The 71,709-nt window shown below is 39.5% G+C and overlaps 3 protein-coding genes, 2 non-coding genes and 1 pseudogene across 10 annotated transcripts; 1 reads left to right on the top strand and 5 right to left on the bottom strand.

Annotated features, from left to right (window-relative positions):
- Nucleotides 1-5,659: 5,659 nt before the first annotated feature.
- LOC137946618 (uncharacterized) lies at nt 5,660-6,414 on the bottom strand. Its single transcript, XM_068792948.1, has 2 exons — nt 6,291-6,414; nt 5,660-5,904 (listed from the first exon to the last, which is right to left on the bottom strand). Exons 1-2 carry the CDS (start codon nt 6,412-6,414, stop codon nt 5,660-5,662), a joined length of 369 nt encoding a protein of 122 aa, XP_068649049.1.
- Nucleotides 6,415-10,649: 4,235 nt separating this feature from the next.
- LOC137947136 (small nucleolar RNA R71) lies at nt 10,650-10,754 on the bottom strand. Its single transcript, XR_011111183.1, has one exon. It is a non-coding gene; the product is annotated as a small nucleolar RNA R71 (small nucleolar RNA).
- A 15,954-nt stretch (nt 10,755-26,708) lies between these two features.
- LOC137946331 (trifunctional UDP-glucose 4,6-dehydratase/UDP-4-keto-6-deoxy-D-glucose 3,5-epimerase/UDP-4-keto-L-rhamnose-reductase RHM1-like) lies at nt 26,709-32,959 on the top strand. 6 transcript variants are annotated; one of them, XM_068792586.1, is made up of 5 exons: nt 26,818-26,903; nt 27,033-27,172; nt 27,303-27,442; nt 30,514-32,095; nt 32,205-32,959. In XM_068792586.1, the coding sequence occupies exons 4-5, from the start codon at nt 30,521-30,523 to the stop codon at nt 32,649-32,651; spliced, it is 2,022 nt and encodes a 673-aa protein (XP_068648687.1). In that variant the 5' UTR covers nt 26,818-26,903; nt 27,033-27,172; nt 27,303-27,442; nt 30,514-30,520; the 3' UTR covers nt 32,652-32,959. The 6 variants fall into 6 exon arrangements, with proteins under 6 accessions (XP_068648689.1, XP_068648687.1, XP_068648685.1 ...); XM_068792588.1 differs by lacking the exons at nt 27,033-27,172; nt 27,303-27,442 and having other exon boundaries at nt 26,709-26,903; XM_068792584.1 differs by lacking the exons at nt 26,818-26,903; nt 27,033-27,172; nt 27,303-27,442 and adding an exon at nt 28,419-28,521.
- A 15-nt stretch (nt 32,960-32,974) lies between these two features.
- On the bottom strand, nt 32,975-46,833 carry LOC137946334 (protein KTI12 homolog). Its single transcript, XM_068792589.1, has 9 exons — nt 46,407-46,833; nt 46,063-46,166; nt 37,197-37,253; nt 35,738-35,823; nt 35,042-35,127; nt 34,234-34,349; nt 33,990-34,040; nt 33,810-33,898; nt 32,975-33,482 (listed from the first exon to the last, which is right to left on the bottom strand). Exons 1-9 carry the CDS (start codon nt 46,558-46,560, stop codon nt 33,317-33,319), a joined length of 909 nt encoding a protein of 302 aa, XP_068648690.1. The 5' UTR covers nt 46,561-46,833; the 3' UTR covers nt 32,975-33,316.
- On the bottom strand, nt 37,758-39,531 carry LOC137946332 (trifunctional UDP-glucose 4,6-dehydratase/UDP-4-keto-6-deoxy-D-glucose 3,5-epimerase/UDP-4-keto-L-rhamnose-reductase RHM1-like; annotated as a pseudogene).
- A 4,258-nt stretch (nt 46,834-51,091) lies between the features above and the next one.
- Nucleotides 51,092-51,198, bottom strand: LOC137947132 (small nucleolar RNA R71). Its single transcript, XR_011111179.1, has one exon. It is a non-coding gene; the product is annotated as a small nucleolar RNA R71 (small nucleolar RNA).
- Nucleotides 51,199-71,709: the final 20,511 nt, after the last annotated feature.

Raw genomic sequence — 71,709 nt, forward strand, 5'->3', positions numbered from 1 at the left:
GATTTCCCGGGGTGTTTCTTGGAGGAGGTACAACTTACTGAAATGCTTGAACAGGAGTATTGCATCGTCCTTGCCAAGTGGAGTAAGTGCTCTGCTCCCCTAGCCATGGTGGTCCTCTGTGTTGGACTTTCTGTCGAAGTTCTAATGCTCGGGCTAGATTCATTGCCCTGGCTAAGTCAACAGGTGCATATAGCTCCACCTCTAGCGGTAAAGACTCATTAAGGCCCGCTGTAAATAAATTTACCTGTTGGTCCACTCGAACCATCCTGCCCGCTCTTGCTAATTTTTTCCTGGAACTATTTTTTATATATCTCCACTGAGCCAGTTTGGCGTAGCAGAACCAAATCCCCCAAAGGGTTGCTATGAGCCAGAGGACCAAAATGTAGAATGCATAATTCCTTAAATTCTTCCCATTCTACTTATAAATTATTCGACTCAACTTGCTGATACCAAAGTTGTGCTTCCCCTAGTAAGTGGAAAACAACCAACTCTACCCTATCATTAGCTGCTGTTCTTTGATGGTTAAAATTTTTTTCACACCTATACAACCAAATCAAAGGATCTTCTGACCCATAAAAGTAGGAAAATCAAGTTTAGTATACCTGGGTACGGTGCCTCCTCCCTGGTTGAAGTGTCCCGGCTGGCCAGGGAAGCTATTGCGCCCAACAAACTCATCTCCCCCTCTGTTATGCGAGTGGTCCTCTCCTCTTTGTTCTGGAATTGTATTCATTCCAATCATTAGACTAGTTGTTATGTTGTCCATCCTTCCATTCAATATCTCCATATCGAGATTAATTTTAGAGAACATCTCCATGTATTGAGCAAATTTTCTGTCATTCTCTACCTGACCTCTGAGCATCAAATCCCTTAATCACTGTTGCTGATCTTTGCCGTGTTACCCTGCTCTGATACCAAGTTGTTATGGTCCCTAGCCATGGATCTAGTAACTCGGCGAGGTAATTGTGAATCCAACACTGTATTAGGGTTTTTGATCACGTAATAAAGAAAAGAACTCCCCTTCTTCTTCCTTTCCTTGTTATGCCTGAAAAGGAGTTTCCTTTTCTTGATCTCCTATGTAAATAAAAGAGTTAACTAGATGTTCTTGATCAGGAAGGGTGAAACCCTTTTTGAGGTTCAGGGCAATGAGGGTAGGAACCCTCTAGGATACTTTCTTCTACCCACGTAAGGAAGATTAGGACTTTCCCAATACTCCTTCACTCGGTTTAAACTAAAGCTCCTCTTTGAAAGTGTTGCTCGGGTATAGGATCAAACCCTATCTTCTCTTGCTCGGAATTAGGGAATTTTCTTCCCTCTTAATGCTGTATACGTGGTGAAGAGGCTAAACCCCCCCCCCCCCCCCCCCCCCCCCCCCCCCCCCCCCCCCCTTGAACTCAGAAAAGAGTAATTAAACCCTCTTCCCCCCTTTGATCTCGAATACTCTTACTACAAACTGAATTTAAGATGAAAGAATGCAAGATCAAATCAAGAACATACCTTGGAGCTCATCAAGGAGACCTCCCAACCCTAGAGCTTGTCAAGGAGAACTCCCAATCCTGTTTAACCTAATCCCAGACTTGCCTTTCTTCTATTTCCTTACCTTTTAAATAGGGTATTTCACGTCATAAGTGTTTTAGGCTAATAATGCCAATTTTACCCCTACGTCCTTGCTCATTACATAATTAGTGAAAAATTAAACTGAAAGCAATACAAATAATGAAAGTTAAACTAGTGAACTCTGTGAGTCATTATCTTCTCCTCTAGGTGACTCGGTGTGCTATTGAGTCCATAACAGATAATCGCTCTACTCTCTTCTTCACTCGGCAATTACTGTGTGTGCAGTGGTAGTAACTCCTGGTGGACAGCCCAAAACTAAGAATAGTTAGTAGTAATAACCTCAAGTTTAATAATCAATGCCAACATGATTTAGTTTTACTGGTAAATGCTAACAACATACAGGAAATAGAGCTTGATAAGCAGTATTCATGCATGAGAGTATTATAAAATGAAATGCTTAGCAATTTTTCGGGCAACATTTCATCCATGAAAGACCTGCAGATTGAGGGACCAGAAATTGGAAAATTCAAGTTGGCAGATAGCAATACCTAGCTATTCATAATTCGTAGAGATCCAATCTCTTCTCTAAAGCATGAAGAACAAGGTAAGTTCAGGAGTTTATGTCCTCTTTTTAATATGATATACCATCTCCCTGTGTATAGGTCTTATTTATGATACTATTCATTGTGCCTCATTTAAGAGGTCTCAGGATTTTATTGTTTCAACAAATCCTCACTCATGTTAGGTGTGGTAAGTCTATACTTAGTTCGCATGTGTGGAGTGATCATTTTCCATATAATGTAATCCTTACATATTCAACAAATAGACATGGTAAAGATCAATCCAACATACATATTAAACAAGTAGACATGGAAAAGATCAATCCAATAGGCTCTTAGGAGTGATCATTTTCCATATAAAGTAATCCTTACCTATTCAACAAATAGACATGGTAAAGATCAATCCAACAAACATATGAAACAAGTAGACATGGAAAAGATCAATCCAATAGGCTCTTAAATAGTCAAGTAACTTTTTTTCCCCATAGGGACAATGCTTAGAGATATAATTAGAACAAGAAAATCACTCCTAGTCCAAATACAAGGATTGAAATGCTTCACATCAATCTGAAAATGGGACAAACTAGATCAAGACAACCTTTAATGATATAGACTATTAAGGGATGTTAGAAGTTGGGTTTAAAGCTTATATCAAAATGACTAGCCAAGTTAGAAATTTTCTTTCCCAACTAATAAATCCGAGATCTTTTTACTCATTTTTTTTTTGTAGAGGACAATTCTTTCTAACACTCTCCTTCACATGTGAGTGTTTTTTTCTTTTCTGTGGCTTTCATGTAGGACAATTCTTTACAACAAAGGAGAGGGAATGTTATGCCTACTGGTGTTTCAAAGTTGATTGTTAGTTCTCATAGTAAGTTGGAATTCAACCATTATATGACAAAATTTGTTTCTCTCAAAAGATGAATTTTCTGCCATTTCCTTCATTACTTCAAAAATGGGAAATGGGAAGGAAGGTAGAAAACTTCAAACCCAGAAAGCAACAACGTTTCTTCAAAGAAATGGCTAAAATAAACTGCCTATACATAGAAGAAGGTTCACTTAAAATGTTTTTAAAGATATATTCCTTGAAATATTTTTCTATGCCTTTTTCCCTCTCCTCCTTTTTTTCATTTTCCTTTTTTCCTTACTCTCCCCTTTTTTCCTTTTTTTTCTTCCCTTATTTTTTCTTTATATTTATTTCCTCATTGTCACTTTAATTATATTTTTAATTCATTTTAAATTATATATATATATATATATATATATATATATATATTTTTTTTTTTCCTTCACTCTTCTCCTCTTCTCCATTTTTTTCTTTTTCCTTTTTTTCCTTTTCTCCCATTTTTTTCATTTTTTCTTCCCTTTTTTTTTCTTTATTCCCTTCCTTTTCCTTTTCTTTTTTTCTTTCCCCTCTTTACGAGAGGTTTATTAGTCCCACATAGGTAACAATAAGAGAATCACATGAGAGGAGGGCTTATAAAACTCTAGATTGAAGGATGGCAAAATGCACTTAGTTGGGCGAGGTGAATCGGTGATAAGTTTTGACTCTATGAGTTGAAACTCAAAGACATCTCGTCCCGTTCCCAGCTCGCGCCTCTTGGGGTTTGTTAAGTTAACAAACTGGCTCACGAGCTTTTGAACCGAGTCATGGTTTGGTTGAGTTCGGCTCATTAATTTAAACGAGCCTCATCTGGACTCGGTTCGAGATCTAGAAAAAATTGAATCGAATCGAGCCGAGCTCGAGGGGCTCGCGAACTAGCTCGGTTCAATGCTACCCCTACTCCAGAGTTCTTCCATGGTTGCTTCAGCGTCCTCGCAAGCTTGCTGCTACAGAGAATGGTGCGATATTGTGGAGGTTTGGCTCCGTTTCTGGGTCCGAACTCGAAAACCAAATCCTAATCTGAATCCAAGTCAACATTATAAAGTTCTGATCAATTACAGAACTGGTTTCACCGTGATCGTGATAGTCATGTAAGTTCAATCTCAATAAAATTATTTTTTTATTCAAGGGGAGATCGAACAAGGCGATTTGGCTGGGGTCTACTCTCTAGTAATGACTTGCTTGTCTGTATCGATTGCTTATTCTCATCCCCAACTCAAATTTTTTTTTTGTCACCCTTATAGTTTCCCTCATTGTTAAAAAAAAAGTTCACATTCTAGAACTTTTTAGAAGTATAAGTGTTACATAATCCACTCCTCATTAAAATTATTTTTCCCTAGTACTTTTTTAATTTACGTTTTCTTTGTTTTCCTTCAAAACAATATCTAGACCCACTACCTTAAAAGTATAGGAGTGTACCCACATCCAATATGGGTAAGTCTTTTTATTATTCACCCAAGAGGCGGTTATTTTAGCTACCTTTAAAAGTATAGGAGTGCACCCACATCCAACATAGGTAGTTTTTTTTTTATGCCTAAAGTTAGACCTTTTTTCCGCCTTGAAATTTGAGCGGAGTGTGTTTTTTACTACGACCATATTGACCGGTATATAAAGCTTTGTTTCAAAACTAGGAGTGATTTTTTTTATTCTATATTTTGTTTTGCCCAAGCTCGGCCTTTATGTTCTTTTTATCCTACCTTGAGGGAAAGAAGTAGAAGAAGAAGTACAAGAAAGATGTATTTTATTCCACTTATTGTGGTAAATTTTATGTTATCAAAATATTCAAGAAAAGCATAGAACATAAGATGAAGAATTGACATATATGAAAAGTTTTAAGCCAATGAATATTTGAGACCGAAAGTAAAGATAAAAAACTTTTCCATTACAAGTTGAAATTACAAACTCCAACTTGAGGGGGAGTATTAAAGAACAAGTATGAAAGAGTCTTACATACTTTCATAACAAGATGTTTTACGGAACTAGAATTAATATGGCGGTGTCTAAGGGGAGTCTTATGGAAAGGAGGTCTCACAGATGAATCTTAATTAAAAGAGTTTTAATTATGTTAGTATTCTATTTGTGTTTAGTTGTTTTAGGGCTTACTTTGTAGTGTTTGATTTTGGGTGTAATTGGACATGGTAATTTAATTTAATTTGATGTAACTTTTTTTTCTCTATTATAAATAGAGGTTCAATGTACTCAATTATAGTCAAGTCAATGATCTATTTTTCTTCTCCAATAATTCAACGATTTTTTACATTTCTGCAATCAAGTGTGGACCCAGTATTAGCCGTAATGCAAGATTCTATAACCTTACTATCTCCCTTCAACCCTTTGAGCGAAATGTGGCAAAAGGAAGAAAAACCCATGGACTGACCCCATCGTCTCCACCCCGTAGGAACTACGAGATCACCCCAAGGACGCCTTCGATACATAGGCTCTTTGTTATGAAGAGCATAGTCAAGGTCTAGGAATCCGAAAAATGGAAATTTCTCCTTCCAAAACTCGTATTTATCACCACTTAATAAGGGGTTTCAAGGGAAATTTTCGAAGATAATCAAAGGTTGAACAGGTGCAACCGTGCAAGTAAATAAATAAACAAAACAATCATGCTTACATCATACAAAATTGAGGCACATACAATTACACATACATGGTATGCTTACCGATGCAAATCATATCCAAAATAAGGATGAATCAACATATCATTCCACATGGAAGTCGATATGGCATCTCGAAATTGTGTGGCTCTTGTGGATTGTAATGCACTCTGCCTCCGAAAGCTTGTTACTTGGCTACCCTCATTCTCAAGACCATCACAATCGTAATTGTCTGTATCATCCATTGCACCTAATTGGACCGCATCACCTCCTCCACCGAGCTCGCCACCCGAATCATCATCTTCATCTGCAAATATATCAGTATAATCCTCTCTACGTATATAATTGTGCAATATGCAACAACCATGTACAATTTTTACCTGGATCTTAAAAGAAAATGGAGGAGCGCCTTTTAACATTTGAAATCGAGCTTTTAAAGCACCAAAAGTTCGCTCAATAATATTCCGTAAAGATGAGTGTCTTCGGTTGAATAATTCTTTTTCATTTCTAGGAATATTATCTCCAAATTCTTGTAGATGATACCGGGTTACTCGATATGGACCCAAAAATCCTGAAAGATTTGCATAACCAGTATCAACTAGATAATATTTTCCTATAATAAAAATTATATTCCACATAACATAATTGAAGATAAAATAGATAAAAATGATTGCATAAAAATATATTACTTACCTTCAGGTACAAAGATTTTATCTCGGCGAGTCAATGTGTCCTTCAGTACACAGGAATCAGCTGCTGATCCCTCCCATCCAGCAAGTACATAAGTGAATTGCAAGTCAAATGAACATGTTGCCATCACATTTTGTGAAAGATAGACTTTTTCTATTCCAGAACCTTGGTTGGTCTTCAAGTGGAATGTTCGCTTTGATATGAGTTCCATCAATAGTTCCAATACAATCCTAATTATATATTTTCAATTAATATTAACTAACTTTGTATATTAATCTAAAATTATTTAGTTATAGGAAGTGATGTTACCTTGAAGTACGGATAAAACATTGAACTGGTTAAAATTTTTGAGTGCGTGTGTTCCGAAGGCCGTTTGACGTAATCAGAGTGAAGTTTGAGGATTGCATCTAACACCTTGTTGAAATACTTACTTATGGTCCAATTTGATATATCAAACATCTCTACTGTGACACTATAAGATTGTTGTTGACCAACAGTTAAGAGGAAATATGCAAGTTGTTCTTCAACTGAGATGGTCTTTGTGGCTGATAAAAACCCTTTACTAGTAAGTATATCTGCCAATTTGTGAAATACCAGTTGATTCATCTTGTAAACTTTCCGAAATTTAACTGGTGATTTGTCTAGTGCCTTTTGCAAATACAATGGACCATTCATCCAACAAGAACATGGTACACGTCTATTGCAATGGTACAGATATTATCTTCCCATGATGATAAACAAAGTTGTGAATGTAATCATAGTTACAACCTTTTCTTCGTCTGTCATAGTATCCATGGAAATCTACAAATCCAATCACCTAAAAGTCATAAACACAAGTAAACATCAATCTTCAATCATACCCTATTTGCAATCACACCTATACACGACCATATTCATCCACATTCCCACATCCTACATTCAATCACATCCCTATACAACCATATCCATTTAATTGTCCACATCCATACTCATCTACCATATTCATTCATGCAATATATTCACACAACAACATATCAAATTTAAATACTAAGCATACTAATAAGTCTTGCAATGTCATAATTCAAACATCATACCTAATACATAACAATATTCCAAAAGAAGATAGTGTATTTAAAACGCAATACAAATAGTTTGTTGCACAATATTTAAGCCACTCGACGTGCTCTTCCACTGTCATCTCCGTAAACATAACCTTCTTACTTGGCGTTTCCATCCATACAGGAGTGCAAAACTTCAAGTCTGTAGACAGGTCCGGGATTTCCCTGAGGGCTTTGACCCAATCTCTTTCAATATCGACCTCTTCATGCTTCATGAAATTCTGACATGATTGAGCTATTCGATCCATTGCATCAATGAATCTACTAGTGTCATCACCGGACATTTTCGTTCTCTTTCTACGACGACTTGAAGATGACCGCTTACTTCCTTCAGATTGATTACCTTTTGACTCATCCGTGCTTAATAATGGCGATGGAGTATCCCTAACTATATCAACATCCATCGGGACATGTTCCGATTCACGGATAATTTCATCGCCCTAATCTACAAAGGTTGCACCTCCTGACCCTATGGTTATTGTGTTTCCCACCACCACAGCTAATTTGTCGTACAGGGGGCAGCCTTCACTTCTGTACTTCTCAGCATCTTTATTCTCCTACAAGAATAAAACATCCTTTAGACGTCTTGGAATAGAGTTATACTAACATGGAAAACATAAAAAATATTTTATAGTACATCATGATTTATTGACCTTTATGTAGTCAAGCCATACAAAATTACATGCAGTAACTCGTTGTGTGGTTGCATCCCAACCGAACCCACTAGTGTTGATACAGCTCGTTACCATTTTGTATGTTTTCTTCCATGATCTTGTTTGATTCTTCACCTGCTCAACAATTTTTTTATTGACTGCGTCTTCATTGAACTTATTAACATAGTCCATATATACCTCATGCTTCCGAACCCCGTTAGGCAATTTGTTCCCTAGATTGACCTGCTCGACCAAGAGATCAAGCATTTTGCTATCATCTTCGAAGGTCCAAATGTCATATGGTCGACCAGTTGGTTGTCTTCTTGCAGCCATATATAATCTAAATCCGAGACGGTCCTCATGGAAAAAAATTTATTAAACAACCTTTAGCCATCACGGAAACACAAACCATAAAAAATAGAACACCATGTGGTGGATATGTATAACACCCGAATCTCCTCACCACATGGCAAAAACATTTCATAGCACTTCAAAAATCCTCAACAACATTCTAAAATATTTCAAAATTAATTAAATTATTTTTCACTACTGTATATGCACTAAACAATGAGAAAACACAAACATCAAGTCCAAATTTACCGAACACCCCTAGTAGTGTTAGTGTGTCAATGTCCACCTCTCTCGAGTTACTACTAATCTAATGTATTCACTGGCCCCCAATTATGAGGAGCGCCAATGTCGATAGTGAGTAAATTAGTTAGCAGTTATGGCTTAGATGCTGATGAGGTCAAATTGTGACCGCAATGGTTATTTGTGAAGAAACTATAAAATGAAGGCGGGGTTCGGGGCGTCAGCCCTGACAGGGGTCCAAGGGGGCTGGCCCCTTTGGTGGCGGGGTCCCACGGTATGCCCTTAGTCATGAATGGGAGACCCAAGAATGAACTAAAAATTAAAAGACCCAAGTGTTAACGGGAATTAATGGAAGCAAGGGAAAACAGAGGCGCACTCAATACTGACCATCGCAGCGATCAGAGGCCTCCATCGGCGTCGGAAGAGATAGGAAGCTTCCTATCTCTCAGTTCCGTAGCTGTCTCCTAGCTGTCTCCTAGGTGTCTTCCTCGATTCAGAGCTGCAAATCACTTATAAATAGAGTTGTTCTTTGATAGATGTCATATTTTGACATGAGAACTAGGTTAATTATAATAGAATAACCTTTATAATTGTATTATAGGTAGTTACTTATCGGTTTTCAAATGAAATGAGCATTTATTGAATTTGGCATTAATCACTGTCGATATTGCATATTTCTCTCTCCTGAATTATATTTCATTATTTTTTAGTCTTATTTCTTCCTGAAATGCTTTTTATAGATTCAATTATGGAATTTCAGGAGAATTTGGGTGGAGAAGAAGATATTTACCAAAATGCCCTTAGTGAAATGGAGGTAATTTCTAGGGCAAATTGTTTTAAAATAAGAAAATCATATTTAAAGAAGAAGAAGGGCGTGAAGAGGTGAGAGCGTAAAGAGAAGAGGAGTAGAGACCAAAAGGGAGGACTTTGACCGGAAACAAGGGAGGACCCGAGAGGAGTTCCCCCACCGTTGTTCGCCGGCCAAGACCTTTCGCCACCGTCGTCCACCGTCGTCCACCACCATCAGGCAACCGAGAACAGACCCGAGGAGAGCTCGAGAGAGTCTCCGTCGCGGCGAGTTCGACGCTGCCATTCTTTGCTCGCCAGGCCGGGAGGGGATCCGAGAGGGCTTCTCCGGCGCCACTTCCGTTTTCAGACCATCCTCCGGCGTCGTTTACATATTCCGACCAGTCCCGGAGCCATTCCGACTCTAACCGAGACTCGAGAGAGCCGGTTAGAGAACGTCAGCTCTGTTTCGCTCTTCGCCGGACATTACCTCCGGCCGTCGGCTTCTAACCGTCGTCGCCGGCGTATATCTTTGTTCTCCATAGTCTTAAGTTAGATTTTATTTTATTTTATTTTTGTTTTTATTTTTATTTTTTTATTTTTTTTTGCTTTCATAATTTTAGTTTGGTATTTTTTATGAAATTATTTTTATTTCTTCTAGTTAGTTCATATTTTTAGTAGCGAGTTTGTTAGCTTAATTTGATAGTTCATTTTGTTTCTTTTTGTGTTTTTATGCACGGGCGCCGCTCCCTAGGTGGACCATTAGCTCCCTTTGTTGAAGAGGTAGAACATATTTGTAGGAAAACACCCGAAGTCAAGTTAGGAGCTACCATGGCCAATCAGGGCGAACCATTACAGTTACCTGCAGCAGGTGACCGTAGAGCCCTGAGGGATTATTCTATCCCATCCCACTTCACATCACCTTCTTGCATTATATTGCCACCCACTACTGCCGCCAGTTATGAGTTGAAACCGGGTGTGATCCAACTCCTCCCTACATTCTATGGGTTGGATAAGGAGGACCCATATTACCACATCAAGGAATTCTTAGATATTTGTGCAACTTTTAAATTCCAGAATTTCTCAGATGACTCTATCCGGTTAAGACTTTTTCCATTTTCACTTAAGGATAAGGCCAAGTCTTGTCTTAATTCCTTGGAGGTGGGCAGCATTACTTCATGGGACACGTTAGTCACAAAATTTTTGTCCAAGTACTTTCCCATTCAGAGAACTACAGCCAGGAGAGAAATCTCCAACTTTATGCAGCAGGAGGGTGAACACTTTTATGAGGCTTGGGAGAAATGGAAGGATTTGATTCGTAGGTGTCCGCATCATGGGTTTGAGAAATGGCATTTAGTGCAATACTTTTATCAAGGTCTTACACCCCAGGTTAGATCCATGGTAGACGCAACGAGTGGTGGGAGTTTGATGGGTAAGAGTGCTAGTGAGGCGTGGGACTACTTTGAAACGTTGAATGATCAATCTCAACAATGGGGTTTGTCATTTAATGTTGATAGGAGATCCCACGAAACCAAAAGAGGGGGTCTCTACGAGGTTAGTGAAACACCTATGCTCATGGCCAAGATTGAGGGGTTGACTAGAAAAATTGATGCCCTTATGGTGTCCAAGAGTTCACCTGCTCCTAACCCATCTACTGTCTGTGCCATATGCTCTGGTTCATCTCATCCCACACAAATGTGTCCATCTAGTTCATCCTACCCAGAGCTCATTGAGGACTTGAATGCAGTCCAGAATTTTCATAGACCAAACCGGAACGATCCTTTTTCAGAAACATATAATCCGGGTTGGGCTAGGCACCCAAATTTCTCATGGTCCAAGGGCCCACAGGTTGGGGGTCCTCCAGGGTTTACTCAACCCCAAGCTCCGCGCCCACACTTCACCCAACAACCATTGATTCCACAAAAACCTTCACTTGAGGATACACTTCAATTATTCATGCAGAATACACAGTCCTCCATTGCCAAACTTGAAGTGCAAGTGAGTCAGTTGGCCAGCCACATGAGTGAACAAGCACAAAATAGACTCCCGAGTCAAACCAAGCCTACCCCCATCACACTTCAACTAGTTGACCGTTCTGTCAAGATACCACGAGGAATAGTTGAAGATGTTTTGATAAAAGTGGACAAATTTTTGTTCCCGGTTGATTTCATTGTTCTTGATACAGAACCAGTATTCAATGTGACCAACCAAATTCCTGTCATCCTAGGACGTCCCTTCTTAGCCACATCTAATGCTATCATTCATTGTAAAAGTGGTGAGTTGGAGTTGTCTTTTGGAAATTTTAAGGTCTCATTGAATGTATTTAATGCCGGGCACCACCCACTTGAGTCTGATGATCTGAGTCCTGCATTTAATATAGAAACTGTTATGCTTGATAACGAATCCACTCTTGAATCTTTTGAGTCTTGCATAACATCTTTAGACATGGACTATTTTGATGAGGAAACATATTTCCGAGAGGTTAATTCTTTACTCAATTCTGTACCTCTGTTGGAGGAAGCTTATGAGGTTATCACAACTGATCATCCACAGGATCTTCCTCTTGACTTAGACAAACCTCTCGAAACTTCCAAGCTAGATCTTAAGCCACTTCCTCCCACGTTGAAGTATGCGTTCTTGGGACCCATGAACTCATTACCAGTCATTATTTCCTCTGATTTGAGTATTGAGCAGGAGGAACAATTGACTGAAGTTTTACAAGCACACAGAGAGGCATTGGGGTGGACTCTTGATGCCTTAAAAGGGATTAGCCCCTCCATATGCATGCATCGTATTCATTTGGAGGAGGGGACTAAAGCCTCACGTGAGATGCAACGTAGGTTAAATCCCCATATGCTGGAGGTTGTGAGAGAATAAGTCATTAGGTTGCTTGTGACAGGAATCATTTACCCTATTTCCGATAGCACCTGGGTGAGTCCAATTCAAGTTGTCCCTAAGAAAGGGGGGATAACAATAATGAAAAATGAGAGTGGTGAATTGATTCCCACAAAAACTACCACCAAGTGGCGTGTCTGCATTGACTATAGAAAACTTAATTCCGTCACTAGGAAGGATCACTTCCCACTACCTTTCATTGATCAGGTACTAGAGCGATTGGCCGGCCACAATTTTTATTGCTTCTTAGATGGATACTCCGGCTACAATCAAATTCCCATTGCTCCAGAAGACCAGGAAAAGACCACATTCACGTGTCCGTTTGGCACCTATGCTTACAGACGCATGCCTTTTGGTTTATGCAATGCACCCGCCACTTTCCAACGGTGCATGATGAGTATTTTTTCTGACATGATTGGTGAATTTTTAGAGGTCTTTATGGATGACTTTTCTGTGTTTGGCTCTAGTTTTGATACATGTCTGTACAATCTTTCACTCGTATTGTCCCGTTGCATTAAGTCCAATTTAGTCTTGAATTGGGAGAAATGCCACTTCATGGTGAAAGAAGGAATTGTGTTAGGACATGCAGTGTCTGAGAGGGGTGTAGAAGTGGACAAAGCCAAGGTTGACCTAATTACCAATCTGTCACCACCTACTTCTGTGAAGGGAGTGCGTTCTTTCCTTGGCCATGCTGGGTTCTATAGGCGTTTCATTAAAGACTTTAGCAAAATTTCTCATCCTTTGACGAATTTACTTGCTCAAGATGTTGCTTTTGCCTTTGATGATGCCTGTATTCATGCTTTTGAGACACTGAAGAAATGTTTGTCCACTGCACCCATTGTCCAACCCCCTATTTGGTCTTTGCCTTTTGAGTTGATGTGTGATGCCTCTGACTATGCATTGGGGGCTGTTTTGGGGCAAAAGACAGATAAAATGCCCTGTGTCATTCAATATGCTAGCCGAACTCTTCATGATGCTCAATTGAATTATACTACCACTGAGAAGGAGTTGCTAGCTGTTGTGTTTGCCTTGAACAAATTCAGATCATATCTGTTAGGGTCAAAGGTTATAGTGTTCATTGATCATTCTGCTTTGAAGTATTTATTATCCATCAAGGACACTAAACCTCGCTTGATTAGATGGATCTTGCAATTGCAAGAATTTGACCTTGAGATTCGAGATAAGAAGGGTTGTGAGAATGTTGTTGCTGATCATCTATCTAGGATATGTGTAGTACCTCAGGAAGGATTCCTTCCTTTAAATGATTCCTTCCCTGATGAACAACTTCTCCAAGTATCCCAGTTGCCTTGGTTTGCTGATATAGTCAACTATCTTGTAACTCATAAGATTCCTGATTATTGGAGTAAACAAGATAGATTGAAATTCTTTCCCAAGTCAAACATTTTTTTTGGGATGACCCTTATTTGTTCAAGGTGTGTTCTGACCAAGTCATTAGGCGTTGTGTACATGAGCAAGACTTTGCCAACATTCTTGAATTTTGTCATTCCCACGCATGTGGTGGACATTTTGGTGCCAGAAAGACCGCGGCTAAAGTCTTGCAATGTGGTTTCTATTGGCCTTCATTATTTAGAGATGCCCATGAGTTTTGTCAGGTGTGTGATAAATGCCAACGAACTGGTTGTTTGTCTAGGAAGAACATGATGCCTCTTAACCCCATTCTTATTGTTGAATTGTTTGATGTGTGGGGTATTGACTTCATGGGTCCTTTTCCTGTCTCGTTCGGCTATCAATACATCCTTGTTGCTGTTGAATATGTCTCTAAATGGATTGAAGCTATATCATGTAAGACAAACGATCACAAAGTGGTGGTAAAGTTTTTAAAAGAAAATATCTTTAATCGATTTGGTACCCCGAGAGCGATCATCAGTGATGGGGGATCTCATTTTTGTAACAGAGCATTTGAGGCCTTATTGAAGAAATATTCCATCACTCATCGGGTGTCCACTCCATACCACCCGCAAACTTGTGGTCAAGTGGAAATCTCTAATAGAGAGATCAAACGGATTTTGGAGAAGACGATTCGCTTTGATAGGAAAGATTGGTCCACTCGATTGGACGATGCCTTATGGGCCTATCGAACCGCTTATAAGACTCCTATTGGGATGTCTCCATTTCGCCTAGTATTCGGCAAAGCATGTCATCTACCTGTTGAGCTTGAGCATAGAGCTTATTGGGCCATTAAGGCTTTAAATTTTGATTTAACTCAAGCGGGTGAGGAGAGAAAGTTGCAATTGAATGAGTTGGAAGAGATACGTCATGATGCTTATGAGAATGCCAAACTATATAAGGAGCGAACAAAGCTTTTACATGATAAATCTATTTTTCGCAAGTCTTTTACTGTTGGGCAGAATGTTTTACTTTATAACTCACGATTGCATTTGTTTCCAGGGAAGCTAAGATCCAGGTGGTCCGGTCCATTTGAAGTTACACAGGTGTTTCCTCATGGCGCTATTGAGATCCGCAATCACGGAGACGGGTCGATCTTCAAAGTTAACGGTCAGAGGCTCAAACCGTATCTTGAGAATGTCCCCACACCAGAGGAGGTGATGGTGATTTTCTTGGAGGAACCTGTCATTTCATCTTGAATGCGTCAGAGTCTTGCTTACGACTATAAACTTAGCACATTGTGGGCAATCCCTACGTTTCTATCCCTTTGTACATTACAGTTTTATTTTTATTTTTATTTTTTATTTTATTTTTTTGGTTTATTCATACTCTCTTACCGGCTGAGAGCATAAATGGTTCCGATAGTCGATGACCAGACTTTTGGTCCCTAGTTTGAGAGGTCTGTACTCAAACAACCGTTCTGGGATTGACCAGTTCGATCTTGAAGTATTGAATGAAAACCTTATGGTGAGTAACTTAAGGACTTGTGTTCAGCGCGTGATTCCTGCTGCCTTCAGTGGCCAGTCACACGGAGATTTCTTCAAAGTGTGATGTGGGATAGCGGTTTCATCTACGGATGATTACCTACGGGTTCGGCTGATACGAGTAAATCTTCTTCGAGGGAGACTATGTATCATTCCTGGGGGTCTTTATTATTTTTTTTTTTTTGTAGTCGTTATAGTGTTTTAACTTTTCCCCATTGAGGACAATGTCAGGTTTAGGTTTGGGGGGGGGGGGGAACGACTCTTTTATGTCTTAGCAATAATTTTCGTTCGATTTTTGTTCGTGGTTTTCAAATTACTCCTCTTAGTATGTGGTTAACATTAGTAGAGTTAAAATAAGTTGCTCAAATGTTTTACAAAATTTTTCGTAAATTTGTGTAGAATATGCCTATTAGAAATCCGATATCATTTGTTGTGATTCATGAGAATTCAGTGGGATAGCTTCCTATTGCATTAGACTTGGAACTTAGTTGCAAAAGAGAACATGTAAATCTAGTGTTGATCTATGTTAGTCTGAATAGTCTTGTATGCCTGTTTGAACTCATACCTCAGTAAAATTCCTTGTTGTAATGTATAAATGCAAATGGAAATGCTCTTGCTTGCAAAAGACAGATAACTTCAGAAACAGCCTGGGCAAACCCAGGGACATGCACCGGAACAGTGGGTTACTTAAAAATAAGTGCATGTGCAGTGAAGACGAATACAAAATGGTGGTAATACCAAAAGTATTCAGTGAAGAAAACAAAAAAAACAAAAATTACGCTGGTAATAGCAAAAGTGCGCTGGTAATAGCGAAAAATGGTTTTAAATTTGGAAGCAATGAGTTTCCTTAACTTTGATGATGAATTGTAATTTGAAAGAAGTTACAAGTCAAGATTGAAATTGGTATATTTCTTTGGTGAGATTGTAAGACAACAGGCTTACTTTACTATTTTCTCTTAATTGTGATGTGACCAGGATTTTATTGTTATTTGCTGCCTCTTTGTTTTGTTGAAGTAATAGCTTATGGGTCACATTGGTTCAGGTGGAGTAACAATGAGTGTATTTGGATTGATAATAGGCTATCTTTTACACAGGTTTTAATATTTCGCAAGATCTCATATGAATTTCAGATATTTTACGATACTAAGTGTTAGTCATATGCTAATGAGGAGTAAATTTTCTTCAGTTTTTTTTCTTTTTATATTATTGATTTAGATGAATTTTGTGGGTAAATTCCATGCAAACCCTCATGAGACATAACTCGTCCACTACTGCAGAGTAGGGGTTTAACGGCTTGTTGCATACGCTAAATGCAATCGTGCTCCCTACGAAAGTGGCATTTTGTTTTCCTAGGCTTAATTTTGGTTCGATTGTTGTTTTGCTAGGGACTAGCAAAGATTTAGGTTTGGGGGTGTGATAGATGCCATATTTTGACATGAGAACTAGGTTAATTATAATCGAATAACCTTTATAATTGTATTATAGGTAGTTACTTATCGGTTTTCAAATGAAATGAGCATTTATTGAATTTGGCATTAATCACTGTCGATATTGCATATTTCTCTCTCCTGAATTATATTTCATTATTTTTTAGTCTTATTTCTTCCTGAAATGCTTTTTATAGATTCAATTATGGAATTTCAGGAGAATTTGGGTGGAGAAGAAGATATTTACCAAAATGCCCTTAGTGAAATGGAGGTAATTTCTAGGGCAAATCGTTTTAAAATAAGAAAATCATATTTAAAGAAGAAGAAGGGCGTGAAGAGGTGAGAGTGTAAAGAGAAGAGGAGTAGAGACCAAAAGGGAGGACTTTGACCGAAAACAGGGGAGGACCCGAGAGGAGTTCCCCCACCGCTGTTCGCCGGCCAAGACCTTTCGCCACCGTCGTCCACCACCATCAGGCAACCGAGAACAGACCCGAGGAGAGCTCGAGAGAGTCTCCGTCGCGGCGAGTTCGACGCTGCCATTCTTTGCTCGCCAGGCCGGGAGGGGATCCGAGAGGGCTTCTCCGGCGCCACTTCCGTTTTCAGACCATCCTCCGACGTCGTTTACATATTCCGACCAGTCCCGGAGCCATTCCGACTCTAACCGAGACTCGAGAGAGCCGGTTAGAGAACGTCAGCTCTGTTTCGCTCTTCGCCGGACATTACCTCCGGCCGTCGGCTTCTAACCGTCGTCGCCGGCGTCGTCTCTACCTCCGGCCACTCACTATTGCTACCCGACGCCACCAATTTCCGGAAATCGCAGCACCCGTGAGAACGAGTTGCTGCCCGAGCGAGAGGAGGAAGAAGGGGAGTAATTCGTCATTATTGAATTTGATTTTTTATATGCTTTGAACTTAGGTTTTGAATGTTAATTGAATCTGATTTGATAATTAAGGTTTATTTGAGATTTGTTTTCTTGATATTTGATTAAATTAGTTAATTAGGGTAAGATTATAATTGAGGTTAGATTTTGGTATTTTAATCCGATTTCTGTCTTTAACTCTAGGCGCCCGAGAGGGGCTAGACGCAAGGATTGAGAAATCTGGATTCGTAGTTACGTGGCGCTTGAGAGAGGCACGAATCACGGTAAAATCCAGAGTTGACGTTTCCTGTTGTGCAAGTAGTTAATTAAATTATTGTTTGATAATTTAGAATATAATTAGTATTTAGTTCATATTAATTCATCATATTTGGTTAGGCTAGTTGACTGAAGAATACACGAAATTCAATCCTCCCTGTGGATATGACCCTCGCTTACTGCTAGATTACATGAACGATTCGTACGCTTGCGAGGTATAAAAGTCGATGTAACTAAAATTCTACATCATTCTTCAGCAGCAATGGGCATCCAGAACCATACGATTTCCTTGTTCGTTTTATTTTTTGTTTCTTCTTCTGTAAGTCCAGAAGCCATTGAAGCTCTTGTTAGAGCGTATGGTGGGACAAAATCAGCTTTGTATTTAAATAGAGATCAGTGTTGGCTTTCTTCTTGATTGTTGTTAAGATGTTCCTGGGTTGAGCTTACTCTATTTTACAGGTAGACCCCATATAACTTCGCAGTCACTACGAACTATACCTCATCAGTGATGGGGCTTGGGTTTTGATGACTAATGGACGTCCGTGTAGGCGACTCAACCTTGTTTGAATTGGACTAAAAAACCTCTAATAAAACCTAAACCATAACACCCTAAAGTCCCTAAACCCTAAACTATATCACCTTCTAAACTCTAAACCCTAAACACTAATTCCAGAACTTAATACCCTAAACCCCCTAAACCTTAAAAGCCCTAAACCCTAAACCCTACACCCTAATTCTAGACCTTAAACCCAAAAAACCCTAGACCTTAAAAACACAAAACCCCCAAAACCTTAAAAACCCTAAACCCCCTAAACCTTAAAAAACCTAATCCCTAAAAATACCATAAATCCTTAACCATAAAGCCTAAACCCTAATTCCAGGTCTCTTAAATACCGAGCACCAAACCCTAAAAATAAACCCTAACCTGAATCAAGAATTTAGACCCTAAACTGTAAACCTAAATCCCACAATTATGCACAAATAACCCCCAATTAGGCACTGAAACTAAAATTAAATAAAATAAAGCACAACTTTAATGGAAAAAATTAGGGTTTAGTCATACCTTCTGGAATTTGGGGAAAACTGAAGCCGAAGGGTGAAATCAATGCCAAATGGGGAAATTGATGCCTAATCGAAGTAGAAATTAAGCAATCGATGCCCAGATGTCAAAATCAAAGAAAATTGAAATCGAAATGGGGAAATTGAACAAAATCGGAAGGTATTTTAGGGGAAAGGAGAATTGCCAGAGAGAGAAGGGAATGGGAGGCAGAAAGGGAGAAGAGAAGGAGAAGAGAGGGAGAAGAGAGAGAAGAAAGGGAGGTCGAGAGGGATAAGAGAGAGAGAGAAGCGAGAGAGAAAAATGGAGAGCGAGTTAGAGAAAAGAGAGGGAGGCACGGAGACAAGAGAGGGCGAGTCCAAGAGAAGACCGAGAGACAGAGGCCAGAGATGAGAGGGAGCAGAGACGGAGGCCGGAGACGAGAGTCCAAGAGAAGAGAGGGAGCAGCGACGTCAAGGACGTAGGGAGATGAGAGAGGGGGTGCGGGAGAGAGGGAGGAACAAATGGAAATTAGGACGCGCGAGAGAGGGGAGAAAAAAACAAAGCCGCGCACGTCCTTTATCTCGAAGAAGATAAAAAATGGTCTTCAACAAGATGAAGGATTTTAAAACGTGGAGATGAAGGACTGCTTCATCCCCATCATCTAGATGAAATGTTATCTGCGCTCCACTAATGACTTCAACTGATGAAGGGCGTAATGTGGTTGATCTTCATCTCGGACTTCAAGTTGACTAACGCCCCTAAGATAATTGTGTCAATTATTTAATTACAATGTTATGTTTGTAGATAATGAGAGACAAGTCATTTGGGACAAAACTAATTAATTTATCATAATAAAATCTTAGTAAAATTGAACAAAATAAAGTAAAATTTATTTTACTCTCTTAAGACTACATTAGTCTTGCTCTTTTGACCTAAAAGATCATAAATTAGGTCTTTTGGTTCAGTTCACTCGGTCTAATCAGGTTCAGTTGTTCTGAGGTTCACAAAATGAGAACCAAATAGGATTCAGATCGAGGTTGATCGGGGTTGGGTTAAAATTCCTCATAACTGGATCAGATTTTGTGGGGTCAGGTTGGAGGATCATTTTCTTCCATCCAAAAATTTTAATATGGCAAGTGGGCGACAACTCCATAGCATTGATTGTGCTTAGCAAAACTCGCGTCCATGGCATCAGCCACGCGAAGGAGACGTCGACAGAGGCCACATGGTCGTCGTTGGCCGCACTGATCTTCCGCAACCTCGCTGTGCCGCCCGTTCCAGCCACTTCTGGCACAATTTGACTACCCGTGCACGAGCACAGCCATGATAACTAGAGAATTTTTTTTTACAAAAACTTAGAAAATCTAACGCATTGCTAGGACAAGATAATATCTATAAATTAATCTCAGTAAAACGTGATTAAATAATTAAATAATTTTTAGAATGGCCTGTTAAATTTAGAAATGAAGAATAATTTTTGTTGTGATTATCATTTGTACAATATTTATAGAATTAAAACAAAGATTGTATATGATTACAACTCTTTAGAGATTGAGTTTTGAGTCTATTTGGTACTTGTATTTTGATCTTCATCTATCTTTATCATGTCCCGCAAGATAGAGTTCCGAGAGGAGAGTCAATCTTGATCTTCAAAAAGATGAAGTGTATCCTCGGAAGTGATTCGGTGAGAGCAGCGGTTGGGGCGAACGAAATTGCATCGTTGGGTGGAAGGTCAACGACACTGGTGGTGGCTGGAGTGGACGAAACTGCATTATCTGGTGAAGAAATGTTAAAAAGCAGCGACACTGGTGGTGGCTGGGGGTGGATGGAATTACATCAACTAGAGGAAGAACAGTGGCACCAGTAGCGCCTAGGGTGGATGGAATTGCATCATCTAGATGAAGAGCAAGGGTGGATGGATTTGCATCGTCTAGAGGAAGAGCAACGACACTGGTAGCAGCTGAAGTGGATGGAATTGCATTGTCTAGAGAAAGAGCAGCGACATTGATAGTGGTTGGGGCGAACGGAATCGCATCGTTCAGTGGAAAAGTAGCGACACTGGAGGCAACTAGGCAAATGGAATCACATCGCCCGATGGAAGGGCAGAGGCTAAGGCTGACTGAATCGCATCGTTCGGGGAAGAGATATGGAAGAGCAGTGGCACTGGTAACAGCTGAGAAGAGAATTTGTAGTGAAGGTTTTTTTTTTCACATGCGAAACTCACACGTATGAAAGTCACATGAGAGTTCATACGTGCACGGGACGATGCATCCAGGGGGAAATAATTTTCCCCCTGGACTTAGGTCTCGCTCTCTGAGACAGAGAAAAGGGAGAGAAAGTTGTGGGATGGGTGCAGAGTCTTCGTCTGACAATCAGGATTGATGACGGGAGAGGAGTCGGAGAGATGAGGAAGGCTCAGTGTGGCACAGGTGTGTGGCTCTGGCTAGGGTAGTTTCCAGCAGAGCAGACGGTGGCGATATGCGATCGGTAGGCAACAGGCGGGAGTGGTGAAGGTTGACAGTGATGGTGGAGGAGCGGCTTGATGGCCACGTTGGCAATGATAGATGGAGGAAAGTCCTGCGTGACACAGGTGTGCGGTGGCAGGTTACATGACTGGTTCTATTGTGATTGCTCAGGTATTTTTGTGGGAAATGGGCAACGGGAATAGTGAATGAAGAAAAGGGTTCTGCTTTGGTGCCGATGAGACGGAACGACGGGTGAAGGCTGACAACGACGTCACCGATGATGGTGGCGACAAGCGGAAACGGGGTGGAGGGATTTCTACGATCAGGCAAACCCTAACGGAAGAGTAATTGGACTAGAGACGATGGTGTGATATAGGACACAACAGTGATGACGGGCGGTAGATCGAAAGCTCTGATGCCATATTAAATTTAGAAATGTAGAATAATATTTGTCGTGATTATTATTGATCAAGTATAAAATATTTATAGAATTACATCATAGATTGCAGATGATTATGCTTCTTCAGAGTTTGAGTTTGAATCTATTTGGTATTTGTATTTTAATCATTATCTTTATCTCTATAATGACCTTCAACAACAAGTGTTTGAATTAGAGGGACTCCATTAAAAATAACAACAAAGGAACTAGTGAATTGTGAATACAATGACGAAGGAGAGCATAAGCCATATAAATGCCACACAAGAATTTAAGATACATGATAAAAGGATATAAAAATCTAGGCCTCGATAGCTTTGAAAACTCAAAAAGAAACTCCTAACTAGGGGTCGCATCAAGTGAAGCTAAGATCAAACTTGCATATGTTCGAGTTATACTTGATTTAAATGCTTCAAACTTGAGCTTGCAGCTAGGCCTAAAATTGGAATCGAGCTTGAGTCCAATAACTTTCACCAAGTTCGAGATCAAGCTCTAGTTGGGTTCGAAGTCCAACCTAAATTTAAAATTTTTCATAAAATACATATAAAATTAATTGTACATAAACTTATGCATAAATTCTACATAAAATTGTGTATGATCTTTGCATAAAATTATACATAAATATTATATATAAACTGTTTAAAATTGTCTATACACTCTTTATAAAATTATTTATAAATACTTATAAAATTATAAATAAACGTTTTTTAATAATTAAACACAAAAATTTAAATAAAACAACAATATCAAAAGCAGCACAAACTTAGTCACAAGGACTAAAATGTATGCGAGTACAAAGCTTAAAGAAATCAATGGAGACAATGATAAAGGGATAAAGAGACGGTGTGGTTGGTCAATTTCTTATTAATTCTCAAATATCGACGTACCAAGACTAGCTTTTTAATGACACGTTTCAGACTACATGTCGTTTCACTAGATATGTGGCAACAACTGATGGAAGCTACTTAGATTGGATTTTGAAATTCGAAATCGACATGAAGATGTCGAAAGACATGATGCCCTCAGTCGGGTTGTAACCTTCAAACAGAGAAACAAAATGAATGTAAAAAATGATGAACATCTTTGCTGTTTCACTTCTCATTGCTACCCTCTCTGCCGCTATCTTCTGGTCTCCACTACAGTTGTGAGTATGAGTGAAATTTTTTTTGAAAACCTGATTCAGAGAAATCAATCATTGCTACCGTTGTCGAGTATGAGTGAAAAAGTGTTTGAAAACCCGATTCAGAGAAATCGTTGCAGGAGTTGTCCCACGAAGTCTCTTCTCTTCCATCTAGAATGGGAGAAGAGTTAACGGAGAACCCTAGAGATACAATTTATGTTCTTTCTTATCTCGGTGAGGGTTGATCCATCCCCAATGTTGCCTCATCTCCGCCTACACATGATCATCATATCCAAGGAGCTTGTCATCATACCCAAGATCGCATTCTAGAATCCAGAGATGTGCCCAACTCTCTCATCTTGACAAAATGCCTCTCCAGGAGAAGCTCGAAGACCCGACGCCGAAGGCCAAATAAGTAGGTTCCTCGACTCCCTCCACCGCACTTCAGGTAGGAGTGGCATCGAGCCGAACTGAGTCTGAACCTGCCTATGTTCGAGCCGAGTTTGATTTAAATATTTGAACTCGAGTTCGAGCCGAGCCTAGGCTCAAGCCTAAAATTGTTATCGAGCTTGAGTCTAATAATTTTAACCGAGCTCGAGTTTGTGTTCCAACATACATTTAAATTTTTTCAAAAAATACATGGCAAATAAATTGTATATAAAATTATGCATACATTTTACATAAAATTGGGAATGAGCTCTACTTAAAATTGGGCATAAGGGTGGCATCGAATCTAGCTGAGTCCGAACTTTGTTCAAGCCGAGCTTCATTTAAATATTTTGAACTCGAGATTGAGTCGACCCTAGCCTCAAGCCTAAAATTGTAATCGAATTTGAACCTAATAATTTTAACCGAGTTCGAGCTTAAACTATATTTAATACTCTATATAAAATATATGTCAAATAAATTATATATAAAATTATGCATACATTTTAAAAAAAATGATAAGCTTAACCTATATTTAATACTATATATAAAATATATATCAAATAAATTATATATAAAATTATGCATAAATTTTAAAAAAAGAATGATAAGGGAGGTTCAAGATTGAATTTCAATAATGAATAGAATGCACCAATATTAATCTTTTTTACTCATAATGTTGTCTAGCTTATTTTGTAATTTTTTTATCAAGCCATAAATTTACTATGGCCTCCTTAGTGCCCCTGGTTGAAAATTTATATTCTAGAAAAAACTAGAAATGTTTTTCCTATGATACATATTTCCAAAAAAACCTTTTAAATAAAATCCTATTACTATTAGTGACTTATTACAAATTACAATAAATATTTTAAAATTTTCTTAGGAAAGTTAAATGGACCTCTTATTGCCTCTTCTAAGGAAATAAATAAAAATTAATAATCAATCTAATATATTACAATACTTATCGATAAATTTTTAATCAAATAAAATGTTCAACACAAAATTGTTATGAAAATTGCCTCATGCTAAACGTATTACGACATCAACTATAAAATGCTTGTTCAAAAATTTTTGATACGGTTTTCTAGCCCATCTTGATAGGAAAATCTTACTTAGAAAATTATATGATTTTTTAATAAGAATTTTCAATTAGAAAAATGTTTAAAAAAAACATGAGACACTAATAGTCTCTAGAAACTTATTTCTACTAAAATATATTTTCAATTTCTTCAAGAGCCATGAGGAAGGAGAGTTTAAGAAAAAGTTATTTTTTTTCACTTTTTAATCTCGCACGTGCGAAATCGTCTTCGCGGAGGGGGGGAGGGGAATTATTTCTCCCCTTAACTTAGGTATTTCTGATTCTAGTTTTCTATTGAGACGACACGGAGGGAAGGTGGTTAGCGGCGCCGGCGTGGACCTGTCGTCGGGGATGACAACTGCAGGCGGTTGTGACGGAAGTAGCGGTGACGGAAGTGGCAGCTACAGAAGCAAAGGTGAAGGCAGACGAGGGGAGGAAGAAATCGAACCGACGATGACATAGGTGGCCAGCGAGCAGCTGTTGATAGTGACAGAGGCGGCGACAACAATGGATGGGAGGGGCTTGGCGGTGACAAGGGGAGGAAGCATCAACCCCCCCCCCCCCCCCCCCCCCCCCCCCCACCACCTCACTCTCGCTCCTGTTCCCCCGTTCTACTGCTCCCGATCCTGACTCAGCCCGTTAATGAGTCGACTCACGAGCTTTTGAGCCAAACCTTGATACGGTCGAGCTCGACTCGTTAATTTAAACAAGCCGCTCGCGAACCGGCTCGGTTCGAAGCCATCCCTAGCACTTCCTTCCAGGTCCCATCGTTGGCCACTTGTTTAAGTAAACGAGTTGACTCATCAGATTACGAACGAAACAGCCATTTATATGAATTCAGTTCATTTATTTAAAAAGCTAATATGGATTATTTGAATTGTACCGAGCCGGTATTTAGCTACGCTCGAGCTATTGGCGAACTTCGATGCCAGTTATCTCATATTTAACTATTTAATTACCTAATTAGGTATAATGGTAATTTAAAATCGAAGTATAAAAGATAACAAAACCCCTATTTCTTCATTCTTTCCTCTTTTTTCTCTACCCCATTGAGGCGATTCTAATAGCAACAACAACTACCTCCAATGTTAGAGTCTTCCTTATTTGGCTCCTAATCACTTTCTTAGCATTTTACTTTCTCTTCTTTCATTGTCCAATTTAGAATTGAGAGTAGGCTAGGGGTTTCCTTGGCCCCTCACTTTGATAGGAAGATCCGACTTTAGAGACTAAGGGAAGTAGAGGTAGAGGGAACCTCATGCTTTATTTATCTGGCCTATTATTATTTTTTTTGGCCATACTACCTATTTGATCTAACGTACGTAAATAGTATATGAAGTAGAGGTAGGGAGAAGATTATGCTTTATTTATCTGGCCTATTACTTTTTGTTTTTTACGAATACCTATTTTATCTGTAGATAATTAGGTACGTAAATAATATATGAAGTAGAGGTAGGAGGAAGGTCCTTTATTTATCTGGCCTATTATCTTTTTCGCTTTTTTACCAAACTACCTATTTTATCTGAGCTACGTAAATAGTATATGAAGTAGAGGTAGGGAGAAGGTTATTCTTTATTTATCTGGTCTATTATTTTTCTTTTTTTTACGAATACCTATTTTATCTGTGTTTTATTTATCTGGCCTATTATGATTATTTTTTTTTTACAAATACCTATTTTATCTGTAGATAATTAGGTACGTAAATAGTATATGAAGTAGAGGTAGGGAGAAGGTTATTCTTTATTTATCTGGTCTATTATTTTCTTTTTTTACGAATACCTATTTTATCTGTGTTTTATTTATCTGGCCTATTATGATTATTTTTTTACAAATACCTATTTTATCTGTAGATAATTAGGTACGTAAATAGTATATGAAGTAGAGGTAGGAGAAGGTCATGCTTTATTTATCTGGCCTATTACTTTTTTTACCAAACTACATATTTTATCGTAAGATAATTAGCTGCGTAAATAGTATATGGAATAACGTATAAATTATTGCGTAAAATAGTATAGTAAATTGTCTAAATATAAATGAAATGGTATATGAAATAAATTATTTTATTTAAATTTATATCATTTACACCTCTCAATAAGTTAAAAGGACAAAGGATGAACACCAAATCACCTAATAGCCTACGTTTTTTCTCTCTCTTTCTCTCTCTTAATAAAAAAAAGTAAAAATTATTTTGCTTTTTTAATGGAATTTTGTATTTTTGATTCTCAAACAAGACGACTGCCCCCAGAATTTGGAGATTTGAACTCTTACCGCTGAAGATTAGGGTACTAAGATTGTTTTAGAGCCACAAATTCAAAAAAAAATAGTAAATATAGTATAAATTTGAAGAATCGGAAGAAGTGGTCGGTCATTACCATCCGGACCAGATACCAATTTCAGTTCTAGAAATTTGGGGACAGTTTCCTCTTTTTCACTTTTAGATTCCTGGTTTCTTCCACAGCAACAATTCAGGTTCTGGAATTCCATTCACGTAATAGCTGAGGCCGTCGTCATCTGCACTCTTCCGCTGTCGTTGCTCGTCTTCTCCTCATCTCCTCCATCAATCGACTTCACCAACCTCCGGTAATTCACATTCTCCTTCTTACGGTTAAGAATTAAGCCTGCGAGGGCGCGTTTCATCAGGATCTGACTTTCTTTCCCCCTCTGGGTCGGATCTTTGATCCATCTCCATTGATTTCCCTCTCCCCACAGCTTTTTGCGGCAGCTGGACATTTAACTTTCGGTTCTTTGCTCGGTTTCTTGGTGTGAATTTGCTGTGAATTGGAGATCTTATGATTCTGAGTGAAAAAAGAGGCAGCAGCTTGCTTGGTGTAATTTAACACCAACCTCCGGTAATTCACATTCTCCTTCTTACGGTTAAGAATTAAGCCCGCGAGGGCGCGTTTCATCAGGTTCTGACTTTCTTTCACCCGCTGGCTCGGATCTTTGATCCATCTCCATTGATTTCCCTCTCCCCCACAGCTTTTTGCGGCAGCTGGACATTTAACTTTCGGTTCTTTGCTCGGTTTCTTGGTGTGAATTTGCTGTGAATTGGAGATCTTATGATTCTGAGTGAAAAAAGAGGCAGCAGCTTGCTTGGTGTAATTTAACACCAACCTCCGGTAATTCACATTCTCCTTCTTACGGTTAAGAATTAAGCCCGCGAGGGCGCGTTTCATCAGGTTCTGACTTTCTTTCACCCGCTGGCTCGGATCTTTGATCCATCTCCATTGATTTCCCTCTCCCCCACAGCTTTTTGCGGCAGCTGGACATTTAACTTTCGGTTCTTTGCTCGGTTTCTTGGTGTGAATTTGCTGTGAATTGGAGATACTTATGATTCTTAGTGAAAAAGAGGCAGCAGCTTGCTTGGTGTAATTTAACACCAACCTCCGGTAATTCACATTCTCCTTCTTACGGTTAAGAATTAAGCCCGCGATGGCGCGTTTCATCACGTTCTGACTTTCTTTCCCCCTCTGGCTCGGATCTTTGATCCATCTCCATTGATTTCCCTCTCCCCCACAGCTTTTTGCGGCAGCTGGACATTTAACTTTCGGTTCTTTGCTCGGTTTCTTGGTGTGAATTTGCTGTGAATTGGAGATACTTATGATTCTGAGTGAAAAAGAGGCAGCAGCTTGCTTGGTGTAATTTAACACCAACCTCCGGTAATTCACATTCTCCTTCTTACGGTTAAGAATTAAGCCCGCGAGGGCGCGTTTCATCAGGATCTGACTTTCTTTCCCCCTCTGGCTCGGATCTTTGATCCATCTCCATTGATTTCCCTCTCCCCCACAGCTTTTTGCGGCAGCTGGACATTTAACTTTCGGTTCGCTGCTCGGTTTCTTGGTGTGAATTTGCTGTGAATTGGAGATACTTATGATTCTGAGTGAAAAAGAGGCAGCAGCTTGCTTGGTGTAATTTAACACCAACCTCCGGTAATTCACATTCTCCTTCTTACGGTTAAGAATTAAGCCCGCGAGGGCGCGTTTCATCAGGATCTGACTTTCTTTCCCCCTCTGGCTCGGATCTTTGATCCATCTCCATTGATTTCCCTCTCCCCCACAGCTTTTTGCAGCAGCTGGACATTTAACTTTCGGTTCGCTGCTCGGTTTCTTGGTGTGAATTTGCTGTGATTTGGAGATCTTACGATTCTGAGTGAAAAAGAGGCAGCAGCTTGCTTGGTGTAATTTAACACCAACCTCCGGTAATTCACATTCTCCTTCTTACGGTTAAGAATTAAGCCCGCGAGGGCGCGTTTCATCAGGTTCTGACTTTCTTTCCCCCTCTAGCTCGGATCTTTGATCCATCTCCATTGATTTCCCTCTCCCCCACAGCTTTTTGCGGCAGCTGGACATTTAACTTTCGGTTCGCTGCTCGGTTTCTTGGTGTGAATTTGCTGTGAATTGCTGTGATTTGGAGATCTTATGATTCTGAGTGAAAAAGTCGCAGGAGCTTGCTTGGTGTAATTTAACACCAACCTCCGGTAATTCACATTCTCCTTCGTACGGTTAAGAATTAAGCCCGCGAGGGCGCGTTTCATCAGAATCTGACTTTCTTTCCCCCTCTGGCTCGGATCTTTGATCCATCTCCATTGATTTCCCTCTCCCCCACAGCTTTTTGCGGCAGCTGGACATTTAACTTTCGGTTCGCTGCTCGGTTTCTTGGTGTGAATTTGCTGTGAATTGCTGTGATTTGGAGATCTTATGATTCTGAGTGAAAAAGTCGCAGGAGCTTGCTTGGTGTAATTTAACACCAACCTCCGGTAATTCACATTCTCCTTCGTACGGTTAAGAATTAAGCCCGCGAGGGCGCGTTTCATCAGAATCTGACTTTCTTTCCCCCTCTGGCTCGGATCTTAGATCCATCTCTCTTGATTTCCCTCTCCCCCAAAGCTTTTTGCAGCAGCTGATCATTTAACTTTCGGTTCTCTGCTCGGTTTCTTGGTGTGAATTTGCTGTGAATTGCTGTGATTTTGAGATCTTTTGATTCTGAGTGAAAAAGAGGCAAGAGCTTGCTTGGTGTAATTTAAAATTTCACATTGACCGTCATCATGGGCGAGTTGGAAATCGAATATGATCAAGGGTCGGTGAATCCAGAGCTACATGAGTTTCCGAGTTTCTTTCTTTACGCCGCACGTAACATCACTGCGAAAGAATTGGGATCTCAAAGTGTGTGAATTAATTATGTGTGGCGCTGTCTGGTTCAAGGACCTCTAACTACCCATCTCCTTCCCTCTCGAAGCCTACTTACCCCGGCACCCTCCGCGTATAAATATCACCCTCTCTAGGCCTCCTTCATTTGCCCCAAGCACATTTCTTCTTCGGCTATCTGTCCGAAGATCTCTCCAAGGGGGATCTCCATCTCTATCTCCACCTCTTAAGTTCGTTCTTTTCTTCTTCCGCTAGTTTTCTTACGGATGTAGTTCATTTTCATTGCTGGGTGTCACTATCCGTTTTAATGCTCGATTGATTAATTCGATGGGCAGTCTACAAGGTTTTGTTTGTTTCGTTATCTAGGCGGCCTTTTTAGAAAACCCTGTTTTTCTTAGTTAGATCTGATCTCTTGACGTTAGGATTGTCAAGTTTCTGGGTCTCTGTCTGACTGGCTTTCTGGAGTCGATTCAGATCTGTGCAGCAAACGGGTGAACGGTAGCTGCTCTCTTTGTTTTTTTGTTTTTTCCCCTTAGGTTCCCCTGAATTTTTGTTATCTCTTTTCTCTGAAACCGATCCCAGGGAAGACAGGGTATGCGTTTTATTTTCGCCGAACCTAAGCCTGCTTCTATCTCTGGTGTATGCTGTTTTCATTATTCCTTTTACATTCGGGTGGATTTTTTAGGGATCTCTGCACAATTTGGCGCTTGATCTGATACTGCATCTCGGATAGGTCTTTTCAAATCAACCTTTAGGATTTTGCGATTTCTGTTTCCTCTCCTGAGGTGTAACATAGACATTCACGTTCTGACGTGGTTAAAAATATTTCTAGCATTTCATGAGGAGAGCTCTAGTTGTGGGAACTTGTCTTATGCTTGCAATTAATCTGCTTCCTTACTTTGATGGCACTTGAGAAATCAAATTGTTTTGCGCTTCCTTTCTCTATTTGCTATTATTATGCTGCAGTTATTCTGCTTCCTTGAATTTGTTGCTACTTCTTACAGATCTCGTTGAGGTTCATTCAATTTTTTTTTCTGTACAAACAGATCCAAAATGGCGACCTACAAGCCGAAGAACATCCTCATAACTGGTGCTGCTGGATTCATTGCCTCCCACGTCGCCAACCGACTCATACGAAGTTACCCTGAATACAAAATAGTGGTGCTTGATAAACTTGACTACTGCTCCAACCTTAAGAACCTACTGCCTTCCAGATCTTCGGCAAACTTCAAGTTTGTCAAGGGTGATATCGGAAGTGCTGATCTTGTCAACTTCCTCCTCATAACTGAGTCCATTGATACTATCATGCATTTTGCTGCTCAGACACATGTTGACAACTCCTTTGGGAATAGCTTTGAGTTCACCAAAAATAATATCTATGGGACACATGTTCTTCTGGAAGCTTGCAAGGTTACTGGCCAAATTAGGAGGTTCATCCATGTAAGCACTGATGAAGTTTATGGAGAGACTGATGAAGATGCTGTTGTTGGCAACCATGAAGCTTCGCAACTCCTTCCTACTAATCCATACTCTGCCACAAAAGCTGGGGCTGAAATGCTTGTCATGGCATATGGAAGATCTTATGGATTACCTGTTATCACTACTAGAGGTAACAATGTGTATGGGCCAAACCAATTTCCAGAGAAACTGATCCCAAAGTTCATTCTTTTGGCGATGAGGGGCAAGCCCCTTCCCATTCATGGGGATGGATCAAATGTGAGGAGCTACCTCTATTGCGAGGATGTTGCAGAGGCTTTCGAAGTCATCCTTCACAGAGGAGAAGTTGGTCATGTTTATAACATTGGGACTAAGAAGGAGAGGAGAGTTATTGATGTGGCAAAAGACATGTGCAAGCTTTTTAACCTGGATCCTGAATCAAACATTAAGTTTGTTGAGAACAGGCCTTTTAACGATCAGAGGTACTTCTTGGATGATCAGAAATTGAAAAACTTGGGCTGGTCTGAAAGGACCACATGGGAAGAAGGACTCAGAAAGACGATGGAGTGGTACACTAGCAATCCTGATTGGTGGGGTGATGTGTCTGGCGCCCTGCTACCTCATCCCAGAATGCTGATGATGCCAGGGATTGAAAGGCAATTTGATGGATCAGAAGATTCTAGTGCAGCAGCAGCATCCCATGCATTGAACAGTCCTCGTCAGGATCGAATGGTGGTCCCATCTCCAAGGAGCACATGCCCCAGCCCAAAGCCAGCTTTTAAGTTTTTAATTTATGGTAGGACTGGATGGATTGGAGGTCTTCTTGAAAAGCTCTGTGAGAAACAGGGAATTCCTTTTGAATTCGGGAAGGGGCGATTGGAGGAGCGGTCTCAACTTGTTGCTGATATCACAAACGTGAGGCCTACACATGTTTTTAATGCTGCTGGTGTAACTGGCAGACCAAATGTTGACTGGTGTGAGTCCCACAAGCCAGAAACAATTCGCACCAATGTGGTGGGAACTTTGAATTTAGCTGATGTCTGCCAGGATCAAGGTTTGCTTATGATGAATTTTGCCACTGGATGCATATTTGAGTACGATACTGAACACCCAGAAGGCTCAGGCATCGGATTCAAGGAGGAAGACAAGCCCAATTTCACTGGTTCCTTTTATTCAAAGACTAAGGCCATGGTAAGTTTACTAGTTTTGCACATTCCATTTATTTATTTTCCCTCCCTGGTGTCCACACTCCATGTTCTCCTTGTGTCTTAGTACTCATCTTCCATGGTGTATGAGTCAGGTGGAAGAACTTTTGAAGGAATACGACAATGTGTGTACCCTGCGAGTCAGAATGCCAATCTCATCTGACCTCAGCAACCCCCGCAACTTCATCACCAAAATTTCCCGTTACCACAAGGTGGTCAACATCCCAAACAGCATGACTGTATTGGATGAGCTTCTGCCTATTTCAATCGAGATGGCGAAGAGGAATTTGAGAGGCATATGGAACTTCACAAACCCAGGTGTAGTGAGCCACAACGAGATCCTTGAGATGTACAAGAAGTACATGGACCCAGAGTTTAAATGGGTTAACTTCACTTTGGAAGAGCAGGCCAAAGTTATTGTTGCCCAACGAAGCAACAACGAGATGGATGGATCCAAGTTGAAGAAAGAATTTCCTGAGCTTCTCCACATCAAGGACTCACTGATCAAGTATGTGTTTGAACCCAACAAGAAGGTGAAATGAGTAGAAGCTAATCAGGTGAGACTAGGCTTCGGAAGTAACCCCACATTTTGGGAGTAGCTAATAGGATTTTTTATAACGCATCTATTGCCCCTATATAACTGTTACTATTATTAGCCTCTCCTCATTTCATATTCTATTGTTACCATGTTCTGAGCTAGAATAATTCTTCCAGGTTGTTTCTAATTCTTTGTTGGTTGTATGGTAACGTCAGCCTTGTCCCTTTTTTTTTTTTTTTTTTTGGCCTCTTCTGCGGAACATTATTGGCTCTCCTTCTTGATTTAATACAAGTGAGTTAGATATTGGAGCAAGTAGTATCCCTCTTTGTTATTCATTTTTTTTTTTTTTTTTCTTCTGAAGAAGAATCTGCCTCTTTGGACTACTCGGAAAAAAATTAAAAGAGAAACTCTAAGACCCAAGCAGTATCTGGGAACAAAAAGTGTTAAAAGACTCAAAAGTTGTCCTAAATCTGGTCACCAAACTGCTACTTATTGGAAAAACCCTAATTGAAAGAAGATCCCTTTGCATTCTTGCTTCAGACCTGAATCTGTTCATAAAAAAACATCTCTCAAATTATTGGAACACGCACGTAATAATAGATGGAGTTGTCATGCACCTTGACAACTCCCTTTCACAAATTACACGCTAAAAGTAAAATTTGGCTTTAACTAGGCTGTTCCGATTTCTCTGTTCAAATAGTCCACAAACATTCTCTTTGCACTGTCTGCATCCGATGGAGGAGGCGGTCCACTCAAGCTCGACTGACCTGTTAATTTGATGAATGTCCGTCGCAAGCTTCGGAGTTCTGGCAGGCTTACTTGTCTCTCTATGTCGATGTGAATCTGTTGTCAAGGGCTAACTGGTCAGCTGAATAATAAATATATATATTTTTTATGGATAATTGAATATGGATGTCTGAAGGTAACCCTTGTGGCTGTTTTTTGCCACCTTTGTTTTATTAGTGCTATTGAACAATAGGATCCCTACATTCTAAAGCACAATTGTAATCACATTAATTACTTAAGGATTCAATCCTAATTTTCTTATCTAGTTGAGCCTCCACAGGATGAATCTTGTTTTTGCCCAAATCTAGTTTTTATAGATAAATCTTGACCTAGATAGATGATAACTAAGTCTTCTCAAAAGGAAACTTAAAAGGATATGGATGGCAGTTGCTGGCCCAGAGAAATCCTCTTGACAAACCCTCCCACACTCTGTGATTGGGCTTCGACAATGGCATTGATCACCTCCTACCAGACGAACAGAACAGTTTTTAAGCAAATCCCAGGTTCAATTAAAACATAGCTCAAAATGAAAGCAATGATTAGATTTTTCCCAAACCTGTGTTGCTTGGTCCATCTCATACAGTGAATTGGCTTCTGAAGCACGGACCTGAGAGATTATTGTCCAGTCAGATTTAATAAACTAAGACAATGAAATGGATTTTCGCTTAGGAAACAAAGAAAAACATCAATGGCCAAATACTTTGTGGTGTATATGGCCTTTAAAATCATCAGAGAAGAAAAATGCGTCCACATCAATAGAAGAAAGTAACTCGTACATGTATCACTTATTTTTTACTTACATTTTGAGTTGCAATTGTCGGCTGAAGAATTCTGACATCTCGGGTTCTTGAATCCACTTTCTTTGTTAAGTAGGATACGGCCTCAGTAATAGCTGGGGACAGTGGTTCTATTCCATCTGCAAGAAAAACTAGATTATTTCAAAATTCAAAACATTCAAGTGGCCTAACCAGGGGTAGGGGCTTCAACATTCAAAATAAATATAAATAAAATAAGCTCAAGATTATTTCATGGCCAAAACATTGTTAGATTATTCTCTGCAACAATGCCTCTCATGCCCTTGCACTATGCCTAAGTACACAAACTGGCCCGAGTTATGGAGAGTATACACATGGGCAAAATAATATAAACAGACCTAAGCTTGGTTATTTTTTTATGATAAAATGTTCAAGTGGCCTGTTCGGTTATTCCCCCCATAATAGCTATCCAAAGTTGTGTGATCTTTTCTTCAATGAAAAGCTCAGGATCTCCAAGATTGATATGGGACTATTACCCACAAAAATAACCCAAAGGTCTAGTCAACCTGCCAGAGATGCACATTACACATAGGTTACAAAATAATGGCCCTTCTATCCACCAACAATTGAGTAACAACTTCTGAATGCAACATCATATTTTTCCCGAGTCCAGTTGCCAATCAGGCTCCATAAGAAAACTGCTGTATCTCTGGCACCAAATCTAACCGGCCAAGGGAACTGAGTGAATGGGTCCTTTTCATCAACAGGTTCCTTGAAAAGAAGATGAACCAGAGGATCCTCACTACTCTTTAGATTGATAAAAAAATTTTTACGAAACATAGGTTGCCTTAACCTTTAGATGGCCACAACTCAAACAGAGGAGAATCCCATCGGTTTCGTCTATCTGGTTTCTCAAATCTTCTCACCAGATCTTCAAATCTGCTAGCAAGAAACAACATTTTATTACTTTCCAAATAGATAATTCAGAATCTTCCACTAGAGATCCTGAGGAAATCGATAGGAAAGCACCACAGATTTAAGCCTAACTCGAATTTCAGTGAAGTTTTCCGTAGGAGTACTTTAACAAATAAGCACTAATGTGTTTTCAAATAAATAAATAAAAACATGGATGTTCTTTTTTTTGGTAGTGAAGGGTCAGACGTTAATCTAATTACTGTGCAGGTTAAGTCTTTTCACTGTTTTAAAGGTCCTATTGAAATCTGAACACATATAACAAATAAAACTTTGTTATTTTTGTAAAGATGGGTTGGTCAAAATAGTAGCTAGAATGTAAACAAGTTACAGTCACTATATAATACATACCTTTCAAGTTCAGAGATCTTTAAATACAAGTGATCTCATCATATACAGATGAAACGATCAAGAAATGCATTGCAGCAATGGTGTGGACAATCTTCTAATTACATCTTGCTCTCTCATTGTGGTTAAGGCTATTATTTCTTATAAAGAATAAGAAGCAGATAAAAGAAGACAAATATGGTTTAATGGATAAAAATTATTCTGTTCTACAAAGACAACTTGCACTCACATGTGATCATCATATGTGGGCTCACCCTTCTGCTGACGCTCACTGTTCCATTCCCTACAATGATTTTCATTGGTATCACAGTATAGCTGTAACATAAAAAATAATCATATAAGAACCCTAGCATTCCCATGAGAAGAATACCTAAAGAAGTATCATTAGATATGAGAAAAAAAAAGATGGACAGAAAGGACGAGAAAAAGGTCTAAAATACATCAGTGACTCAAAAAATTAGGTTAAATGAGGAAAGAAAAGAAAAATATGTTTGAAAAGAGAATAAACGAATTAAGATAGAAGTATCATATCCCCACTTAAAAATTATTAAAAATAAATAAAAAAGACTTTCAAGAGTTACTCAAGTTAGCTTTGCACTCATATATAAGCATATTACATAAAGATACATATATTACAATGTCTTATATAATTTCTATCTGATCTGAATGAATTGCAAGTGTTAAATGGTAATGAGTAGGGAAAGGACAATGTGATAGGCACATGATAGGGCAACTATTGAAGCCACTGAGTAGAAAAACTAGGTCAAATGAGACAGGTGGTGCTCTAATGTTTAAAGGAAAAGTATTTACCGAAAAGAGGGGTAATACATAGAACAAAAAGAACTTGTAACTATGGTAAAGAAGACGAGAACAAAATTGATGCAACACATCCTACTGTGGAAGATTTAGCTGAAGAATATCAAAATATTTCATGGTTATGAAAGAAGAAAAAATAAAAAGACTGAATTTAAAGAGACCTGAATTTCCTATTTTAGGCTCAAGTTTCAAAAATAGAAAATCCTAAATTAGAAAGTACTCAAAGTTACAATTTCCTATTTCAAACTTATTGAAATTAGAAGTTTAATTGGACAGTAATTTGCCTTTTTTAAAAAAATTTAATGGGAAGTATCACTCAACAACTTGCTATTCTGGTTAAAGGATTCAATTAGAAACTCCTCTTTTCAGTAGTAGTTCCTTTTTTAAGTATGGGTCTTTGTTTCTAAACTAGAAAAGCCTAAAGTCAAGAAATCCAAAGATTAGAAGTTGTTTCCTTTTTTGAGTTTCTTTTCCAGTAAGTAGAACTAGATTTAGTAAATCTTAATTAGAGTTTATTTCCTATTGTAAACAGTATAGAAATTTCCTATTTTATTGAATTGTACGCTTTCTAAAGGCCCTCATATTTAACACAGAAATTACATATTTCCATTGCCTTTTTTTAGTTGCTGCAGAAATCTAGGTTGCCCACACTCTGAGTCATTCCTTGAATCTTAACTAGAGTGTCGCATAAAAAATATAATCAACTTTAGAAAGCACTGGCTTCAACATGATATATTGCTGTAGAATAACTGACGTCAAGTATGGGTATGCACAGTTTCAGAAATAGCTAACATTATCAGGGATTCATATCACAGTTTGGAAGGGCTATCAGCAGCAAACAATTGTGAAAAAATTGCTGAGGCATAACTTACAACACAGAATCTAATCCCAGAAGCTCGAGCTAAGCACCATAGTTCGTATCTGTAACCCTGTACACAGGACAAGAAATTTAAGGTTGCTATAAACATAGATGAAGGAGCTTTTGTCTTTTTTGTTTTTCTTCTCCAAAATTATGAATATGAGAGAGTGAAACAGAATAGAAGAGATCTAAAAAAGCAATGGAAAGGAGATTTCATTTTTGGTAAACCCTCCATCTATTATTACCTGCGTGTTCCAATAATTTGCGAGATGTTTTTAATGAACAGATTCAGGTCTGAAGCAAGAATGCAAAGGGATCTTCTTTCAATTAGGGTTTTTCCGATAAGTAGCAGTTTGGTGACCAGATTTAGGACAACTTTTGTGTCTTTTAACTTTTTGTTCCCAGATACTGCTTGGGTTTTTGAGTTTCTCTTTTAATTTTTTTCCGAGTAGTCCAAAGATGCAGATTCATCAGAAGAAAAAAAATAAATAAATAACAAAGAGGGATACTACTTGCTCCAATATCTAATTCACTTGTATTAAATCAAGAAGGAGAGCCAATAATGTTCCGCAGAAGAGCCAAAAAAAAAAAAAAAAAGGGACAAGGCTGACACTACCATACAACCAACAAAGAATTAGAAACAACCTGGAAGAATTATTCTAGCTCCGAACATGGTAACAATAGAATATGAAATGAGGAGAGGCTAATAATAGTAACAGTTATATAGGGGCAATAGATGCGTTATAAAAAATCCTATTAGCTACTCCCAAAATGTGGGGTTACTTCCGAAGCCTAGTCTCACCTGATTAGCTTCTACTCATTTCACCTTCTTGTTGGGTTCAAACACATACTTGATCAGTGAGTCCTTGATGTGGAGAAGCTCAGGAAATTCTTTCTTCAACTTGGACCCATCCATCTCGTTGTTGCTTCGTTGGGCAACAATAACTTTGGCCTGCTCTTCCAAAGTGAAGTTAACCCATTTAAACTCTGGGTCCATGTACTTCTTGTACATCTCAAGGATCTCGTTGTGGCTCACTACACCTGGGTTTGTGAAGTTCCATATGCCTCTCAAATTCCTCTTCGCCATCTCGATTGAAATAGGCAGAACCTCATCCAAAACAGTCATGCTGTTTGGGATGTTGACCACCTTGTCGTAATGGGAAATTTTGGTGATGAAGTTGCGGGGGTTGCTGAGGTCAGAAGAGATTGGCATTCTGACTCGCAGGGTACACACATTGTCGTATTCCTTCAAAAGTTCTTCCACCTGACTCATACACCATGGAAGATGAGTACTAGACACAAGGAGAACATGGAGTGTGGACTCCAGGGAGGGAAAATAAATAAATGGAATGTGCAAAACTAGTAAACTTAACATGGCCTTAAGTCTTTGAATAAAAGGAACCAGTGAAATTGGGCTTGTCTTCCTCCTTGAATCCGATGCCTGAGCCTTCTGGGTGTTCAGTATTGTACTCAAATATGCATCCAGTGGCAAAATTCATCATAAGCAAACCTTGATCCTGGCAGACATCAGCTAAATTCAAAGTTCCCACCACATTGGTGCGAATTGTTTCTGGCTTGTGGGACTCACACCAGTCAACATTCGGTCTGCCAGTTACACCAGCAGCATTAAAAACATGTGTAGGCCTCACATTTGTGATATCAGCAACAAGTTGAGACCGCTCCTCCAATCGCCCCTTCCCGAATTCAAAAAGAATTCCCTGTTTCTCACAGAGCTTTTCAAGAAGACCTCCAATCCATCCAGTCCTACCATAAATTAAGAACTTAAAAGCTGGCTTTGGGCTGGGGCATGTGCTCCTTGGAGATGGGACCACCATTCGATCCTGGCGAGGACTGTTCAATGCATGGGATGCTGCTGCTGCACTAGAATCTTCTGATCCATCAAATTGCCTTTCAATCCCTGGCATCATCAGCATTCTGGGATGAGGTAGCAGGGCGCCGGACACATCACCCCACCAATCAGGATTGCTAGTGTACCACTCCATCGTCTTTCTGAGTCCTTCTTCCCATGTGGTCCTTTCATACCAGCCCAAGTTTTTCAATTTCTGATCATCCAAGAAGTACCTCTGATCGTTAAAAGGCCTGTTCTCAACAAACTTAATGTTTGAGTCAGGATCGAGGTTAAAAAGCTTGCACATGTCTTTTGCCACATCAATAACTCTCCTCTCCTTCTTAGTCCCAATGTTATAAACATGACCTACTGCTCCTCTGTGAAGGATGACTTCGAAAGCCTCTGCAACATCCTCGCAATAGAGGTAGCTCCTCACATTTGATCCATCCCCATGAATGGGAAGGGGCTTGCCCCTCATCGCCAAAAGAATGAACTTTGGGATCAGTTTGTTGAGGACTCAATAACTAACCGAGTCATACAACGGAGGCGCACTGAGTTACAGAGTTAATAGTTTTCTTTCCATATTGTTTTAAATTCGTTTTTTATGAATTATTTAAGTTAAGTTGCCATAAGGGCAGAATTGTAATATTTAACCCTAAAACTAGGGGGGACGTCAAGCCTACTTAGAGGGCAAGGGAATGAGAAAAAAGGCAAATCTTGAATTAGGTTAAACAGGGTTTGGAGTTCTCCTTGACGAGCTCTAGGGTTTGGAGGTCTCCTTGATGAACTCTAGGTCCAGGTTCCCTCTTGAATCTGAATATCTTTCTCTCCTAGTTTGATTGTTGTTTTTCATTGATCCATACTGAAGAAGAGAGGCGAGTTGCTGTCCCTTTTCCGAGTTCAAACAGAGGCTTCAGCCTCCCTTCCATCATCAACAGAAAGAGAGGGATTCTACCCTCCTTTCCAAGCAAGGGTTGAGGTTTCTCAATCCTCTTATCACGAGCAGCACCAATAGTAGTTCATCTCAGCCTCAAGGCCAGCAAGAAGAAGGTCAGGAACCCTAACACGAGCAGTAGCCAAGAGGGTTCCAAAGCCTCTTTTCCGTGAGAAAAAGGGGAGTCTTTCCCCTCCTGTCCGAGCAGCAGCAGTAAGGGCTCTCTGTCCTTACCCAAAACAGCAGCATAAACTCACAAAGGAGGCTGATTTCCTCCTATCCGAGATCAACACAAAGAGAGGCTCTTTCTCCTTCCTTACCAAGACCAGCTGCTCTATTACAGTGCTGGATTCACAAATCCCACACCGAGTTACTCGATCCATTACTAGGGACCATAACAACTTGGTATCAGAACAGGGTAACATGGGGGATACACCCAGCATGGAAGAACTTAGAAGCATGATAAAAAAGATACAAGATGAACAGGCTGAAGCACGAGCAAGTTTGGAAAAAATTCCTGGTATGAGCTTGCAACTCCATCGACTGACTAGCATGATGTTTGATCTCATGGCAGAGAGACACTCTATTCCAGACCCAAGGGAGGAGAATCATTCGCACAGCCGAAGGGAGGAGCAGTTGGCTGGGTGCACTGCTGTCCAGGCACCGCAGAGTGGAGGTACAATACCCAGGTACGCAAAATTAGATTTTCCTACCTTTATTGAATCAGTCGACCCCTGAATTTGGTTGCATAGATGTGAGAAATTTTTTTCAAATCAAGGGACTGCTGAGTTTTACACGGTGGGATTTGTCGCCTTCCACATGTTAGACGAGGCACAACTATGGTTTCACCAGGTGGAACTAGAGAGATTGGTGCTGGATTGAGATGAATTTAAAGAATTATGCACAATTCGATTTGGCCCTCCCTCCCACGGCAACCCCTTGGGAGATTTGGTCTTGTTGAGACAAACTAGGTCTGTTGAACTGTATAAAAAACAGTTCCAAGCAAAATTGGCTCGTGTTGGCCGGTTGGTACGAGTCGACCAGCAAGTCCACTTATTTACAACAGGCCTCACTGAACCTCTGAGGTTAGAGGTGGAATTTCATTCACCTTCAGATTTGGCTCGGGCAATGAACTTAGCTCGTGCAATGGAACAACGGCAACGGCTTCAACATCGTAGGCCAGTTTGGCAAGGGGAACGGAACACTTCCTCCAATTGGCAAGGGCGACAAAATACTTCTCCTCAAGTGCCACATCCAGCATTACTACCTCCTAGAAACAATCCGATTACTACTTTGGCAGTCAACACGCGCTCTAGTAATCCCCCACATCAGTATATAAAAAAATTAACAAGTTCCGAGATGGCGGAACGGAGGTCCAAGAATTTGTGCTACAATTGTTATGAACCGTATAGGGCAGGTCACCAATGTAAAAGGTTGCTCTGGCTCGAAGTGGATGAAACAAAGGATACAAAATATAGTGATGATCTTATTGAGGAGGAACCACCAACAATCTCTTTGCATGCCATTACTGGGCAGAAATCTGCCAAAACTATGCAAGTCAAAGCTCGAGTCCTCGACCAGGAACTTGTGGGACTAGTGGATTCGGAAAGTACACAAAAATTTCTTAGCTTGACAGCTGCTCAACATCTTCAGTTACAGATCCTTCCACATCCAACAACCATGGTTTCAGTGGCCAACGGGGAGAAAGTCCCTAGCTACGGGATCAACAAAGCGGTAAAATTTTCCATTGGTACTACTTTATTTCAATCAAAAAAATTTGTCATACCTTTGGTAGGATTTTATATGGTGCTAGGCATCAAATGGTTACAAACGTTGGGACCCATACTGTGGGACTTCTCTGCTTTAAGGTCGCCAAGTGCTATTACAGGGCAGTCAGGTAGACAAACCCCACCACCTTCATAACATACACACACAGGACCAACCGGACAGCACTAATCAAATTCTTCTCGACGAGTTCTCCGACCTCTTTCATGAGCCTTCCGGATTGCCTCCCTTGAGACACTGTGACAATAGGATCTGTTTAAAACCAGGTTCTGATGTGGTGGTAGTTCGACCGTACCAGTATCCCCACCTATAGAAGGATGAAATTGAGCGACAATGCCAAGCTATGTTACAACAGGGCCATATTCGCAGTAGCTGATCCCCTTTCTCTTCACCCGTCTTGCTTGTGAAGAAACATGATGGCACATGGAGATTATGTATCGATTATAGGGAGTTAAATGCTCAGACCGTGAAGGATAAATTTCCTATTCTGGTAGTGGAGCTCCTAGATGAATTACATGGGTCGTGGGTCTTCACTAAACTGGATTTACACTTTGGATATCATCAACTTCGTATACACCCCTCCGATATCGAGAAGACAGCCTTCCACACACATCACGGCCATTTTGAGTTTGTGGTCATGCCGTTCAGATTATCAAATGCCCATCCACTTTTCAAGCACTGATGAATGAGGTATTTAGCAACTATCTTCGGAAATTCGTACTTTTTTTTTTATGATATACTCACATACAGCAAGTTCGGGGAAGAGCATTTAGCGCATTTATGGATAATTTTTGAATTGTTACGAGCCCATCAGCTCTATTTGAAGAAATCCAAATGCTCTTTTGTAGCATCACATATTGCTTATCTCGGCCATATTATATCACATGTAGGGGTCACTGTTGATCCCGAGAAGATTCAAGTAATTCATGATTGGCCACAACCTCAGTCTTGCTCAGCTTTGCGAGGATTTTTGGGCCTAGCCGGATACTACTGCAAATTCATTCAGAATTACGGTCCCTTGGCAGCACCATTGACCAGTCTCCTCAAGAAGAATTTCTTTAATTGGAATGAGGAGGCTACATAGTCCTTTGAGGCCCTCAAACGAGCTCTCGCCTCCACCCCTGTCCTACAACTTCCCAATTTTGAGGACTTATTTATGGTTGAGTGTGACGCATCTGGTGGGGGCATTGGGGCCGTCTTACAGTAGCAGTCACACCCCATTGCATATTTCAGCAGGCAGTTGGCAGTACGTCATAACAAATTGGCAGCGTATGAAAGAGAATTAATCAGGTTAGCCAAGGCGGTCCAACACTAACATCCTTACTTATGGGTCCATGCATTTCTCATCCGTACTGATCATTATAGCCTTAAATTCTTACTTGAACAACACCTCACGACTTCGCCACAACAGCACTGGATCAGAAAGTTGATGGGATTTGATTTTTCAGTTGAGTACCGTTTGGGGAGATTAAACAAGGCAGTGAATGCCTTGTCATGGCGTTTTGAACACCAGCAGGTCATATATGCGATCAGCCAGCCTCATTTCCTCATACAAGACTTGGTGAGAGAAGCCCATGCCACTCTTCCTGTCCTATAGGAGCTTCATAGAAAAATTACAGAGGGGACAATGGATTCTAAGTGGTCCATCCAGGATTCCCTTATTTGCTAAAAACAACGGATTTATCTTCCCCACACTTCCGAGTTGATTCCAGATATCCTCTCTGCCTACCATGACAGCACAGACGAAGGCATCCAGAAAACATTGCAGCGCATTCGAACAGATTTTTATTGGCAAGCCATGAAGACCACCATAGTGACATATGTCTCAGCATGTCAGGTATGTCAACACAACAAAGCCGACCACTTAAGTCCAGTAGATCTTCTACAACCTCTCGCCCTCCCTACGTATGGGCCGATATTTCGAAGGACTTTGTTGAGGGTCTTCCACAGTCAACCGGAAAATCAGTATTATTTGTGGTGGTCGATCGGTTCTCCAAGTATGCACATTTTATTCCTACGGCTCATCCATATACAGCATCACGAGTGGCACAGACCTTCCTTGAGCATATTGTCCACTTATATGGCATTCCAGAATCTACAGTCAGTGACCGGGATGCGGTATTTACCAGCACTTTCTGGCATGAACTTTTTCGTCTGAGCGGCACGAAGTTGAAATTTTCCTCTTCATATCATCCCCAGACAGATGGCCAAACCGAAGTGGTTAACCGCACCGTCAGGTGCCTTGTGGGCGATCATCCGAAACACTGGGTTCAGTGGCTACCGTGGGCTGAATATTGTTACAAAACTTCATTCCACTCCGCCTTGCAATCCACTCCTTTCAAGGTTCTTTATGGCAGGGATCCCCCTCGGCTACCATCTTATACTCTAGGGTCCACCCACGTGAACACCATTGATCAGGCAATCATGGATCGTGACCAGGTATTACAAAATATTGCAGAATGCCTACGGCGAGCTCAAGTTCGCATGAAAGATGTCTACGACAAGGGACACCGAGACGTCTCGTACGAGGTAGGGGACTACGTTTGGTTACACCTACAACAATACCGCCAGCAGTACATTGCCAGACCACCACACCATAAGCTCTCACCCAAGTACTTTGGGCCTTTCTCCATTATTCGACGCGTGGGACCAGTGGCCTATCAACTACAACTTCCAGCCACGGCCAAGCTGCATGATGTGTTTCATGTATCCCTCCTGAAACCACATACGGGATCACTGCCGACATCCACTCCATTCCTTCCTCCAGTGGACAATGGACAAGTCATTCTTACACCAGTTGCGGTGTTATGCGCCCATTTGGTCAATGACCAGTGGGAGATTCTAGTCCAGTGGACAGCTACAGAACCTGATGCAGCAACATGAGAACAATTGGACACCTTCAAATAGGTCTACCCAGCTTACGAGCTTGAGGACAAGCTCTTTCTCCAAGGAAAGGCAGATGTTGAGGACTCAATAGCTAACCGAGTCATACAACGGAGGTGCACTGAGTTACAGAGTTAATAGCTTTCTTTCCATATTGTTTTAAATTCGTTTTTTATGCATTATTTAAGTAAAATTGCCATAGGGGCAGAATTGTAATATTTAACCCTAATACTGGGGGGATGTCAAGCCTACTTAGAGGGCAAGAGAATGAGAAAAAAGGCAAGTTTTGAATTAGGTTAAACAGGGTTTAGAGTTCTCTTTGACGAGCACTAGGGTTTGGAGGTCTCCTTAATGAGCTCTAGGTTCAGGTTCCCTCTTGAATCTGAATATCTTTCTCTCCTAGTTTGATTTCTGTTTTTCATTGATCCATACCAAAGAAGAGAGGGGAGTTGCTGTCCCTTTTCCGAGTTCAAACAGAGGCTTCAGCCTCCCCTCCATCATCAGCAGAAAGAGAGGGACTCTACCCTCCTTTCCGAGCAAGGGTTGAGGTTTCTCAATCCTCTTATCCTGAGCAGCACCAATAGTAGTTCATCTCAGCCTCAAGGCCAGTAAGAAGAAGGTCAGGAACCCCTAATCCTTGATCCAAAGGTTATCTGAGTTAGAGGCTTTTCAGCCCCTAACACGAGCAGTAGCCAAGAGGGTTCCAAACCCTCTTTTCCTTGAGCAAAAGGGGAATCTTTCCCCTCCTGTCCGAGCAGCAGCAGTAAGGGCTCTCTGCCCTTACCCAAAACAGCAGCATAGACTCACATAGGAGGCTGTTTTCCTCCTATCCGAGATCAACACAAAGAAAGGCTCTTTCTCCTTTCTTACCGAGACCAGCTGCTCTATTACAGTGCTGGATTCACAAATCCCGCGCCGAGTTACTCGATCCATGACTAAGGACCATAACACAGTTTCTCAGGAAATTGCTTTTCATGTAAATGAACAACAAAGATTCCAGTTTTTATAGGGTCCTCAAGTTTTTTGAGAGCTGATTGAAGCTATAACTAAGCTTTTGTTGGTGTTTTAAAGTTGTTAAAATGTATTAAATTTCTTGGTTGCATTATGGGATAAAATAAAAATAAGTATTTAAAGTGCATAAATAGAGTCACCTATTAGGTCATCTTCAGCTCTTCCCTCTTTAACATAACAACTTTTTCTCCTTCCCTTTAGGGGAATTATGTTAGATCACTGCTCTGGTGCCGCAACTGGCACTAAATTATTCCCGACAGTGCATTTGGCACCAAAACAAGTTTTTTGAAAACAAAGATCTAACAGATTTTATGACAATGAGTTGTGACTTTATTAACATTCAGTCTGCGAGAAGAAGACAATATTTCATTGAATGAAAAGTAGAATATATAAATTGCAAACAGAAAAGATTCTCACCTTTATATTGTTCAGAGAGTCCACAATTACAATACTATCTTTTGTTAAGGATCTATCAACTTCAGATCTGAGAACCCCCCTCAGGTTCTTCTCTACTATCATATCTACCAAAAAGTGGTGAGCGTGTCAACACTAACTGGAGGATGCAATTAATAAGTCGGCCACTCAGAGTAATGAGTAGAAAACACTTGAGTCTTCTAATTTGCCCAAAAAATAATACTGGAGAAGGCAAACTCTCTACTAATGATAACAACAAGTTGTGGATAAATCCTTGTTGTAGCAAAACAAAAGAGTGCGATTGTGGCAGCATGAGTTTGAAGTAAAAAACAAAAGAGAGAACATACTAGCGTAGCTCTGGTTGCGGTCGAGGTGAAGGGAAGACTCGTCAATGAGCCTAACTATCGGTTTGGGGTCGATGCCTTGGAGAGCCTCAGTGAGGCACATCGCCGCCGTGGATTTACCGCTGCAGGGCTGCCCACATATGACGACGAGCGCCATTCCTGTCGAACTGAGCTTCCTGCGAGTCTGTTAAGAACCTCTCCGCGCCCAGAGATAGATACAGATGAAAGAGGAAGGGCAAGGGCAAGGGGCGGAGAGGTCGGGGGTATTCTAATTTCTCCACACGCCGAAGTCGTCGGGAAATTCCCGTGATTCAGTGACTCAGTGACTCTCTTCTGATATAGTCGGGATCGGTATCCGTTCGATTTCTTTCTCTCCTCGTTGTCGCATATGTTTTCGTCGTCGCAACCGTCATCCCCGACGACAGGTCCTCCCCGGCATCGTAACCCCCTTCTTTCCACGTAGTCTCGGGCGAAAACCTGAACTAATAAGTTCAGGGGAGAAATTAGGGGAGAAATAATCCCCCCCCTCGCGCGAGATGATTTCACACGTGTGAGATCATAAAGTAAAAAAAAAATTCCTTAAATTCTCCTTCCTCATAGCTCTTGAAAAAATTAAAAATATATTTTATACAAATAAGTTTCTATGATCTATTAGTGTCTCATGTTTTTTTAAAATATTTTTCTAACTGAAAATTCTTATTAAAAATCATATAATTTTCTAAGTAAGATTTTCCAACCAAGATGGGGTAAAAAACTGTATAGAAATTTTTTGAATAAGTATTTAACAGTTGATGCTGTAATACTTTTAGCATGAAACAATTTTCATTGCAATTTTGTGTTTGATATTTTATTTGATTAAAAATTTGTCGATAAGTATAATAATATATTAGATTGATTATTAATTTTTATTTATTTCCCTAGAAGAGGCAATAAAAGGTCCATTTAACTTTCCTAAGAAAATTTTAAAATATATCTTGTAATTTTCTAATAAGTCACTAATAGTAATAGGATTTTATTTAAAGGTTCTTTTGGAATATGTATCATTGGAAAAATATTTCTAGTTTTTCCTAGAATATAAATTTTCATCTAGGGGCACTAAAGAGGCCATAGTAAATTTATGGCTAGATTCAAAAATTACAAAACAAGTTAGACAACAATTGGAGTAAAAAAGATTAATATTGGTGCATTTTAATCCATTATTGAAATTCAATCCTGAACCTCCCCTATCATTATTTTTTTTAAATGTATGCATAATTTTATATATAATTTATTCGAAGCCATCCCTACGTGCAAGATCATAAACAAGGAAAAAAAACTCTTTGTCCCTTCCTCATGGCTCTTGAAGAAATTAAAAAGATATTTTAGTAGAAATACGTTTCTAGAGACTATTAGTGGTTTTTTCAATAAATGTTGAAAATACATTTTAGTAGAAATATAGGGACAATTAGTGCCTCGTGTGTTTTGGAAAATATTTTTCTAATTATAAATTCTTGTTAAAAAATCATATAATTTTCTAAGTAAGATTTTCTTGCCAAGATGGGCTAGAAAACTGTATAGAAAAAATTTGAATAAGTATTTGAAAGTTGATGATATAATCCTTTTAGCATGAGGCAATTTTCATAGCAATTTTGTGTTTGACTTTTTATTTGATTAAAAATTTATCTATAAGTATAATAATATATTAGATTAATTATTTCCTTAGAAAAGGTAATAAGAGGTCCATTTAACTTTCCTAAGAAAAATTTAAAATATTTGTTGTAATTTTCTAGTAAGTCTCTAATAGTAATAGGATTTTATTTAAAGGATTTATAGTTTTTATTTGGGTGATTGTAAATTGATAGTGATATTTCATTTAATTTTGTTGTGTTTGATTAATGTATGGAGTCTATTCATTATGTTATGCATTGTATGAAGTGTTTAGACTATTTTATGGAGTGTATGAAGTGTATAAACAATTTTATGGAGTGTTTATGGAATGTATAGACAATTTTATGGAGTGTTTATGGAGTGTTTATGCAAATATTATGTATATAGATTATGCCCAATTTTAAGTAGAGGTCATGCCGAATTTTATATAAGTATTATATACATAGATTATGCTCAATTTTAAGTAGAAGTCATACCCAATCTTATACATGTATTATATATATAGGTTATGCCCAATTTTATGTAGAGGTCATACCCAATTTTATGTAAAATATATGCATAATTTTATATACAATTTAATTTATATATAATTTTTGAAAATTTTTAAGTGTATGTTGAAGCTTGAGCTCGGCTCGAACTCGGTTAAAATTTTTGGGCTTGAGCTCAATAACAATTTTAGGCTCGAGACTAGGTTTGGCTCGAAGCTCGGCTCGAACATAGACAGGTTCGGGCTCGGCTCAGCTCGATGCCACCCCTAGTCTCCACCCCTACACGGGGTCAAGGTTAGTCAACTTGACACAGGAGATGAACTTCAGTCGCATTACTCAGTTCATCTCCTGACATCGTTTTAGAGGGGTTCGTCAACAAAACAGATTTTTGAAGTTCATGTTCATCTCCAACATGAAGATCATGTCAGTCATCTACATGATCTTCATCTTCGCACTTGACGACTTCATGTGCATTGGAAAATAGTTTCCAGTGTTAGTGCCTGATAGATGCCAGATTCTGACATGAGAACTAGGTTAATTATAATAGAATAGCCCTTATAATTGTGTTATAGGTGGTTATTTATCGGTTTTCAAATGAAACGTGCATTTATTGAATTTGGCATTAATCCACTATCTATATTGTATATTTTTCTCTCCTGAATTATATTTCATTGCTTTTAGGGTTTATTTCTTCCTAAAATGATTTTTATGGATTCAATTATGGAATTTCAAGAGAATTTTGGTGGAGAAGGAGATATTTACCAAAATGCCATTAGTGAAAGGGGGATAGATTTTTAGGGTAAAATCGTTTTGAGAGGGGGGCGCTCGGAGGGGAGAAAGAGGGAAGGGCTGCCGACTGAAAGAAGGGAGATCCGAGAGGATTTCCAGCCGTTGTTCGTCGCACCACCGTCGTCCACCATCGTCCAGCAACCGAGAACAGACCCGAGGAGAGCTCGAGAGAGTCCATCGCGGCGAGTTCGACACTGCCATTTTCTACTCGCCAAGCCGAGAGGTGACCCGATAGGGCTCCTTCGGCGCCGATTCCGCATTCCGACCATCCTCCGGTGTCGATTACCCATTTTCGACCATTTTCGGAGTTATTTCGACTCCGACCGAGACTCGAGAGAGCCGGTTAGAGAACTTCGGCTCCATTTCGTCGTCCGCCGCACCACCTCCATCCATGGGTTTCTATCATTCTTCGTCGGTGTTGTCTCTACCTCCGGTCACTCGCTCTTGCAACCTGAAGCCATCAATTTCTGGAAATTGCAGCACCGTGAGAACGAGCCTTTGCTGCCCAAGCGAGTGGAAGGAGAAGGGGAGTAATCCGTCATTTTATAATTTAATTTCCCTATAGTTTGAACTTAGGTTTTGAATGTTTATTAAATTTGATTTGAGAATTAATGTTTATCAAATATTTGTTTTCTGAATATTTGATTAAATTAGCTAGTTAGGGTAGGATTGTAATTTAGGTTGGATTCTGGGATTTTGATCCGATTCTGTCATTAACTCTAGGCGCCAGAGAGGGGCTAGACGCAAGGATTAAGAAATCGGATTCATGATTACATGACGTCGAGAGAGGCACGAATCACGATAAAATCCAGAGTTGACGTTTTCTGTTGTGCAAGTAGTTAATTAGATTATTGCTTGATAATTTAGGATATAATTAGTGTTTAGTTCAGATTAATTCATCATATTTGGTTAGGCTAGTTAACTGAAGAATACACAAAATTCAGTCCTCCCTGTGGATATGACCCTCGCTTACCGCTAGATTACATGAACGATTCGTAAGCTTGCGAGGTATAAAAGCCGATGTAATAAAAATTAAACATCAAGTGTTTGGTGTTGTTGCCGGGGAGGCACGTATTAAGTGTATTTCTTTGTTCTCCATGGTCTTAGGTTAGATTTATTTTTCTGCTTTCATAATTTTATGTTTTTTTTATCTTGATGATTTTGTATGGAGTTATTTTTATTTCTTCTAGTTAGTTCATATTTTCCATAGTTAGTGTGTTAGCATAATTTGATAGTTAGTTTTGTTTCTTTTTGTGTTTTTATGCACAGGCGCCGCTCCTTAGGTGAACCATTAGCTCCCTTTGTTGAAGAGGTAGAACATATTTGTAGGAAAACGCTAGAAGTCAAGTTAGGAGCTACCATGGCCAATCAAAGTGAACCATTACAGTTACCTGCCTCAGGTGACCGTAGAGCCCTGAGGGGTTATTCTATCCCATCCCACTTCACATCACCTTCTTGCATTATATTGCCACCCACTACTGCCACCAGTTATGAGTTGAAACCGGGTGTGATCCAACTCCTCCCTACATTCTATGAGTTGGAGAAGGAGGACCCTTATTACCACATCAAGGAATTCTTAGATATATATGCAACTTTCAAATTCCAGAATTTCTCAGATGACTCTATCCGGTTAAGACTTTTCCATTTTCACTTAAGGATAAGGCCAAGTCTTGGCTTAATTCCTTAGAGCTGGGCAGCATTACTTCATGGGACACATTAGTCACGAAATTTTTGTCCAAGTACTTTCCCATTTAGAGAACTATAATCCTCAGGAGAGAAATCTTTAACTTTATGCAGCAGGAGGGTGAACACTTTTATGAGGATTGGGAGAAATGGAAGGATTTGATCCGTAGGTGTCCACATCATGGGTTTGAGAAATGCCATTTAGTGCAATACTTTTATCAAGGTCTTACACCCCAAGTTAGGTCCATGGTAGATGCAACGAGTGGTGGGAGTTTGATGGGTAAGAGTGCTAGTGAGGCGTGGGACTTCTTTGAAACGTTGAGTGATCAATCTCAGCAATGGGGTTCATCATTTAATGTTGATAGGAGATCCCACGAAGCCAAAAGAGGGGGTCTCTACGAGGTTAGTGAAACACCCATGCTCATGGCCAAGATTGAGGGGTTGACTAGAAAGATTGATGCCCTTATGGTGTCCAAGAGTTCACCTGCTCCTAACCAATCTACTGTCTGTGCCATATGCTCTAGTTCATCTCATCCCACACAAATGTGTATATCTAGTTCATCATACCTGGAGCTAATTGAGGACTTGAATGCAGTCCAAAATTTTCATAGACCAAACGGGAATGATCCTTTTTCGGAAATATATAATCCAGGTTGGGCTAGGCACCCAAATTTCTCATGGTCCAAGGGCCCACAGGTTGGGGGTCCTCCAGGGTTTACTCAACCCCAAGCTTCGCGCCCACACTTCACTCAACAACCATTGATTCCACAAAAACCTTCACTTGAGGATACACTTCAATTATTCATGCAAAATACATAGTCCTCCATTGCTAAACTTGAAATGCAAGTGAGTTAGTTGGCCAGCCACATGAGTGAATAGGCACAAAATAGACTCCCTAGTCAAACCATTCCTAAACCCAAAAGCACACATGAGAGTGGGTCGAGTTCTAATCCCCACTACAAGCAAGCCAAAACCATAACCACCCTCAGGAGTGGTCGTGAGTTGAATAATGGGGTAGGGACCACTAAGTCTAAGGAGTCAAAGGATGACAATGGGGACACATCATTGAGTGAAGAACCTCCAAGTTCTCCACCAACAGCCAGGCAGATCCCTAACCAAGTCCCACCAGCTCCTTATCCGCAGAGGTTATCGGGCCCACCTAGGAAAGGAGATATGCATGCATGAAACGTTGGAACTGTTTAGTAAGGTTCACATTAACATTTCACTTCTTGATGCTATTAGGCAAGTCCCTGCCTATGCCCGATTTTTGAAAGATCTTTGTACACAGAAGAGAAAATAACATGCTAACAAAAATGTCTTTCTTACTGAGAATGTAAGCTCAATTCTGAAGCACAACACTCCTCCTAAAGTTAAAGATCCTGGATGCCTCACAATTTCATGTGTCATTGGTGAAAATACCATCCAGAGAGCTCTTCTTGACTTAGGGGCAAGTGTGAATTTGCTTCCTTTCTTTGTGTACCAGCAATTAGGTTTGGTGGAATTGAAGCCTACCCCCATCACACTTCAACTAGCTGACCGTTCTGTCAAGATACCATGAGGAATAGTTGAAGATGTTTTGATAAAAGTGGACAAATTTTTGTTCCCGGTTGATTTCATTGTTCTTGATACAGAACCAATAGTCAATGTGACCAACCAAATTCCTGTCATCCTAGGATGTCCCTTCTTAGCCACATCTAATGCTGTCATTCATTGTAAAAGTGGTGAGTTGGAGTTGTCTTTTGGAAATTTTAAGGTCTCGTTGAATGTGTTGAATGTCGGGCACCATCCACTTGAGTCTGATGATCTGAGTCTTGCATTTAAGATAGAAACTGTTATGCTTGATGACGAATCCACTCTTGAATCTTTTGAGTCTTACATAACATCTTTAGACATGGACTATTTTGAGGAGGAAACATATTTGAGGTTGACTCTTTACTCAGTTTTGTACCTCTCTTGGAGGAAGCTTATGAGGTTGTCACAACTGATCATCCACAGGATCTTCATCTTGGCTTGGACAAACCTCTTGAAACTTCCAAGCTAGATCTTAAGCCACTTCCTCCCACGTTGAAGTATGCGTTCTTGGGGCCCATGAACTCATTGCCAGTCATTATTGCCTTTGATTTGAGTACTGAGTAGGAGGAACAATTGACTGAAGTTTTACAAGTACACAGAGAGGCATTGGGGTGGACTCTTGATGCCTTAAAAGGGATTAGCCCCTCCATATGCATGCATCGTATTCATTTGGAGGAGGGGACTAAAGCCTCATGTGAGATGCAACGTAGGTTAAATCCCCATATGCTGGAGGTTGTGAGAGAAGAAGTCATCAGGTTGCTTGTGATAGGCATCATTTACCCTATTTCTGATAGCACCTGGGTGAGTCCAATTCGAGTTGTCCCTAAGAAAGGGGGGATAACAATAATGAAAAATGAGAGTGGTGAATTGATTCCCATAAGAACTACCACCAAGTGGCGTGTCTGCATTGACTATAGAAAATTTAATTCCGCCGCTAGGAAGGATCACTTCCCACTACCTTTCTTTGATCAGGTGTTAGAGCGATTGGTTGGTCACAATTTTTATTGCTTCTTAGATGGATACTCCGGCTACAATCAAATTCCCATTGCTCCAAAAGACCAGGAAAAGACCACATTCACGTGTCCGTTTGGCACCTTTGCTTACAGACGCATGCCTTTTGGTTTATGCAATGTGCCTGCCACTTTCCAACGGTGCATGGCACCTTTGCTTACAGACGCATGCCTTTTGGTTTATGCAATGTGCCTGCCACTTTTCAACGGTGCATGATGAGTATCTTTTCTGAATGATTGGTGATTTTTTAGAGGTCTTTATGAATGACTTTTTTGTGTTTGGCTCTAGCTTTGAGACATGTCTGCACAATTTTTCAATTGTATTGTCCCGTTGCATTAAGTCCAATTTAGTCTTGAATTGGGAGAAATGCCACTTCATGGTAAAAGAATGAATTGTTTTAGGACATATAGTGTCTGAGCGGGGTATAGAAGTGGACAAAGCCAAAGTTGACCTAATTGCCAATCTGCCGCCACCTACTTCTGTGAAGGGGGTGCATTCTTTCCTTGCCATGCTGGGTTCTATAGGCGCTTCATTAAGGACTTTAGCAAAATTTCTCTTCCTTTGACAAATTTGCTTGCTCAAGATGTTGCTTTTGCCTTTGATGATGCACGTATTCATGTTTTTGAGACACTGAAGAAATGTTTGTCCACTGCACCCATTGTCCAACCCCCTACTTGGTCTTTGCCTTTTGAGTTGATGTGTGATGCCTCTGATTATGCATTGGGGGCTGTTTTGGGGCAAAAGACGGTTAAAATTCCCTGTGTCATTCAGTATGCTAGCCGCACTCTTCATGATGCTCAATTGAATTACACTACCACTAAGAAGGAGTTGCTAGCTGTTGTGTTTGCCTTGAAAAAAATCGGTTCATATTTGTTAGGGTCAAAGGTTATTGTGTGCACTGATCATTCTGCTTTGAAGTACTTATTATCCATCAAGGACACTAAACCCCGCTTGATTAGATGGATCTTGCAATTGCAAGAATTTGACCTTGAGATTCGAGATAAGAAGGGTTGTGAGAATGTTGTTGCTGATCATCTATCTAGGATCTGTGTAGCACCTTAGGAAGTATCTCTTCCTTTAAATGATTCCTTCCCTAATGAACAACTTCTCCAAGTATCCCAGTTGCTTTGGTTTACTGACATAGTCAACTATCTTGTAACTCGTAAGATTCCTGATTATTGGAGTAAACAAGATAGGTTGAAATTATTTTCCCAAGTCAAACTTTTTTTTGGGATGACACTTAATTGTTCAAGGTGTGTCCTGACCAAGTCATTAGGCGTTGTGTACCTGAGCAAGACTTTGCCAACATTCTTGAATTTTGTCATTCCCACGCATGTGGTGAACATTTTGGTGCTAGAAAGACCGCGACTAAAGTCTTGCAATGTGGTTTCTATTGGCCTTCATTATTTAGAGATGCCCATGAGTTTTGTCGTGTGTGTGATAGATGCCAACGGACTAGTTGTTTGTCTAGGAAGAACATGATGCCTCTTAACCCCATTCTTATTGTTGAATTGTTTGATGTGTGGGGTATTGACTTCATGGGTCCTTTTCCTTTCTTGTTCGGCTATCAATACATCCTTGTTGCTGTTGAATATGTCTCTAGATGGATTGAAGCTATTGTATGTAAGACAAATGATCACAAAGTGGTGGTAAAGTTTTTAAAAGAAAACATCTTTAATCGGTTTGGTACCCTAAGAGCGATCATCAGTGATGGGGGATCTCATTTTTGTAACAGAGCATTTGAGAACTTGTTGAAGAAATACTCCATCACTCATTGGGTGTCCACTCCGTACCACCCGTAAACTTGTGGTCAAGTAGAAATCTCCAATAGGGAGATCAAACGGATTTTGGAGAAGTCGGTTCGCTTTGATAGGAAAGATTGGTCCACTCGATTGGACGATGCTTTATGGGCCTATCGAACCGCTTATAAGACTCCTATTGGGATGTCTCCATTTCGCCTAGTGTTCGCCAAAGCATGTCATCTACCTGTTGAGCATAGAGCTTATTGGGCCATTAAGGCTTTGAATTTTGATTTGACTCAAGCAGGTGAGGAGAAGAAATTGCAATTGAATGAGTTGGAGGAGATACGTCATGATGCTTATGAGAATGCCAAACTGTATAAGGAGGGAACAAAGCTTTTACATAATAAATCTATTTTTCGCAAGTCTTTTACTGTTGGGCAGAATGTTTTACTTTATAACTCACGATTGCATTTGTTTCCAGGGAAGTTGAGATCCAGGTGGTTCGGTCCATTTGAGGTTACACAGGTGTTTCCTCGTGGCGCTGTTGAGATCCGCAATCACAGAGATGGGTCAGTCTTCAAAGTTAATGGTCAGAGGCTCAAACCTTATCGTGAGAATGTCCCCACACCGGAGGAGGTGATGGTGATTTTCTTGGAGGAACCTGTCCTTTCATCTTGACTGTGTCAGAGTCTTGCTTATGACTATAAACTTAGCACATTGTGGGCAATCCCCACGTTTCTATCCCTTTCTACATTACAATTTTTATTTTTGGTTTATTCATTCTTATTTGGGATAACCTTTGCTGTACTTTTGTCTTGATTGATTGGAGGTCCCCCGGTGATGCTGGCCTCGTCATGGACTCGGGGTACTCTCTTGCCGGCTGAGAGCGTAGATGGTTCCGGTAGTCGATGACCAGAATTTTGGTCCCTAGTTTGAGAGGTCTGTATTCAAACAACCGTTTTGGGATTGACCAGTTCGAACTTGAAGTATTGAATGAAAACCTTATGGTGAGTAACTCAAGGACTTGTATTTAGCGCGTGATTCCTGTTGCCTTCAGTGGCCAGTCACACAGAGATTTCTTCAAAGTGTGATGTGGGATAGCGGTTTCATCTAAGGATGATTACATACTGGTACAACTGATATGAGTAAACCTTCTTCGAGGGAGACTATGTATCATCCCTGGGGGTCTTTATTGACTCTTCGGTATTATTGTTGATGACCAAACACATATGGTCCTATGGATTTAGGAGCCCTGAGGGAGCTTAACCCTTACTCTGCTGGAGTATAACTAGCTAAGTTGTGAGTCAATTGGAGTAGTAGCTACTAGACGAGAAGACTGGCACCGGAACTGACGTTAAGGCCAGCAATAAATTGTCTAGTAAATCAGATATTTTAGTGATTGTTAGTTGGTTTGTTTGATGATGTGTCATGCTCTAGGTTTGGGGGTGTTTGCTGATATATCTTTTCCTTGCATTGTTTTGGCTTTGCTTTACTTCTTTTGTGCCAATGGAGCATGTGGTTTCCATGAGTTTTATTATTCTTTAGTTGTTATTCATTTATGTAGTCGTTCTGGTGTTTTAACTTTTCTCCAATGAGGACAATGTCAGGTTTAGGTTTGGGAAGGGGGGGGGGGGGGAACGACTCTTTTATGTCTTAGCAATGATTTTCTTTTGATTTTTGTTCGTGGTTTTCAAATTACTCCTCTTAGTATGTGGTTAACTTTAGTAGAGTTAAAATAAGTTGCTCAAATGTGTTTCAATTTTTTTTTAAAATTGTGTAGAATATGCCAATTAGAAATCTGATATCATTTGTTGTGATCCATGAGAATTCAGTGGGATAACTTACTATTGCATTAGACTTGGAACTTAATTGCAAAAAAAACATGTAAATCTAGTGTTGATCTATGTTAATCTGAATAGTCATGTATGCCTATTTGGTGTTATTCTTTTTATATCTCAGTGAAATTCCTTGTTGTAATGTATGAATGCAAATGGAAATGCTCTTGCTTGCAAAAGACAGATAACCTCAGAAACAGCCTGGGCAAACCCTGGGACATGCACCGGAACAGTCGGTTACTTAAAAATAAGTGCATACGCAATGAAGACGAATACAAAATGGTGGTAATACCGAAAGTATTCAGTGAAACAAAAATTACGCTGGTAATAGCGAAAAGAAGTTACGGGTCAAGATTGAAATTTGTATACTTCTTTTGTGAGATTGTCAGACAATAGGCTTACTCTACTATTCTCTCTTAATTGTGATGTGACCAGGATTTTATTGTTATTTATTGCCTCTTTGTTCTGTTGAAGTAATTGCTTATGGGTCACATTGGGTCAGGTGGAGTAACGATGAGTGTATTAGGATTGATAATGTGCTATATTTTACACAGGTTTTCAAATTGAGCAAGGTTTCATATGATTTTCAGATATTTTACTATACTAAGTGTTAGTCATATGCTACTGAGGAGTAGATTTTCTTCAGTTTTCTTTTTATATTGTTGATTTAGATGAATTTTGTGGGTAAATTCTATGCAAACCCTCACGAGACACAACTCGTCCACTATTGTAAAGTAGGGGTTTAACGGCTTGTTGCATGCTCTAAATGCAATCGTGTTCCCTACGAAAGTGGTATTTGTTTTCCTAGGCTTAATTTTGGTTCTATTGTTGTTTTGCTTGGGACTAGCAAAGATTTAGGTTTGGGGGTGTGATAGATGCCAGATTCTGACATGAGAACTAGGTTAATTATAATAGAATAGCCCTTATAATTGTGTTATAGGTGGTTATTTATCGGTTTTCAAATGAAACGTGCATTTATTGAATTTGGCATTAATCACTGTCTATATTGCATATTTTTCTCTCCTGAATTATATTTCATTACTTTTAGGGTTTATTTCTTCCTAAAATGATTTTTATGGATTCAATTATGGAATTTTAGGAGAATTTTGGTGGAGAAGGAGATATTTACCAAAATGCCATTAGTGAAATGGGGATCGATTTTTAGGGTAAAATCGTTTTGAGAGGGGGGCGCTTGGAGGGGAGAAAGAGGGAAGGGCCGCCAACCGAAAGAAGGGAGATCCGAGAGGATTTCCAGTCGTCGTTCGCCGCGCCACCGTCGTCCACCGCCGTCCAGCAACCGAGAACAGACTCGAGGAGAGCTCGAGAGAGTCTCCGTCGCGGCGAGTTTGACACTGCCATTTTCTGCTCGCCAGGCCGAGAGGTGACCCAAGAGGGCTCCTTCTTCGCCGATTCCGCATTCCGACCATCCTCGGGCGTCGATTACCCATTTTCGGAGCTATTCCGACTCCGATCGAGACTCAAGAGAGCCAGTAAGAGGACTTCGGCTCCATTCCGTCGTCCGCCGCACCACCTCCATCCGTGGGTTTCTATCATTCTTCGCCGGCGTCATCTCTACCTCCAACCACTTGCTCTTGCAACCCGAAGCCATCAATTTCTGAAAATTGCAGCACTCGTGAGAACGAGCCTTTGCTGCCCGAGCGAGAGGAAGGAGAAGGGAGTAATCCGTCATTTTGTAATTTAATTTTCCTATAGTTTGAACTTAGGTTTTGAATGTTTATTAAATTTGATTTGAAAATTAATGTTTATCGAATATTTGTTTTCCAAATATTTGATTAAATTAGCTAGTTAGGGTAGGATTGTAATTTAGGTTGGATTATGGTATTTTAATCCGATTTTTGTTATTAACTCTAGGCACCTTAAAGGGGCTAGAAGCAAAGGATTGAGAAATAGGATTCGTGATTATGTGGCGCTCAAGAGAGGCACGAATCACGGTAAAATCCAGAGTTGACATTTTCTGTTGTGCAAGTAGTTAATTAGATTATTGCTTGATAATTTAGGATATAATTAATGTTTAGTTCAGATTAATTCATCATATTTGGTTAGGCTAGTTGACTGAAGAATACACAAAATTCAGTCCTCTCTGTGGATATGACCCTCGCTTACCGCTAGATTACATGAACGATTCGTACGCTTGCGAGGTATAAAAGCTGGTGTAATAAAAATTAAACATCAGTGCCCCAATATGAGAAAAACATAAAAAACAAGAGAATGCCTAAACCCTTACAGTACACTTAATTACAACATAATCCTTAGACCCCAAATTAGGTAAAACAATCGTTATTACTACACGAATAAGTTGTTTAATGTATAATTAAATATATTAATATATTTATTTATTGAATTAGATATTTTATTGTGCATTAATATGGTAATTATGTCAGCACATGATTAATTACAAGTAATAAATAAATAACATTATAAATTATTTTTTAATAACATAAGATATGTTTTAATATTAAAAACCACTAATTTAATACAATAATAAAAAAATAATATAATAAATAAATTTATTTATTTATCAATAACATAATATATTTTATGAATTACTAATTAATAATATATTGTCACAAAATTTAAAACCATTGGTTTAATTAATTATAGCAATGGGATATTTAAACCAAAATAATTTTTCAAAATTTTATTTTAATAATATTTTAATTATGACTATTAAATCACTATTTTAATATAGTAATTATAAAATAAATAAAATAATTATTTTATAAATAAAAATTATAAATTAGGGATTTTTATGACGATAGTATCGTCTTGCGCGTCGTCTTCCTCGGCGGAGAGCCAGCGGGCAACTGCGACGACGGTGAGCCAGCGGGCAATGCCGACAGAGGCGCTGCTTCGACGGTACATCGAGAGGGAGAAGAGAGGAAGGCCAAGTGGCTTTGCAACAAATGCTCGCCCTCCCGTGCTCTGCGACGGAGGTCAAGGGGGGGGGGGGGGGGGGGGGGGGGGGTAAGAGTTGCCGTCGCCGAGGGAGGAAGGCCTCCCTCTCTATGGCCTCTCCCTCTCGACCTCCGTCGTAGAGCCTCTCGACCTCCCGTACTCTGCGACGAAGGTCGAGAGGGAGAGGTCGTAGAGAGGGAGACCAGAGAGAGATGCCGAAGTCAAGAGAGGGAGCAGAGGGATGGATGTCGAAGCTGAGAGAGAGGGTGCGGGAACAAAATGAGAGGGGCGCGCTCGTTTCATATACATGAATGCCAAAATTGGGCAGAACGCACTTTCCGTCGTTTTGCTTTGGACATGATCTCCTGAGTCATGTACATGACTTGAAGTCCTGCTCTCCACTAACGACCTCATGATATGAACTGAATAATGCAGCTGAAGTTCATGTCCTGAGTCAAGTCATCTAGATGGCTAAGTTCATGTCATGAGTCAAGTCATCTAGATGAGTCAAGTTCATGTTAGTCATGTCCTAAGATGAATCCGAAAAACATCTCCATAGATCTGGTTTCCACCCGTTTTTTCCGATCATCCAGATGAAGCAAATGCCGGGGTTCGAACCCTCGACGATTTTTGTCCCCCCTCTCTCTCCCGCACCCCCTCTCCCGGTCTCTTCATTTTCGATTTTTTTCGCCCTCTCCCGTACCCCCTCCCTAGTCTCCCTGCGGCCCCCGATCTCTCTGCTCCCTCTCTCTTCTCCACCGCCTCTCTCCGGTCTCCGTCTCTCCGGCCTCCGTCTCTCTGCGGCATCCCTATCCCTTATCCATTATGTGTGATGGGGTGTCCTTCAGCGGTGAAGGTGTAAACCAGGTAGTTTGGGATATTTGTTTCTATTTATTTCTTGTTTCCAGTGAAAAGAACCATAATAATCCTTGCTTTAGACCAATTCCTACATATATTTATTTCCTCTTTTCTATTTAGGCTGCGGGGCTTGTCTTTCGTGGGCAGCGAATTTGGTTGGCTGCCATGGAAGCTCTGATGTCAAAGGGGATGCGCTATGCTAAGGAGGTTTGGCCTTTCATCTAATGATTTTATCACTTCTTTTGTGTAAGGACTTTAACTCAAAATCTTGAAGTTTTTGGTGATTTTATCTGGTTGGTGCATTCTAGGCTCTTCTTTCTGGTTGTTATGCTGGAGGTTTATCATCCATACTGCATTGTGATGATCTTTCCAAGATCAATAAAAGTCAAGTGTCTTGCTGATGCCGGGATGATCCTTGATGCGTATGGCTTGCTTTTTTCTGCTCTTTTTCTTGTATTATTGTTATCATGAGTGGAATCAAGGGGTCATGGATCATGCTCTGTTCTAAAGGTTTTTATCTCGATCAAATACTAGGCAAGCATGAAATTATGCCAAGGGTCTTGATTCGGTGCTTGCTTCTTGCTAACAAATGACCTTCCTAACTGCAAATACTTCAGGATCATCATAAATGAGCACAATAAATGAGAATTGATATGCATAGACCTCTTTCCTGCTTTTGTTTCTCCAATTTTACTGAAATGTCTCATAATATTTTCTGTCATCTTTTCTTCTTGGAATTGCAGTGCTTATGTATCCGGTGGGCATACCCTTAGATATCTTTATGGAGGTGTTGTAAACTTGCAGGTAATACACAAGAAATCAGTTGCTGATAAAGGAACAAAACCTAACATATCCTGCAAATGTATCCCTGGATACTCTTGTTAGTGGAAAATGTTCTCCTTTTTTTGTTGATGTTGCCAAGAAATTTGTCTAGGAGGAAAGATTCTTCTGCTCAAGGATCTCTTCATGCAAATGCCCAATATTCTTTTACAACTACATTCTCATGAAGTTCTATGCTTGTTGCAGGGGGTGCAAAGGAACCTGCCATCCTATTGTACCTCACATAAGGATCCAACTTCTGTAAATTCATCCTTCTTTTTTATTCTCTCTTTTACTCTCACATAAAAACATATAAACTGGAGATTGATGTATGTGGTTCCAACTTTGTTGCAGTGTTTCTTCCCTGAAAATTTAGTGTCATTTATGTCAATAATTGGCCTCGAAATGCCTTTGAAGCTTTGGTGTTATCTTCTTAAATAGATTTTAGAAATAAAATGCTTCCAGCTATTAAAGGGTTCTCAATGTCCAAGCAAAATGGGTTGTTCATAAATTCATGTTTTGCCCATTGCCAATCAGAGATGCAAGACACATAGTTTGCCAACAATTCTCCTGTCAGCAGGAACTAGTATTAGGATTGTCTCTCCCTCCCTCTGTCTAACTTAGAGCTGATATGTCAATTGGCAGCCATAGCCAGACTGTTCCGTTTATGGGTGTGATTACGTGAATTAATAATTTCTAGTCATCTAATTTAGTTTAGAATTTTTAGTCGTCTAATGTAGTGGGTCTCCACCCTCTCCATGGTAAATAGGTTTTTGTGCTCTAGTGCCAATTCTCAAATTCTTTTCAATTGAGGCTCATGTGATTTTTTTTTAATTCTATTTCCCAATTGATATAAAACTAAAATGCAACAAATAAAATTAAAACTCAATGCACACAATGACACTATAATTTATAGTGGTTCACAACCCAAACTCAAGTTGCAACGTCTACAGTGTTGCAACACATTGTGTTGGTCTCTGTTGGAAGATGGGCTCAAACCCATAAGCCCATAAGACAAAGGAAGACTCACACATCCGAGAGAGGTGGGAAGATGGGTTCAAGCTCACAAACTAAGGAAAAAACCTACATGCCCACAAGTGATAGCATGATAGTAAATAAAGAGTCATCTCATAAAGATGACATTGATTTAACTAGTTTAAGCTTCATGGGTATTATTATAATATTATAATTTTATCCATCTATGAATTGAACTTCAAGGGGAGGGTTAGGACATAAGTCCATAACCTCTTTCTCCTCCTATTTTCTCCCCAACAAGCCATCTCTATTTTTTTCCATGAGTTAAATCCATGCAGTCCTGAAAAATCAACAGTCTAAATATCCCTGTTGAGATAATTTTGATGATAACAAATACTTAATTTACTAATAATATTTCCTTGCAGTTTAAAAAGCCCAAAATAATTTTTCTAGCAACCTATTGGTTTGACCGACAAAAGACCGATTGAATGACCCATACAAGAGGCAAACAACTCATGCTAAAAAGAACAATAATAGAATAGTCCAGTAGCACCATTTGATTGAGCAAGAAAGCTCAACACAATAAGCAAAGTAAGACCCATTAACTAGGTGAAGTGAAACCAACCACCTCACTAGCCAAAATAAAGAAAAGAAAGGCAAGGTCATCTCTTGTTCGATTGGATAGAAGAAAGAAACATCTCTTGTTTGATCGGATAGAGGAAAGAAAAGACCAATGAAGTCAAAAAAGAAAAAAAAGAAAAAACAATTATGCAAAAAAGGTTGCCTTGGCCGTGAATGATCAACTAGATGTTGCACACTAAAATGCAGAGTGAATCAGAAAGGTGATGATGAAGGCTGACCCTTGGGCAAGAGAAAACCTTGGGTTAATGTTGTATGCTTGAATGACCAAACAAGCAAAGAGCATGAAAGCTTAGAGAAAAAAAGGCAATGCAAATAGACCAACCGAAGCCAAGTCAACAAGATGAGTTGAGAGAAAAAACTCTTTGTTTGAAGTCATTTGCCTAAAAAGATCAGACAACCAACTCCAATGAAGTCTGAGTGCCTAGAAAAGAAGACATAGGCATCTAATAAAGATCAACTGACCAACCCAGAGTCAACCAAATGACCATTCTAGAAAAGCTAATGAATAAGTCTCAAGGCTTTGATTTGGCGAAGATACATCTCCAAAATCTGTAAGTGACCTAGTTAATGTGATTAATAACTCATTAGAAAGATTTTTAAGCATTTTATTATGTTTTTTTATTTACATTTTGGTAAGATTTGAAAATAAAAGGACATTTATTTCTAGCTCCTCGACTCAATTTCTAACATTAAGAAAACTATTTAAATTGACTTCAACTTAAGATTTTGTTGTCAGATCCTTCCAAAAATACGCTCTGATACCAGTTGTTACGGTCTCGGATCTGACACATGGATTCTTTGGGAGGATCTGGGGTCTGCCACGGGTTACGGGTCTTCCAAGCATTACCGTAGAGGTAGTAGGAAGACATGGGGAAGACGAAAACGAAGATCAAGCCTAAGGGAAGCTTGAAAACCCTAGAGCTCGTTGAGGAGAACTCTAAGCCTCTTTACGCTAAATTTAACCTAATTCTTAATACTTCAATGCTTTTCTTTTCTCATTACTCTTAAATAGGGTTCACCCTGTTAGGGTTTAATAAAATATTACAGAAATATCCCTATGAATAAAATATTTGTAAAATATCCCTATTAATAAATAATTCCAAAAATACCCCTGTGACCTAAAACTGAAATAAAATAAAGTAAATTAAAGAAAACACTAAAATAATAATGTTATTGCGTGCATAACATTTGTTCTCTTGACTCTGAAGCAAAAATGACTACATGTAAGCACTCTTATATTTTGAAACCGAATTTGGATATAGTATTTAAAATTTTAAAAACCACCGACTAAAGAGCTTAAGTACTTTTTGTGCTTTAACTTTGAAACCTACTTGTGTGGCTTGATTCTTGCTAGACTTTATGCACCATTATTGAAATCATATTATTTGCCTGAGCAACCAAAATTGACATTTAAATTGCTTTCAAATTATTTGGGCATCTAAAAGGGCTATTACATAATAGCCCAAGTACCATTATGCTCATACCTTGAAGATTTTTATTGATCTTGGTTTAACAAATCTGAACTCAAAGATTTAGATCCCTGACTAGTATGCTTTTATTGTAAAATCATTTTATGTTGAGTTGCTTTATGATTTTTCCCATTTGAAAAACCAATCTGATTTACATTGAGCTTATATTTTGATATATGGTCCATCAAACACCTATTAAGCTGCTATTACATTTCATAGGTAATTAGAATTGGTGAGTCTATCTCATTGTGCTCAAATTGTAAAATCATCATATCAAAGAGGCATTTGACTGAGCTAAACAGAGAACAAGTACTCCCTACAAATTGGGTCAAACCTTGGCAAGTCAAGATCACCCTATTCTCAATTTGATTTATAGTAGTTGTATGGCTATGGAGAAGTTTTTGTGAAATCCTTTGTGGATCTAAGTTGTTGCTTTTTTAACTTCTGTATTCTTGAGGTGAAAAGGATAAGAAACCTTGTTGTTGCTGCTATGAGCTATTTAGTCATTGTGTAGGTACTGTGTTAAATTTTTTATTATTGGGTCTAGGCTTAGTGTGCCTAGTGAGTTGATGCTATCAATCCGTGCATGGGTCTAGGCTTGTCTAGCCTTTAGCTACTAGAAAATCCCTTGTGGGTTAGGTTGTGTACCTAGTTTGTTGTTGTAATCCTAACCGAGGGTGAACTTTTATAAGTTGGCTTTTGTAGTTAATAGTGGTACAAGTCCTTGCATAGGCAACATTATAATTGACATTAGAGATGATTTGTTGTAAGTGCCTTTTGGCAATCCAAGTGAGTTGATGTTACGACCCCGGATCTAACACAACGATTGGTAGGGAAGAAGAAGAGAGAAGAAAATCAAGCCGAAGGGAAGCTTAAAAACCCTAGGTTCGTTAAGGAGAACACACACCCTAAGTTCATTGAGGAGAACTCAAAACCCTTGTTTACTCTAAATCAATACTTTCTTTTTCTCATTACTCTTACCCCTTAAATAGGGTTCATCCTTACAAGGTTCAAGATGAAATATTACAAAAATACCCATGTGGCCTATTAATTATTTAACTGAAATAAAATAAAGTAAAGTAAAACAATTAATTAGATTCTAAATAACTTAGCAATGTTATTGCGTGCAGAAATTAAGCCCCCCCTTGGAGAAAGAGCTTGTCCTTGAGCTCGAAGTAGGGTTTGCTTATCGAACATCTCCACCTATTCCCAAGTAGCATCCGCGGCATCTGTGTCGACCCTCTGGACAACAAATGTTATGTATGAAATAACATTGCTAAGTTATTTAGAGTCTAATTAATTATTTTTCTTTACTTTATTTTACTTTATTTTATTTTATTTCAGTTAAATAACTAATAGGCCACAAGGGCATTTTTGTAATATTTTATCTTGAACCTTGTAAGGGTGAACCCTATTTAAGGGGTAAGAGTAATGAAAAAAAGCAAGTATTGATTTAGAGTAAACAAGGATTTTGAGTTCTCCTCAACGAGCTTAAGGTGTACGTTCTCCTCAAAGAACCTAGGGTTTTCAAGCTTCTCTTTGGCTTGATTTTCTTCTCTTTTCTTCTTCTTCCCTACGAATCGTTGTGTCAGATCCGGGATCGTAATATTGCCATGGATGAAAGTAAATCAGTCTTTCCAAAATTAACAACACTTGCTTCATTCTGCTCAGCTTCTTCCAAATCCTTATGACCAGTTTTCATCTTGTGCTGTTGTGCATCTTTCTTCACTGCAACAACATCAACAATTTTAGAATTCTTCATCATCTCAGTCTTCATGTGTTCTCCTGAAATATTTTTGATAGTAATATCCCTATTATTCTTTACATATTCCAGGTGTTGCTCATCTGCATCCTTTCTAACAGTTTTTATTTGCTGCTTTTGTGTCCCTTTCTGCACTGCAATAGCAACAACAAGTTGAAAATTTGTCAGACTATTCAACCTAGTAGTCTCCCCACTTTTTCTCACATCGGCTACCCTATTATTTTCAGAACTCACACCTGGTTGAAGAATTGCAACGAGCAGTGTTCGAGCGGAATACATATGACCCAAAAAATTAAGCACAAAGTTTTCATATTTTCAGATTGACTGTTACTTCTGGATATATGACAATGAATAGACGCACTAGTTCTGTTCTCATCAATAGCAAAATAATCCATCCCCCATAGAAATTTCTCGACCATTCCCAGAATACCCAAAAAATTCCCATCTCGCATCTCAGACAGAAAAACCTGAACTCCATCAAAATTGGAGTAACCTCTCTATTGCTCTGCTACACGAAACAGAAAACCCCCGTCCCCAAAATTCGAGCAGTGTTGCTGCTGCTCAACCCATTTGAGCCCCATCAACTCCATGGGAGATGCGTTTTGACATAAAAATCGAGGGCGTTTCAGATACTTACCCCCCAATTTATTCTTATCGATTCTCACAGGTCCTGATTTCTCCTCCTGCCATCGACGTCATGTCTTCCATTGTGGTTACCCTTTCTCTTGTTGTTCTTTCTCCCATTTTCTCCTTGCCTTGTCTGCTACCAGAATAAGGGAAACGGGCGGCTGTTTGAAGAGTTGGGGAAGAAGCTTCTTAGGCTTCTCGGGGTAGCTATTTTGGGGTTCCAAAACTGAGGACGAAGCATTTGAAGCTTCGTCGGAAGAAATTGGAACTGTGGTGTGTGTGAGGACAACTTTTGTCCTGTGGTGGTGGTGTAATGTTTTGAATTTTTTTGACCCGTGGCCTTTCTTCCTATCCGAGACAACATCTGCTCGAGCGATGGCTTTGTGTTCTGTAAGTTTTTCTTGGTCTGAGAGTTTAGGTCATATGACCTTCTTTTCTGCGGCAGTGAGTTTCTCTGATATGGTATCTCAAGACTGACGTATCTCACACATATCCTGATCCAACTAACCTATTGATTTCTGCATCTCCTAGAGTATGGCAAGCATTTCCTCTATGATTGACAAATCAATCGTTGTGTTCCACTTTGATACCAGTTGTTACGATCCCGGATCTAACGCAACGATTCGTAGGGAAGAAGAAGAAAAGAGAAGAAAATCAAGCTAAAGGGAAACTTGAAAACCCTAGGTTCTTTGAGGAGAATGCACACCCTGAGCTAGTTGAGGAGAACTCAAAATCCTTGTTTACTCTAAATCAATATTTATTTTTTCTCATTACTCTTACCCCTTAAATAGGGTTCACCCTTATGAGGTTCAAGATAAAATATTACAAAAGTGCCCCTGTGGCCTATTAATTATATAACTAAAATAAAATAAAGTAAAGTAAATAAAAACAATTAATTAGACTCTAAATAACTTAGCAATGTTATTACGTGCATTACAGGAAAATTTACGTCCTCCAGTTGAACAAGGGACTATTGGTGGCATTGCGTTTCCTTCACCTATGGATGTGGAGAGGAGATAGGAGGAAGCTGCTGGTTTTGCCGCTCATGGCTTCTGCAGCGATTCACTTGGTTTGTTTGGTAAAATGCACTCTCAGGCTGTTGGACTAGAACATGTAACTTACCTGGGTCTATTCAACATGCTGCTAAGTGCTTGCGCTCATGGTATTTTAGTACAACATGCTGGCCAATGTGATGAACTTGGACGGGCTCCAATGACTGAAAACTGTGACTACAGGGTGGTTGTTCTCAGTACAGTAGGGTATGCACCTAACAGGCCACCTAAAGAGGCTCATGGGTTCTTCAACAAGATGATGTCTGCAAGTGCCATTCTTAGAGCTCTTGACACTGACAAATGGGTTCAATTCTAAATAACAAGGAATAGGTTGGAACTGCTTGTTAATCTAGGAACTACTTTTCTGAATTTATATGCAAAATGTGAATTTTTAGATAACTCTTTGGCATTAATTGACCACATGTTCCAATTTTGTTTTTGTCTTTGATAGCCTTTGTTTTGGGTTTGGATAGTCATGGATCCTTATAAGAAGCTACTAGTTTTGCAACACATCGGTTATGCAGAGTTCCACCTATTGTTGGGGGTGATGTAGCCTACAAGATCTATGTTGGCATGCTCATACGGATTCAGACAAGTGTTGGGTGTAGGCTTGAAATCGTAATTGCTACAACTAACATAAAACTCAGTGAAGATGGAGATAGTGGGGTGGGGACTGTTTTGGCTCCAGACTCTCTAAGGGCAAGTGAACACAAGATGGCAGCCTTCTATGCTAGTTTTCCAGAACCTGTGCCAATCAGAACTGTGAACCAGCAAGGTTCTTCTGGATTTCAAGTTGTTATTGCAGCTATAAAAGCTGGCTTCTATGACATCGATAGTGGAGCAACAGTTTTTTCCTGAGTCCATGGATCACCCTGTGCTAGAGAAACTGCAGATATGGAGGTCGGATTCCGGGCTTAGGAATCATGGGGAAGAGCTCTTTCTATTTGGGGGAGGTTGGTAATAGAGTTAAAATGAAGCTTGTAGTCAACATGATAATGGGTAGTATGATGAATGCTTTGGCTGAAAATGAAACACAAATTTCTCTACATCATTGGGTGGTATTTGCACCAACTTCTTAGCCCAATTCCAACAAAATTGTTGTTGCCAAGTCAGACCTCCAACATAGTTTGGTTGATAAAATAAAAGATCATCCACAATGCCAATTGGCCGACAAGACTATTGTCCCCTCTGCATTGTTTTTGATTTTTTGTAGAGTCATAGTAGCAATGTATGCATAGACAAGTGAAAGACCATTGGATGAACTTGGGCAGCCAGTAGTATATAGGAATCAGCTCAATGAGGTTACTAAGGTTACATAGGACATGTTGCATTTTTCCAATGAGGCATCCGTTGGGGCAAATTACACAAGGGCTGTTGATGTAGAAGCAAAAATTGCCAGAATGGAGCAGGTGATAGTTCAACTTGTTGTTTTGTTGCTTAACCGTATTGGAGTATGCTACAACGAGTGATGCTGGTAGTGTTGGATTATTAAAACAATTTTTTTTTTTTTTTGCTTCTCGGGTTGAATGCTCCAGTCTTGTTGTCCAGAGGGCTGACACAAATACCTCGGATACTACTTGGGAACAGGAAGAGACGTTTGGCAAACAGACCCTACCTTTGAGCTTGAGGACAAACTCTTTCTCCAAAGGGGGAGGGGGTTAATGTTATGCACACAATAACATTACTGAGTTATTTAGAGTCTAATTAATTGTTTTTTTTACTTTACTTTATTTTATTTCAGTTAAATAATTAATAGGCCACAAGGGTATTTTTGAAATATTTTATCTTGAACCTTGTAAGGGTGAACTCTATTTAAGGGGTAAGAGTAATGAGAAAAAAAAGTATTGATTTAGAGTAAAAAGGGGTTTTGAGTTCTCCTCAACGAGCTCAGGGGTGTGCATTCTCCTTAATGAACCAAGGGTTTTCAAGCTTCCCTTCGGCTTGATTTTCTTCTTTCTCTTCTTCTTCCCTACGAATTGCTGTGTTAGATCCGGGATCGTAACAGTTGGTGTTGTCAATCCCTGCATGGGTCTAGGCTTGTGTTGCCTTTAGCTACTAGAAAATCCCTTGTGGGTCTAGGTCATGTACCTAGTTTGTTGTTGTAATCCTAAATGAGGGTGAACTTTTATAAGTTGGTTTTTTTAGTTAATAGTACAAGTCCTTGCATAGGCAACATTATAATTGACTTTAGAGATGATTTGTTGTAAGTGCCTTTTGGCAATGCAATCCAAGATTACAAAATTTTTGACTCCGTATGAGATATGATTGTGAACCATTATTAAAAATTTGTGTGTTCATTGTGGTTTGAAAGCTTGTTTATGCTCATTTAATAGAGAACTAATTTTGTACATCAATTTGTAATTAATATTGTGAACACGCCCATGATTAAAAGAAAAACAAAAAATGAGTAAAAAATCCATCTCCCTCTCTAAGTTTGTTCTTGACTAGACCTACCATATTGGAGTCAAATCCATTAATTAAAAGCCCAATGACAGTTACAATCAAAGGTCACAAAGGTCTAATAGGAGCAGAATCAATATGGTGGAGTCTAATAGAAGTCTCATGGGAAGAAGTCTTATAGAATTGTTTAGTTAAGAGGTCTTTCGGTTTTACTAATTCTCTTTAGTAGTTATTTACTTTGATTACAATTAGAAGTTCTATTGTGGGAGTAACTAGGATATAGGTAGTTTAATTCCACTATGGTTCTATTTATCTCTATTATAACACTACACCTTTTCAAATAGTCTATGGTTGTGTCCTTCCTATAGTAGTTCCCTAAACGTGTGGCTTAATATATTTACCAAACTTATTTAACAAACTTAGAAGTTCAGTTGATCAACGAGGATGAAACTCCCAAATTGTTGAAGCATAATTTAACAATTGTATTGAATAAAATTAAGCAACTTGTAGATTAACATTGTACTAGGAGATCTTTTGTTGTAGTCATGGTTTAGTTAAAATTATACACCTATTGTTAGACAAAGGTGGTACTTCGACAAAAAAAAAAAACTATCATCCTAATATATTGGCCCATTCTAATATATCAGTTGATTGCTAACTGTTTGGTGTTGCCTAAGGTTTCTCTTGTTCAGACGTCTTTCATGTTTTAGAGCTCAAGCTAAAAGTTTGTGATAATATCTATGTTTCCCCTACCATCCTATAGTGGGACTCTAGTAAACAATTGGATTTTGAGGGAAAGATTTGTTTGAATGAGTGGTTCTTTGTAAATGAGGTGTTAGTTTTTAGGAAACATCTCCCTTAGGAGGATGCAACCTCAGAGGACCAGGTGCATTTTGCTTCAAATTTCCAAATTTTATTAAATCTTGAGAACTAAGTTCTTCATGAGGGAGTAGAATGTTACACGGTTATTCTATCTAGTTATTTTATTTTGCATTAGAATATGTTAAGAGAGGGCATAT

This window comes from Aristolochia californica, unplaced genomic scaffold (genome assembly GCF_029961685.1).
Source record: "Aristolochia californica isolate CCGP_79_NKW_82.1479 unplaced genomic scaffold, dmAriCali1.0.hap1 SCAF_12, whole genome shotgun sequence".
Taxonomy (NCBI): domain Eukaryota; kingdom Viridiplantae; phylum Streptophyta; class Magnoliopsida; order Piperales; family Aristolochiaceae; genus Aristolochia; species Aristolochia californica.

Coding starts and splice junctions, on each gene's coding strand:
- LOC137946618 (XM_068792948.1), bottom strand. CDS start 6,414: ATGGCAACATGTTCATTTGACTTGCAATTCACTTATGTACTTGCTGGA. Junction 5,905..6,290: donor TAAAATCTTTGTACCTGAAG/GTAAGTAATATA, acceptor ATATATTTGCAG/ATGAAGATGATGATTCGGGT.
- LOC137946331 (XM_068792588.1), top strand. CDS start 30,521: ATGGCGACCTACAAGCCGAAGAACATCCTCATAACTGGTGCTGCTGGA. Junction 32,096..32,204: donor ATTCAAAGACTAAGGCCATG/GTAAGTTTACTA, acceptor TGTATGAGTCAG/GTGGAAGAACTTTTGAAGGA.
- LOC137946334 (XM_068792589.1), bottom strand. CDS start 46,560: ATGGCGCTCGTCGTCATATGTGGGCAGCCCTGCAGCGGTAAATCCACG. Junction 37,254..46,062: donor ACTCTCTGAACAATATAAAG/GTGAGAATCTTT, acceptor TCCTGTGTACAG/GGTTACAGATACGAACTATG. Junction 34,041..34,233: donor CGACAATTGCAACTCAAAAT/GTAAGTAAAAAA, acceptor ATAATCTCTCAG/GTCCGTGCTTCAGAAGCCAA.